This window comes from Psammomys obesus, unplaced genomic scaffold (assembly GCF_907164565.1).
Source record: "Psammomys obesus unplaced genomic scaffold, mPsaObe1.curated_primary_1811, whole genome shotgun sequence".
Lineage (NCBI taxonomy): Eukaryota > Metazoa > Chordata > Mammalia > Rodentia > Muridae > Psammomys > Psammomys obesus.
The window spans coordinates 9268925-9333517 of NW_026596131.1; the positions used below are offsets into that span (position 1 = coordinate 9268925).

The following is a 64593-nucleotide window of genomic DNA, read 5'->3' on the forward strand; positions in this document are numbered from 1 at the left end:
GAAGAGCAGCCAGTGCTCTTAACCCCTGAGCCATCTCTCCAGCTCCCCAAGAAGATTTCTTAAGCTTATGAAAAATATTTTAAAAAATAATTTATCAAAGCAAAAGATAGAAATAGCCAGTAAGACATATCCTCCCGGGCCCTCATATCTGTCTCTGTTAATCCCTAGAGCTGCAGCGATGGCGTAAGTGATGGTGAGCACGAGGATCTGGGAGCCATGAGGATGTGACAGAGACAACTGCAGAACCAAGGAAACACTTTAAATGTGCACGGGGTCAGGGAGAGTGCAAGTAATAAAATGCTGAAATCACAGCTTTCTTTCTTTTTTTTCTCCCCCCCCCCCCCATTCCAGCTTAAGCTGGAAGACAGTTTTATTAGAGTTTCAGGGAAGAAATGGGGCAGACAAGCTGTAAATCTCCACAGCTGCTGGGAGTTATGAAGCCCTAGCTGGCCCAGAGAGATCTGCCCACAGAGTGTGCGGGTTAAAGGTGTGGGCCGCCAGGCCAGGCTGGGGACAAGTCACACTTCCACAGCACTGTCCATCAGAGAAGGAAGCCAGGGCAGAGACCTGGAGGCAGGCTCTGTAGCAGAGGCCATGGAGGGGTGCTGCTTACTTCATTGCTCCCCATGGCTTGCTCAGCCTGCTTTCTTAGAGGACCGGGATCACCAGCCCAGGGATGACACCACCCATAAGGCTTGCCCACGGCCTGATCTTGTGGAGGCATTTTCTCAGTTAAGGTTCCTTCTTTGATGAGTGTAATTATATCAAGTTGACATAAAACTATCCAGCACAAAACACATTTTCTCTCAAATACTCTGTGTTGTACCTTGAGAGCCACCACACCACCCCTTAATATATAAATACAGAGTGGCCCACAGGGAAAGCTTGTTGCCTGGAGATTTTTACCAAGAGCATTTATGCTGCTCAGTAAGGAGCGCATTTTCAGGAGTGGTTTACTGTGGTAAGTGGACTTTCCCAATACTTTAACGTCCAGGTTAGAAATGCCACTAGTTTAATAACCCATCAAGTCCTGCAGGGTGTCATCTCACCAGGTTTAGGATGAAGGCGAGAGCCTGTGTTTTTTTGACATTGTTCAGTGTCAATAATTGTAGCTCGCCCAGTCATACACCTGTAATACCAGCTCTCAAGTTTACAGAAAACCATTTTTTTTCCTAATAACACAAAAAATATTTAGCTACTAAAACATAGGGGCTAGAGAGCTGGCTCAGCTGTTAAGAGAACTTGTTGCTCTTGTGGTAGACCTGGGTTCCATTTCCAGCACCCACAAGGCAGCTTACAACTATCTGTAACTCCAGCTCAGGGGCTCTGACATCCTTTTCTGAACTCCGAGGGCACCAGGCATGTGCATGCTCTACATCCACACACGTAGGCAAAACTCACACAAAATACAAAAATAAACACAGAGTTGGGTTCCCCAGGACACACCTGGAAGAGGGAGAGAACTCACTCCTACATGTTGATCTCTGACATCCGCTCGAATGTGCTGTGCATGTGCATGTTCTCGTTCTCTCTCTCCCCTCTCTCTCTGCCTGGGGATGTAGCTCAGAGATGAAGTAGCCCTAGCATGCATGAGGCCCTGGGGATGTTCCATGTGTTCAGCTCCCTAACATCACAATAACTGCCGTGGGACTGGAGATGTGGTTTCTCACTTGGGAACTAGAGACAAGGTCACCTTCAGCATGTCCTGAGATTGAGGACAGCCTGGACTACATGAGACCTAGTATCAAGAAAGCAAAATGTCATTTATTATCTTATTCAAAGACTATCTTAGACTTAATGAGAAAGTCATGTCACCAGGCTTCTTAATAAAAACATTAAAAATAATAATAATGACCCCTGAGCAGATCTGCCACCACAGGACAGGTGGTGTGGGTCCCCTGAGCTTCCTTGATAAACTCTAAATTGGGACTGATTCAACCTCCCCTGCAGAGATATGTGTTGTCCAATCTAAAATGGGAACCTGGTGGGAACTATCTTACTCATTCAGTGCTGTGCCAAGGCACTGTGGCCCAGGCAGCTTACAGAAGAGGTTATGGGGGCTCACAGTGTGAGTCCATGACCATCATGCAGGGATTATGGCAGCAGGCAGGTGGCCATGGAACTGGCCATGAAACTGGAGCAGTAGCTGAGAGCTTACATCTTGAGACAACAGCAGTAATGCCAAGGGGTGGGGGAGAGGAGGACTAACTGGGAATAGAATGGGCTTTTGAAACCTCAAAGCCCACCCCTAATGACACCCCTCCTCCACAAGGCCACACCTCCTAATCCTTCCCAAATATTTTCTCAAACTAGGGAGACCAAGAGTTCATATACACGAACCTGTGGGGGCCATGCTCATTCAAACCGCCACAAGGACTCATGAGGTTCACAGCAGTCCACACTTGGACCAGCCTAAGATTTGGGTGCATGCTGGTGCCAGGAGTCCTGCAGAGTTCTATTCCATGTACTGTGACGTTTTACCTATATGACAGCCCTGTGGCATGGCTGCTCATGTTCTGGAATCAGAAAGCAGGCTAGGGTGAGGCAGTTTTCCTCCCGAGAGCTGTCACATAGCATCTTAGGGTGTTTTGAGGTGAGGGCCGGTTAAGCTTTCCCTCAGCAAAGCCCTCATGCTGAAGGAGGCCAGACAGCCATGCTCCACCTAGTCCTTCTGCAGGCCACTTTTTCTATGTCACTGAAGTCCACGTAGCTGCCCCTCCCTTCCCAGTGGATTAAATAGCATTATGTCTGCTTTGTCATGGTGTCGACTGCTGTCCTGGTCACTGCCTTACCAGGATGAGCCTTTTCCATATGCCTACTGCCTAATCCCCATGAGGGTTAATACTCAATGCCAGCGTGAGACGGACCATGAATATGGGTGGCACCATCTCCACGTACTAGAATCCCACACTGAATTTTCAAAGAAAACTCAAGAAGGAAGCTGATCACTTCTTTTTCTCAGCATTTTTGAATGGATTCAGTACTACCAGCCCCTTTACACTTCCATCGCCATGGTTTCCCTGCTGTGATGGACTGTATCCTCTCAAACCAGGAGCCAAAATAACCACCCCACCACCCCACCCCCGCTAAGTTGGATGTTCTGTCATAGCATTGGAAAAAGGAATTACTACAATTTCACATAAGGCACAATATATTCTCTAAATAAGCCCTACAGGCAAGTGGCTGTCAAGCAACTGATTGCACTGTCCGTTTCCAGGGGCACTTGAGGCCATTGACCCAGAGTGGTCTGCAGGATCACAGAAGCCTAACATGGCTGACTTGATGAAGTTCATGGTTTCATCAGCACTTTGTTGTTCTGGTTCACGAGTGACTGCTCCCTCCCATAGTCAGCCAACCTCCAGTCCTGTTCTATTTTTGGCAGCTTGTTCAAAATGGAAATAAGCCAGATACAGTAGGCTGTTTCTGCATCCTGCATCTCATCAGGGTGATGGGGCTCATTGGACCACTGGGTGTAGAATTCCCCGGGGAGGCCATGGAGCCTTCACTAGGAGAACTTCCAGTTTCCTCCCTACCGACTAGGTCTTGATGACTCCATCCTGTACGGCTTACTTCACTGGCATGGTGGCCTGGGTTTGGAATTAAAAGCAGAAAGCTAAGGTCATGCCTTTTGTTTTTGTTTTTTGAGATAGAGTGTCTCTGCCTTGCCTGTCCTGGAATTTGCTCTGTCGGCCAGACTGGGCTCCGTAGAGATCCAGTTGCCTCCGCCTTCCAGTTACCAGGATTAAAGACATATGTCACCACTCTCTAATTCTCAAAAGTCCCTGCTTGGCTAGGGAACCATCAGCTGGGTTTGTGAAGAATGAATGCCTTCACCATTCACATTCAGCCCCACAGGGATCTCAATCAGGGCAGTCAAGATGGGAGGACCTCATAAGTGTACAGGTTTGAGACGAGCCTAGGAAAATAGAACTGGACCCAAAAGAGAGATTTGAGATTCACATTCAGCTCCCATATTTCAGAGAAGCCTGGTTTTGGATTTCCAAAGGTTTATAAAGTCAAACAATTAAGAAAATAAAGGGTTCTGTTCTCTTATGTAGCATTCTGTTGTAACTTTTTTCTTTTGAAACCAGGTCTTATGCAGCCCAGGCTTGCCTTTTTGTTGTTGTTGTTTGGGTTTTTTTTTTTTTAATTTATTATGTATATGGTATCCTGCCTTTATGCACATCAGAATAGGGCACCAGATCTCCTTACAGACTGTTGTGAGCAACCATGTATGTGGTTGCTGAGAACTGAGCTCAGGGCCTTTGGAAGGGCAGCCAGTGCTCTTACTGTCTGAGCCATCTCTCCAGCGCCAAGCTTGCCTCTCTCTCTATAGCCATGACCTTGAACTTCTGATCTTCCTGCCTCCATTTTGAATGCTAACAGACATGCACCACAACAGCAGGTGCTAGGAATGAAGCCCCTTGATGCACGCTAGCCAAGCATTCTACCAAGCGAACAATAGCCTCAGCCCCTGATTTTTTGTTTGGTTAAAGAAAAAGATTACGGTTCAGGACAGACTGTAGGCTGCATCATTAAGGCATGCACACACCTCCCCACCAGGCCCCCCATTCTCTCAGTTCACATCCCTGGACCCCAGCATTGCATCCTAATCTGCTGCAGATGTGGGGTCATTGACTCCAGCTAGGTGCTTGGCCTGCCTCTCCTGCCCTCAGAGCACAGAAGTGCCCTTCCTGGCCTGTGGGCTCCTTACCTACCTATGGTGCGGCTTGGGCCCTCAAGCTGCAAGCCGGAGGCAGGCTCCACCTCTTCTGAAGGTGGACCGTGGGCTTTGCCTGGCGAGGGTGCGCTAGGGTGTGGCCAGTAGAAGCTGGGGTTGTTGAATCCCATGGCTGGTTGACAGGCTGCAGCAGATAGAATGAAATCATGGGAAGACTGTGCTGCAGATACTCTGTTTAAGCATGGTCACCAAAATACCCCTATTTACAGGGTTCTTTGGTTTGGGGGTTTGCTTTTTGTATTTCTACATGAGAGACTGCTTTGGGGAGGGTTGCTTTGTCTTGCTGTTTTCAATGGTTTTTAATCAATTATTTTTAGGATTTCATCCGACATGTCTTGATAACACACACACACACACACACACACACGATTTTATTTTTGAGACAGCATCCTGTGTAACCCTGGCTAGCTTCCAACTCAAGATGGATCCAAGAGTGGCCTTGACCTGAACCTCCTGCCTCCACCTCCTCAGTGCTATTAACAATTCTCATTACCAAAAACCTGCCTTTGAAAGAAGTTACCTACTCAGTAGCTTATAAAGAAGAGAGGTTTGTTGAGATCGCATTCCTGGAGGCTGGGACCTAAGACCTGGAAGGAATGTCTGTTTGGCTTCTGGGCAGGGCCTTGCGCTGCTCTAAGTGAAAAGTGGGCAGGAGCGGGCAGACAGGTCACGTGGTGAGCAAGGAAGCTGGGAGAGCCCAACTCCGTTCATGACATCCGATTTCATCAGGATCTAGTCCCGTGAGGATGCTTCACCTCCATGACCTGGAGACCTCTCACTAGGCCCCACCCAACGCTACTACACTGAGGAAGTGCAGCCTGGAGTGGAGTTGGTGATCAGAACACATGCAAAGCATAACAGGCAATGTCTGCATGGTGCATGTACCGGGGCTGGTCCAAGAAAGCTGCTTCGAGCCCCGGAAGGACCACCCCAGGGCACAAAATAGTCTTCTCATTTCCCTCCAACCTTGTTTAAGATTTCTTTTGGGGGCTGGAGAGATGGCTCAGACGTTAAGAGCACTGTCTGCTCTTCCAAAGGTCCTGAGTGCAATTCCCAGCAACCACATGGTGGAGGTGGAGCATAACCATCTGTAATGAGAACTGGTGCCCTCTTGGCATGCAGGTTTACATGCAGGCAGGGTACTGTATAAATAATAAAAATAAATAAATCTTAAAAAAAAAAAGATTTGTTTTTGGTTAAGTATCTATATGTGTGTGGGTGTGTCCAGGTACCTGCAGGTTCCAACAAAGGCCGGAGGAATCAGACCCCCTGAGTGCTGGGAACTAAACTGGGGTCCCCTGGAAGAGCAGTATTCACTCTGAACCACTGAACCATCATCTCTCCAACCCTCCCCCAAACCTCTTAAAAACTGTTCTCATCTCTCTAGGTACAGAAAGCCATTATCCAGGAGTATTGTTCCGTACTTTTAATCCCACCACCAGGGAGACAGAGGCAGGTAGATCTCTGAATTCAAGGCCAGTCCAGTTCACAGAGCAAGTCCCCAGGCACAGTCAGCCTTCAACCAGAGCTAAACAGTGAAACTATTGAGAGAGAGAGAGAGAGAGAGAGCAGGGAGAGAGAGAGGAGGGAAGGAAAGTGGGAAAGTTGCGATGTTATCACGTAGCTCACTGATATGCTTGACTACCCAACCCACTGGGTTCACTGAGGTGAGGCTGGGGAAGCCCGTTGGACTGGCCCTAGCCTGAAGCTAGGAGCCTGCTGATCCTTGAAGGGGGTTCTCACTGCTAACAATGGCACCCAGAAAGTTTACAAACTGCCATGGCTTTCTTTTAGAAAACTGACTTTGCACTGTAAATCCTGAATCATCAGGGAAAACCACTCCTGTGGGATGGCAAGATGGCTCCATTGGTAAAAGTGGTCACTGCTAAGCCTGACAGCCTGAGTTCTCAGAACCAGGACGGTAGGGGAGAACCAAGCTATCCTCAGACTTCCACACATTCACTGTGGCATCTACAGATCCACATATGTACGCAAATAAAGTTGATAATGAGCAAAGAAGGGAAACCATCCCTGCTGTTACCCAGCCATAGCAAAGGAAGGCCTCAGGGTGATCATGGAGGAGTGGGGAAAACGGGAGGAGCTACTTTATGAAGGTGCCCTGCACACGTGACCACACGTGCCTTTTACAGGATTGGGACTCAGCGGATATGAGAATAGCACAGTACTAGGAAGCGCAGCTGGGTACGGGAGGCAAAGGAAGGAGATGCTATGTGGGCGCCCCAAGTGCTGCACTTACCTTCACATTACTGGCGTGGCTCCCAGGACTCATCTTGGGACTAAAGGAAGGAGAGGGAGGCATAGGAGCGGGGAGAGAGTGTGCATGTTAGTGTGTGTGTTAGAGCCTCTAGCCTTCTGTCCTTGCTCATTAACATACTCAGCTAGATAATCTCCCACCGGGGGCAGAAGAAAGTACAGAAGGGTCTAGGTCTGGAAGGTGGGGCCCAGCACTCCAGTGGATTGGGGAACAGAGAGGTCATACTTACTGTCCAAACTGGCACTTAGGTCCCTTGGGGCAGAAGCCGATGAAGTAGTTGGGACACATTACTTGATGAACATGGCGGTATTTGCACAGGGGACCTGCTAGACAAAGAGCAAATGGCCGAGTCCGCTTCATCCAGAGGAGGAAGTATACATGAAATGGTGGAAAACAGCAGGGTCTGGAAGGCTTCTCCGCTGGGAATGAGGTGAGGAAGCCTTCCCGTCATCAACATCCCTGAAGCCAGGGGATGGACAGGGATAGAAACCTCGCCTCACGTCCAGGCTGGGCGGGTGATTCAGTGGTAAAAAGCACAGGTGGGCCGTGCTCCAGGCCTTGGGCACAGCACAGAGAAGGTATTGGTGGGAGCATGCTCAAGCCTATTTCCCTCCCAACCCGGTGCTAAGATTCTCACTAGGATGTATGGGAGACACGTGGTCAAAAGGCCCAGGGACTCATGGGGACCCTGCCTTCTAAGTTTGGCTGGGAGCAGTGGAAACCGTGGAACTTAAGTGGCATTCGGCACCCGGGAGCTGTCTCTCTCATGGGCTAGACTTGGTGCTGGGCTCCTCAGCCAAGGTCCCTCCCACACCCACCTGCTGAGAAAGGTGGGGTGTGACTCCCACAGACTTTCCTGGGAAGCCTGTTGTAGCCCACGCCAGGCTGTGTACAAGCCTTGGACAGCCTCAGGAAGACTTCCCACTGGGGTCTCCCCTGTGGCACAGCTGCAGGGGGATATTAATCCTCGTCTCCACCCAGAACCCCCGCATCCCTGTCCAGCAAGTTCTCACCTTCCTTGCAGAACCCTTGGTCATACCAGGGGCAGTTCTGGAGCTTGGGAACTGGCTTCGTGTGGAGGAAGTTGCATTCCTTGTTGCTACAGTTACCTGAAAAGCCCATTGTTCTTTGTACAGAAGCAGGTTCAAGCTAAGAACCACTTCCACATTGACACCCAGATTGGCCTTGGCCCTCCCTCCCAAGGAATCTACTGGCCTGTTCTCTGCTTGTCACCATCTTTGGAAGACCTCTTAAGTTAGCCTCTGGTTATCCCCACTAGGAACCCTCCACAGTTCCCAGGGCCCCAGGAGGGGCAGGGGGTTTGGAGGAAATACCAAGGACAAAGTAGAGCTTCCAGTTGGGCCCCTGGGCACCTTTCAGAGGGGCTGTGTTAGCATGAGCCTGGGCTGGGCTGGGCTGTGTCTAGTGTTAAATCATCTTGGTCAACTGCGTTTCCACAAGGAGGCAGCCTGTGCAGCTTGCTGTGCATGGCTCTTAGGCTTCACTTAGGCAGAGCTGAGGAAGTATAGAAGATTATGACCTGACCTGCCTCCTTTCTGCGGAGAATCTGTGAACATTTCTACTTACCTCTTCCCTAAAAGCCTGACTCTACTCTTTGCAGCAAACCCTTCGAAAGGTCTGCCAGAGAGCTGTCTTACTTATACACTGGGCTTTCTACAAGATGAAGCTTCACCTGAGGAAGAGTTCTGTTATTCCTTTCCAGCCCCCCCCCCCCCCATTTTACAAGCATGGATGCCAGTCTTCAGAGAAAGGCAAGTGCCACATTCGTTCACTCAGCTTCCTCATGGCAAAGGGGCTTATTAGCACATTCTGGACCAGCTTGGTAGAGCTCTGCCCTTTGGTTTTGAGCGTCCTCAGGACTCAAAATGACCTCTGTCTGTCCCAGCAGCATGTTGTTATGCCTGATCCTGACCAGCAGGTGGCAGCAACACTCCAGCTTGCACTCTTGTCTTTTGCAGCTGCCCTTATTTCCCTGGACATCCTGGCTCTAACCAAAGGCACTTTCCCGCTCCCAAAACTCAACAACGTGTGTGTTTGTGTGTGTGCTCACGTGCCAATGAGTTTGTTGAGCTTAGAGTTAACTGACCCCCCAAAACAGTGGCATTTCTACCAAGTCTCAACCTACCAGGATGGCAGCTTCATGGAATCAATCTTTTCCGGTTGGTCTGCTCATCATGTATCTATGCATCTCCCAAGACCATTTCCAGTTCAGCAGTATTTTTAAAAATAGGGACACTGAAGCAGGACTTAGTGGCACATTCCTCTAGAGTCTAGTCTCGGCATATGGGAGGCGGAGGCCAACAAATCTCTCGAGTTTGAGGCCAGCCTTGTCTACCTAGCAAGTTTCAGGACATCCAGGGTGACATAGTGCGACCCTATCTCAAAGGGAGGGGGAATAAGAAGAATGAGGAATCGTGAACGCGTGCGTGCCTTAAACTCCCGAGATCCACCTGCCTCTCTCTGCCTCTTGAGTCCTGGAAATAAAGGCATGTACCGCTCACCTAACATACAATGTTTTTCATAATATGAGAGGTATTCGCTCACTGTTAAGGGCAAAACCTTAGGTTACATATCATAATATGAGCTTACGTGCCTGTGCATAATGAATTACTTGGAGGCCAAAGCCCCACTCCTGCATCTAGAACCACATCTGACCATCAAACCAAGCCCGGGATTGAGAGAATAGAGGGACATTTCTAAGTTAAACTACTTTAGAGAGTGACTTCAGGGGAACCAGCCTCCAGATAAACTTTGTCCTTTTGTTCTAGAAAAGCGTTCATTCAGGAGGCCCTTGTGAACTGTCATAGGCCTGGCTTCCTCGATCACGCAGTCTGGAATGTTGGACTGGGAGACTGGGATGAACTTTCCATACCTCAGGAAAGACTTTGCCCCCTAATGGAGCTCGCTACCTATAAGGAGTGTGGCCCTTCAGTCTCTTGAATGAGGAGTGAACTTGGACATCCAGTATGTTCCCTTCTCCCCTCTCCCCTCCCCTCCTCTAACCCCTCAGTTTGGAAATGACTGGACTAGATAATCCCCAGGCCCCATAAAGCTCATCAGACACCAAGCTGTAGAGTGTCACTGAGGAGGTAGAAGATTCACAGACTCCACCTTTCAGGGAGGGGAAAGGGGCTGTAACTGTCCCTAAATAGCTCTTTGGATGACCAAGGAGGACTTGAGGCCCCAAAGGAGGGTGGAGCAGCCCTGACCACGCAAGATAATTTTAGGGCCCTGACTTCTGAACCTCGTGGCTTTATATATATATATAGTGGTCTTCTCTTGTTCCAACAAGTGATGCAGGTTTTCCCCTTTGGGAGGTAACATTTTGAGAATGACATTTTTCAGCTAAAATAAAAAGTTAGAAATAGCAAGGGAGCAGGAAGGAGACAGGGTGGGGGTACCGGTGTGAGTTCTGGGTACAGCTACCAAGTAAACACACCTCATCTGGGAAGGCCTGGCCTGGGCCCCGCAGGGTCTGAGGGGTGGTTCATTCAAGGCCATTCCCAACAGACAGTCACCCTGGTGTGGATTAGCCAGGCCCAAAGAGGGGAACATATTCCTTTCCCTTTGAGGTAACTGCTGCACTGAGACTAACAGAGATTTGGCTCCGTGTCCTCTATTTTTACTTTTCTTTGTTTCCTTTTTTTTTTTTTTTTAATTTTTAAAGAAGATTTGTTTGTTGGTTTGTTTATTATTTTTACAATATTCCACCTGCATATGTGCCAGCAGGACAGAAGAGGGCACCAGATCTCATTATAAACGGTTGTGAACCACCTTGTGGTTCCTGGGAATCGAACTCAGAACTATTGGAAGAGCAGCCAGTGCCCTAAACCTCTGAGCCATCTACCCAGCCCCTACTTGTTAATGAAATATTTATTCATATTTTATGTGTATATGTGTCTTGCCTGTATGTTTGTATGTGTACCGCGGGGATGCCTGGTGTCTGAAGAGTCCAGAAGAGAACACTGGGTCCCCTGGAACTCAGTTACAGACAATGGTGAGCTGCCATGTGGATTTGGGAACCAAATCCAGGTTCTCTGGAAGAGCAGCAAGTGCTCTTAACCACTGAACCACCTCTCCAGACCCTTACTGGTTTATTTTTATGACAGGGTTTCACTGTGCATCCCTGGATGACCTGAAACATTATGGCTTCAATCTTACAGAGCTCTACCTGCCTGTGGCCCCTGAGTGCTTGAGTGCTAGGGGTAAAAAGGTGTGCCACCACCATGAACCCTATTTTGTTATTGTTTTTAGACAAGGTCTTGTGCAGTCCAGGCTACTCTTGAACTTCTCTGTAGCTGAGACTGGCCTTGAATTCCTGATTCTCCTGCTTTAGCTGCCCCCCCAGTCCCCCACTGTGCCCAGCCTTGGTTCTTATTTTCTTAGGGTTCAGAGAAGCAGGCAGCTTGGGCTCCATCAGATAAGGCTGGACTTTCTGGGGAACACCTGGCTTCCAGGTTACTCTTCTACCCCCACCCAAAAGCCCTCCATCATCCCCACAAACCGGGCCCGGCATTACCGAAGTTTGAGTGGAAGTAGCACACAGGCATCCTGCTGAGGTCATACTGGTGCAGGAAGTTGCAACAGTCTCCCTTTCGGCAGAGCCCCCGAAGCCAGTGTTTGCACACCACCATCTTCTCCCCCTTCTCGTGCCGAAGGGGGCACAGTATCCCTGTGGAACACAACACCTGCTGTAGGCTTCACCTAAGGCTGGAAGATCCCCAAGGCCACTCCTCCCCACCTCTGTCATCTCTGTGTCCCATCACCTGGACACAACCTAGAAAGGGCTGGAATAGGGGTTAGAGGACCACACTGGACAAAAGGATATCTTTACAGTCAGTGGACCCCTTCCTTTCCCAGAGCCAAACCCTAGGAACCTGCAGGCTGCCTTTCCCATGAGAGAACAGTCACCTCACCCCATCGCCATACCCAGCCCAGCTCCTGGAACACTGCAAGTGCTTGTTGAGTCTGTGACTTTTGTGGCAAGGAAAATGTTCTTCTGGACTTGTCCTTCCTTATTTAAAACAAAAGGTTATCTTTAAGTGTTGGTGTGTATATATGCATGTTGTATATGCAGGAGCCATCGGAGGGCAGGAGAGGTATCCGATACCCTAAAACTGGGGCTACAGACTGTTTTGAGCTACCAGGTGGATAGGAACTAAACCAGGCTCCTCTGCAAGAGAAGCAAGCATCCTGGAGTCATCTCTCTTGTTTTTTGAAAGAGGGTCTCATCCTTTCAAGATGGTAGTCTCAAACTCACCATGTTGCCAAGAATGACTTTTTCACCATGCTCAGTTTACGTGTGCGTGCTGGGGATCACAAGCTTAATGAGTGCCAGGCAGGTGCTCTGCCCACAGAGAATCTTCTTAGCATGAGCTCATGACTTCAGATATTAAGAACAACACAGCCATGAAATAGTTGACTCTAACAATGGGCAGACCCTAGAAAAGTTAGCTTTGAACACTTCAGTAGACACTGCCACTGGAAGGAAGGGCCGTGGCATGCATGACCAGGAAGTCCTCTTCGAGTGACTCCCACGCTGTGTGCATGCTCTCGATCTCTCTGCTTCTATCTCTGTCTCTGCCTGTCTCTCTCTCCCTGCTCCCTCTCTCCTGACCATCTCTAGTGCTATGCAATGGCCTTCCTCAGCAGCAGCATTCTCTCTTGGACCTGTGGCTCACTCAGTCTGTGATGGACCTGGAAGGTTCTGGTTGCCCAGAACCCTGGGTGGCCAGTGAGCACTTTCCCTTCTCATCCAACCATCCGGAAGTGGACAAAAGCTCCAGGTAAAATTTGCCCTGACTCCTGGCTTTTAGGAACAGACTGAGAAGGATCTGTAGGGCAGGGCCTCTGAGAATCATTTCACCTGGATCCATAGGCAGGCTTCAGGGAGGAGTGGGAAACCCTACCGTTAGGGATAAGGTACTGACAACTGTATGTTTCTATTGGAGGAGCCTCAAAATGCCAAGAGAAGGCCAGAGAGGTAAGTCAGGCTACAATTGGAGAAGGGACTGGCAAGGGGGATTTTGAGCAGCTGTGGCCATAACTTGAGAGTCTAGCTAAGGGCAGAAGAAATAGCTGAGATGGTCGGTCAGTTTCCGTGTTAATTTAGGGGAAGGAAGCCTGCTTGGGAAGAGAGGATGGTTTAAAATGAGGAGGACTGAAGCCTCCTGAGAACATAGACTGAAGGCTCTGACCCATCACTACACCCAAGGCTGCACTTGATAACTGGAACTCAGTGACATCACTCACTCAGGACAACCAGACAGTCCTAGAACCCCAGGACACCCACTAGACAGTATCTAAGCAGAGACCAAGAGCAATGCTCAGCTCTGCCCATCTGGAGATTCACCAGGTTGATCTGCCCTGCGGCTGGAGAGTCTCCTCCAGGATCCTACTCTCAAATCAGAGACTTCTCTTAGAGGCTAGAACCGGCCTTTCAGCTAAGATACCGTGCACAGGTGAGCAGGCAGCCGTGGGAGATAGGCTTGGGACTGTAGTTAGAAATTTAGAGTGTGATGATCCTCAGCATAAAATACAAGCTTGTTATACTAACTACATGTATTGACCTTCTTGCTCAAGGCACTGCTGAGTCCTGTCCTAGCCCAGGTGCCAAGGTCACTCTCTACCCTAGGCCCTGGCTGAACCCAGCATGCTCTGCACAGCCATTCCTGTCCCTGCCCAGCCCAGGCCTGACTCACTCACCCTTCTCACAGAGCCCTTTAGGGAAGAAATTGCACACAGCTGAGCCGGACTCTGGAGAAGGAAACAGAGAAGGTAACTTTCCCAGACCAGAAACTCCCCTCCCCAGTGGACCTCCAGAGCCTCCCCACAAAGTCCCACCTCAGGCTCCTACAGGCTTGGATCTGCGTACCTCCACCCCACCCCACATGCCCCCCAGTACTGTAGCTTTGGATTTGGGGTTGTTGTTTACGTGTCCCTTTGCTTACTTGTTAAAGAGACGAGGTCTCACTCTCACTGTGTACTCCAGGTTGGACCCAGAACTCAGAAATCCTCCTGCCTCAGCCTCTTGCCAGCCACAGTCTGCCATCAAAAGCTGGCTGAGTCAAAGGTTCTCTCTTCCCAGGCCCTTCCCCCTCACTGTCCAGAGCCAACCTCTAAATTACACTTAAACTCAGCCCCAACTCGGAGACAGGAGGTGGATGGCTCTGAGGCAGCCAGGGAACTCTGGCAGGCCAGTGAGTAGCTCTGAAATCTGTCTTTCTATCCTGGACAGTGAACTACCCAGAAGCCCTGTAGGAGAGACAGAGGGAAGCCAGGGGCCGGGAAGCCATGCCACTCACTGTTCATGCCCTGGAAAGGCAGGAGCCCAGTGCCCTTCTGCAGCTCCACATCCTGCTCAAAGGCAAATGTGAACCGTTCCAGCCCTGCGATGATCTCCTCCATCTTCCCTCTCCCACCACGGGGATAGCGCCGAGCTGATAGACGTCTCCCCCTTCCCGCCCCGGCAGGTGGCTCCTATATAAGCCAGAATCACTTAAGGGGCCAGGTCCTCTCTGTTGCTAGTCCCGCTCCCACTCGGTCCTCTCTTCCTTCAGAAGAGGACTGCATGTGCCTTTCTGAAGGGGGGCCCCACAGAGGCCCCACAGCTGGGTCAGCCCTCCCAGCCATGCAGGTGCAGGCACCCCAGGGCCCCACACCCCCACACTGTTCACACAGTCCCATCCTCAGGTGGGCAGGGGTTGGTGAAGACTCACACCTGCTTATCTCTGTATATCGCCAAACACAGGCATTGCCAAACCAGTGCTCCCATTGTATACGTGAGGATGTCACCATAGCCGAGCAAGGGACGCATTGGCAGTATCCTACTGCAGCAATGCCACATTCCGGGCCCAGCGTTGGGTTGCCAGAGGGTGTGGGGCAGAGGAAAGCTTCGTCCTTTAGGCTCCAGCCACTCTCCCAGTCCCGACCGAGGCCCTCGGAGCCTCTTTTCGAGACTGAATGACAAACCCCGAGTGTGCTCTTCCTGGAAGAGAGTGAAAGGAATGAAGGGCAGAAGAATCGGAAACAGTGGCCTGAAAGGGCCTTTGTTTACCCTGCGGGCAATCACAATGGTAAACTTGGATGGAGGGTGGAACCACCCCAGGCTGGGTGACCTCCCAGCTAGGAATTCACTGGGCCACCCCAGAGCCTTCCCTACCCTGAGAAAGTGCTTTGTAAATCTCCATGCAAATGTTGTTTTGTTATGATTACGCCAGGCCTGCCCTGCAGGGCTGAGAACATCTGAATCGGCTCTCTTGCAAGCCGATTCAGTTTTGTTTTTTGTTTGTTTTTTTTTTAAGCTCTAATTAAACCAAGCTGTTCCCTCCCCCTCCTGGGTCCTGAATTGGCCTAGCCTCTCCTGCAGCCACAGTTTCCAGGACACTCTGGCTTTTGAGGCCCACGGAACCAGAACTAGAGATCTCCCGGGACCTAGCAGGGAGAGGTATGCAGTGCCCTGCAGGCCCTGGCCGAGCAGACAGGATCCAGCCTGCCAGTTTTTGTTTCCTGTGGCTGTCACGCCTAGGTCTACTGTTCTTTTGAACTCTAGATCTGAAAAGAAAACAGCGGGAGAGGTAGACCCACACTGGGACTGGCTGCGGAGCTGGATGGGGCTGGAGCAAGAGTTGCCTGGGGTCACCCTGGCCTTGTCTACACTGGGGAATGGAGACAGAATGGCTATGACGCTTTCTGAGACTAGGACAAGGGGTCCCTGGGGGAAGAGGCCCTTGCATCTCTTGACCCTATCCTTAGGTATTGATCAGGTCCCTGGACTGTCACTTTGGGCTCATTTGACAGTCCCATGGATCTAGTAGAGAAGGCAGAACAGAGGCGGAAATCAAGGCCACTCTGCAAAGCTGTGTCCTAGAGATGGTGGGTATGCCACTGCCCCCGGAGGTGGCTCAGCCTGTGGGACACAAACACTCAACTCAGTAAGGGACGGATGGATGGAGTGATGAGGGCAGGGAAAAAAGTGGCAGAGTATGCTAGGAGAAAAGTCTAGAATTGGGGAGGGGGGTTCCAGAAAAGGGGCTGAACCAAGACGTGAGGCAAGGAACAATACAGTGGGTGGTAGGCTGGAAGGGTGAAGGTGGTGGTGGGTCTTATGCCACTTCAGGGGCCTGTTGTTTGCTTTGTTTTTGAGACAGGTCTCTTTAGATAGCCCTGACCAACCTGGAACTCACTAGGTAGACCAGGATAAAGAGCTCCTTTGCTGAGATGAAAGTCCTAAACTACCACGCCCAGCAGGAGGTTTGGTTTTTATCCCAAAGGTCTATTCTCTGGAGAGAACAGATACCATGAAGGATGGGCTGAGAGGAAAGGCAGAAAAGGGGGTATGAAAATAAAACTTCATCTGGGCAGTGGTGGAGCACACCTTTAATCCTAGTATTCTGGGAGGCAGAGACAGGTTGGTCTCTGAGTTTGAGGACAGCCTTGTCTACAGATCAGATTCCAGGACAGCCAGGACTACACAGAGAAACACTGTCTCAAACAATAAAAACAGAACAAAAATAATAGTGGAAGCCCTGGGGATGTGGCCTGAGGTACTTTCTGGAACTCTTCATGGCCCAAAGTCAACAAGACCTTCATCTGAAACAATTTCCCTGAGTGGAGCCACCAGTTTCTCCTCCTCTGAGTTCTAGCACCTGGCTCACAGAAGATACTTCCAAATGCCAAAGCATGGGCTTCTTCCTCTGGTCTCTTAGCTTGGCGCAGGGAAGAATCCTTCTGTAGTGGGCTGAACTGCCTCCTATCTGGTCCAATGCCTTCTACTGGTGGGGTTGGCTTTATTTGGAATTAAAGACTTTGCAGACATCAATAAATCAAGGGTCTGAAGATATGATCGTCCTGGAATTAGGGACAGTCCTAAACCCCATTGTTGGATGTCCTTATGGGAGGAAAGGAGCCAGGTATGGTGGCACACACCCGTAATCCTGGCACTGAGATTGCTGTAGTAAGAAGAGTTTGAGACCATTTTGGGCTACACAGAGTCTGTCTTAAAATACAAAACGATGAAAGAGAGATTTGAGACACACAGATCCTGGAGAGACACGGAGAAAAGAGGTGGAGGCTGATGCCTCGGACATACTTCAGGAAGCTAAGAGCTGCAGGTGGTTATCGTTGGAGGCCGCCAAGAGTCACACACTGTCTCCCAAGGCTCCCAAGGCGCCTGGCATCTGCCTAGACTTTGCACCTTTGGCCTCAAGAATGTTAGAAAGAAACACATTTTAGTAGTTTTCCATCCCTTTCTTGTACTGTGGCTGTAGGTAACAGCTGCCACAGATGTCACACCCTCCCTCAGGGGTGTTTAGCTTCACACCTCACTCCTTTTTCACTGTTAAACTGGCTAACAGGAGGCCAGAGAAGAGGGCTGAGGGTGTGGCTCAGCTCTCAGAAAGCTTGCCCAGAGTGGGTGGCACCCTGCATTTGATCCCCTGTAAAAAGCAAACAGGAGTTGGATGGAATTGAAGCAGGAAAGAACTGAAGGTGGGGCGCATGCCTGAAGCCCAGAAATTAGGAAATTTAGGAAGGAGGATTACCACGATTGTGTGGTTAATGGATTGTGGTGGTTTCAAAGAGGATGGTCCCCACATGCTCGTATATTTGGTAGAACTGTTTGGGAAGGATTAGGAGGTGTGGCCTTGCTGGAGGAGGTATGTCATTGCGGGTGTGCTTTGAGGTTTCAAAAACCCATGCCATGTTCACTGCCAATTAACTAGTGTCTCTCTCTCTCTCTCTCTCTCTCTCTCTCTCTCTCTCATCCCTCTCATCAGATATACGCTCTCAGCTACTATATCATCACGTGTCTGCCTGTCTATTGCCATGCTCTCAGCCATAATGGTCATGAACTCTAGCCCTCTGGAACTGTGAGCCCCAAATTAAATGCTTTATTTTATAAAGTGCCTTCCTCACAGTGTCTATTCATGGCAATAGAAAAGTAACTAAGATATCTAGGTTACATCGTGAGTTCCAGGTTGGCTTTGGCTACAATGTCTTCAAAAGAACAAACAGAGCTGGGTGTAGGTCAGATGGCCTAGCATGGGCCAGGCCCTGGGTTTAATCCCCAATATCACGTGTGAACTGGCTGTGGTGGCTCATGCCTGTTCTCCTAGCACTGGAGGAGTAAAAGTAGGAAAATCAGAAATTCATCATTATTCTTGGCTATATGGAGTTTGAGTCCCAAGCCAGCCTGGGCTACCCGAGACCCAAATCATGAGGCCCCAGTGGGGACTCAGGCTGGCAACCTCCAGTTGTACTTTCTGTTACTGCTGACAAATGACCCCTGTGAGCAGGGGGAAAGTCTTTTATTTTTTTTATTTTTTATTTTTTTGAGAGACAGGGTTTCCCTATGTAGCCTGGGCTGTCCTGGACTTGCTTTGTAGACCAGGCTGTCCTTGAACTCACAGAGATCCACCTGCCTCTGACTCCTGAGTGCAGGGACGTTCTCTTGTCCCTCAGTTTAGACTACTATCTGTTAAATTAATACCTACTATTAGGTCTAGGAATGATGCTGGGAATACATGGGGCCTGGTGCACAAGGATCCAGTCTATCTAATGTACTACTACTATCTACTCTTAGACTACTCTCATGGCTCTCCAGGGTGGGTCAGCACCAGGCTGTACAAAGATAGAAAGCAAGCCCCCGAAAGTAATGCTCTGAGGATGATGACGGGTGCCGCCTCCAGGGATGTCCCCTCGGAATCATCCCCGATCAAGCTCCCGAGCTCTGTGGCTTGCCCTGGCCACTTGTGTTGTCCTTTGCTAATTAATTCACTGGATGCAAAGTGGACACCAAAACTGCGGCACAGTGGCATTAATTTTTAATCACCATCATTACGAGGCTCTCATTCAACCCCAGCTACAAATTCCATGAATCATCACCATGTCGCCTCACTTCCTTTTTATAATAAATGTCCCGTTCTGAAAAGCAAGGGTCGGTGCCCAGAGCTTTAGAATTCTCTGGCTGTGGAGGCTGATGAGGTCAGCACCCCATCCTTCTTCCCCTCCCCCTCACCTCACCAGGCTTTGCGGCCTTCCCACCAGTGCCTTGCTGGGCCAGAGCTCAGACTCTCCCATGGCCCAAGCCCTTTCCATCCTGTGCACCTGCCTCATAACCCCACCCCCTCACACACACACACACATACAGACACTCATCCTGAGTTCATGGAAAGGCTCCTGTGGCACGGACAGTCACATTTCTGGTCGTCTCTGCATCCCAGAATCTCCAATTTCCCCTTGGTAAATCTGAACCTGTAAACACTACCTACTTTGGAGACTGGGGATAAGTTGAAGAAAAAAAGGGGAGGGGGGTTGTTGGCTTTGTTTTATTTGTTTGTTGAGACAGGGTCTCACTCTGTAGCCCTGGCTAGACTTGAATTTGCTTTGTAGATCAGGCTGCCATCTACCTCACAGAGATCTGCCTGCCTCTGCGTCCAGAGTGCTGGGATTAAAGGCATACCTGACATAAAACAGGTTTTTATTTTTTATTTGTATTACACTTGTTTATTTTGTGTGTTGGAGGGTTCATGCAAAGGTGTCCTGTGGACAACAAAGGACAACTTGTGGGAGTCAGTTCTCTCCTTTCACCACAATATGGGTTCCAATGACTGAACTCAGGTCATCAGGCTTGGCTGCAAGCACCGTTACCCACTGAGCCCGCTCACTGGCCTGTGAGTACCAGTTTTATGGGCGCTGTCTTTCCATGAGAGTACATGATCTATCTGATCTCTACGTATGACACTGGGAATACACGGGGCCTGCTGCATAAGGACCCAGGTTCCTTGCCTGCAGACCACAGCGCCATCCTCTTCTCACCTTTCCTAGTCTGCTCCTGGGTTAGATGTGTCCTGGGTGGGGCTTGCTGCCCGTTCAGACCCGGAAAGTGGCCTAGCTCACAGCTTTGATAAGAGCGGCAGTCTGAGAGCCCTGGTTTGGGGAGATGGCCCACAGCTGCTGCTGCTCAGTTCCAGAGACAAATGGCCCAGTGTGCCCTACTCTCTCCATCTCTGTGTGCCCCAAAGATGCCTCTTAGTGAGGGCAGCTCTTGACCGGCACCATAGCCACATAAAGTGAGGGGAAATGGGTTCTGCAGGCAAAGCCTTTGAGCCTGGCAGGTCTAGTTGCTATGCCTGGCTTCCTACAAACCATGAGCTCAGGCCTGTTCCCAAGTCCTGGCTCCCTCTTACCTCCCAGGCCTTAGTGAGGAAGAGGGTCCTGATTCTGGACTAGTAAGACGAGGACCCTGAAGGCCAAACAGAATCTTTCTTTCTTTCCTTCCTTTCTTTCTTTTCTTTTTTTCTTTGATTCTTTCTTTTAAATTTTATTATTTTTATTATTATGTTGTTGTTATTTTTCAACACAGGGTTTCTCTGTGTAGCCCTGACTGTCCTGGAACTCAATTTGTAGACCAAGCTGCCCTTACATTCACAAGGATTCAACTGCCTCTGCTTTCTGAGTGAGTGCTGGAATTAAAGGCGTGTACCACCACACCTAGTCTGGGTTTTTGCTTATACCTAAGAGCCTTTGGCCTGAGAGTCAAGAAGTTAGGATCTTTGGGAATCTCAAAAAGTAAGCCTAGATCTGCAAAGGTATTTCCTCCTGCTGCACTGTTACCACCACCAGGAGTCTTGGCCTAGTTTTCAGATTACTTCCCACTGTCCTTTGGTTCTGAGCCCAAAGCCCCTTCAGGCTGAGTGGTAGCTTCACAGAGCCTGGCTTGGGTACAGAGAAAAACCTCCATGTCATCCCCTACAGCTTGTAGAAAAGGAACCTAGTGAGTTCGGGGGAGTCTGCAGGCCCCACTGCCAACCCAAAGAGATTGGTGGAGTAGCGAATGGGGTCAGCTGGGAGTGCACCTGCTTTCTTCCCAGGCCTCCTTTGGCTGCCCTCTCTGGCCTACCCAGTCCCTGGGAGGTATTCACTCACTCATCCATTGACTGACAGATTCAGCAGTATTTGTCACAAGAGTGATGGCACACACCTTTAATCCCAGGAGGCAGATCCCTGTGAGTTTGAGGTCAGCCTGGTTTACACAGTAAGTTCTGGGCTAGAGATACCTAGTAAGACCCTGTCTCCAAAATGAAAGGAACCTGTCAACTTCTCCCTCTGAAAGACTAAGAATGAACAAAACATAGCTACTTGCCTAATAGTGTGATCCGAAGAATGATGCTCATGGTGTGGTCCCCAAAAATCGAGACTCCATCACTATACATGACAAAAGACACCTTACAGAGTCAATAAAGAATCATTTATTTTCGTTTGAGACAGTCTCATTATATATCCCTGACTTGCCATCCTCCTGCCTCAACCTTCAAGTGCTTGGATTAAATAGGGGTACTACCATACCCATAAACAACGAAGAACTTTGGAAGGCAGAGGAAAATAGATTCAAAGATGCTGACCTCCTAGCTTTGAAGGTGGGCAAAAAGAACATAGGTTTGGCGATCTTTTATTTTACTTTATAATTGTTTTTGTTTTGAGACAGGGTCTCCCCATATAGCCCTGGCTGTCCTGGAACTCACGATGTACTTGAGGCTGTCTTTGAACTTACCTGCCTCTGCCTCCCAAATGCTATGATTAAAGGTGAGCACACCTGGCTAGGTTCTGTGTCCTTAAAAATGCCAGAGACAGAGTCACCATTTGAGCCTGGAGAAGAAAGACAGCTTTCCCCATGCTTTGGTTTGAGAACGATCTTGGATCAGGGGAGGAAGTGAGAAGAGGAAGTCCAGTTGTAGAGTGCATCCTTAACATATGCACTGCCCTAGGTCCCTTTCCCAGCGTCACACATCATTTCAGAACTGGGGATGGTGCTTGACTTCAGAAGCCATTTTTCATCTCCAGATTTGGGAAGTGTCTCCAAATCCCAAATTTGGGAAGTAATGCCTTTGCCATGTACTAATGATACCACCTGTGATATCCTACTTCTGTGCATTTAGAAAAAGCCCTTTGCCTGCAAAACTCCAAAATCTCTGGAAAGGAGACCAAAAGCCAAGATAACCACAGTCCCTATGCCAACAGTTCACAGCAATTGCAAAGCAGTCCTAGAAAGAAGGGATTCTTTGCCTAGGCCTCTAGCATGCTGTCTCTTCTTAAACAAACAAAAACCTATTCAGTGACAAAGTAGATCTAATTGTTAGTAAGCTTCTAACCCAGTGGATGGTCTAGGACCACTCTCAGGAGGGGGCAGCATGACCACCCAGGAGTTGGGATCCATGGGGATCCACACCCACTGCCCTAGAAGAAACTGTTCTCTCTGGCCTGGCAGCAGCAACCCCCTTCACCAATTGTGAGTCCGAGGTCACAGATTCGATCTGCTTTTGAGGTCTACTGCGTCCACAAGAAGAACTCCATTTTCATCCCCACTGACTGCCCTCCGGCATGTTTATCTCTAAATAATTCTTGGGTCACAAGGCAGACAGACAGAGCACAGATGGAAACACCCTCCAGGCCCCACTATTGACAGGGAAGCCATTGTGTTCATTTTATGCACACATCCCAATAGGCATGGGTGGCAACAGCAGGGGACTCCTGAATAAACCACCCTGACCTGGAGCCAGGATATGGGAGGGAGACTTAGAACAACACAGGGCCACAGGCACCCCACCTCTTCCCCCTACGATTTTGTCTCCCATTGGAGTTCATCAAACCCACAGTTGCCCTGGCCCTGGCCCCTTAGCTGGGCAGCAGATTCCATCTCCTGGCTGAAGACTTCCCCGGTCCAGATGCATTCTCTCCAGACAAGTAGACAGCTGTTCAATGTTTCTGTCAGTTTGGGCTGCTTTAACAAAATAGACTGTAACACTATGCATCCTGGAGCTAGAGATACAGCCCAGCTGGAAGAGTGCTCGCCAAGCACGCAGGGAACCCTGGGTTCTATCCCCAGCACACCATAAACTGAATGCCGTGGTGGTGACCTGGTGCATGCCTGTAATCTTAGAACTCTGGAGGTGAAAGAGCAGGCTACATAGCAAGGTCAAAGTCTCACCTATGAGAGCCTGTTTCAGAAAAGGCGAAGGGCTGGGGCAGGCTCAGTGTCAGGCAAGCTTGAGAACCTGAGTTTGGATCTCCAGCACCCGTGTGAAAAACCACCGGGGAGGGAGAGACAAGCAGGTCCCTGGAGCACACTGGCTGGCCAGCCCAGCCAAATCAGAGTGCCGAGCTCAGTGAGAAATTCTGTCAAAAATTAGCAGGGTAGGGGTGCTGAAAGTGGCTCAGCAGTTTACAGCATGTGTTGTCCTTGCAGAGGACCCAGATTTGGGGCCTAGCGTACACATGGCAGCTATCCTCATCCGTGACTCCAGTTCCTGGGGAATCTGACACCTTCTTTTGCCCTCTGTGGGCCCTGCATGCATGTAGTGTTAGTATTTAGGCAGCCTGCTTCTGGGTTACCTATGACGTCATCATGTGTCTCCACCAGGTAGCCACACCTGGCAGGAGTGGTTAAGTTGCTCCTTAAAAGGAGCAACCTGCCACTTTGTCTTTGTCACACTCTTGCTCTCTTCCTCTCTCGCTCTCCTGCTCTCCCCTTTCCCTGTCGGGCGCCCCCTCCCTTGCCCCTATCATGTCTTACTCTCTCTCTCTTCATCTCCATCCAATAAACCTCTTTCATATAAAATCTGTGCGCATCATCATTTCATCGGTCCTAACATGTAGTGCACAGATAGACACACATACAGGGTGGCAAAACACCCATACCTACAAAATAAATCTTTAAAAAAAAAAAAAAATAGGGGGCTGGAGAGATGATGGCTCAGAGGTTAAGAGCACTGGTTGCTCTCCCAGAGGTCCTGAGTTCAATTCCCAGCAACCCACATGGTGGCTCATGACCATCTATAACGGGATTGCATGCAGACACAACACTGTATACATAATAAATAAATCTTTAAAAAAAAAAATAGGAAGGTGAGGCCAACAGGATGGCTCAGGGGACGAAAGCCTGCAAGCCTGGTGAGTTCAGTCCCTGGAGCCTACGTGAAGGTGGATGGAGAGAGCTGACTCTGCAAAGCTGTCCACCACACATACGCCACAGCGTGAGTGCCGTACCTACATGTCATGTCCTCCGTGCATACACATAATGAATCAATGAGTTGCTAAGGCTTTAATCCAGGGCCTTGTAATTTTTGTTTTGCATGGACATTGGTGTTTTGCCTCCATGTATGTCTGTGTGAGGATGTCAGGTCTCCTAGGACCTGGAATTACAGAGAGTTGTGTACTGCCATGTGTGTGCTAGGAATGGAGCCCCGGTCCTTTGGAAGAGCAGCCAGTGCTCTTCACTGCTGAGCCACCTCTCCAGCACTAATCCTGGCTCTTATTCATGCTAAACAGGCACTGTAACACTGAATGACACCCCAGCCGGTGGTGACTGAGTGTTATTGAGAGAAGGGGTTCACTATATAGTCCAGGCTGGCTCCTGGCTAAACTAAACCTTCTTCTTCATCCTCAAGAGTGGTGGAGTTAAAATGTGCCATCATACCTAGCGAGCCTCCGGATTTTGTTGTTTTTTTTTTTTTTTTTTGTTTCATTCCACACCTGGAATCAAAGGTATGCTCCACCACCAGGCTGTACATTCATTTCTCCAGACATGTTTCCTACCCTACCCCCTTGGCTTTTTCCAGACAGCATTTCTCCGTGTAATAACCCTGGCTGTCCTGGACTGGATTTGTAGACTAGGCTGACCTCAGACTCTCAAAGATCTGCCTGCCTCTGCCTCCTGAGTGCTGGGCTTAAAGGCATGTGCCACCACATCCACTGTTCTTAAAGAGTCGTAAAGGCTTTGTCCCCTGGACAGTACTATAGGAATGTGCTGGAACCTTTAAAAGGGGTGGAACTTGGTAAGAACAGCACCACCTTCACCCCTCCAACCCCAGGCCCCTCCTTTTCTTCTTCCTCACCCCCAGAACAGGAAGGAAGTGGTCTCTCTGTACCACCATGATGTACTGTCTCCACCCAGTTTGAGAACTGGACCAACAGACTGAACTGGAGCCTCTTAAAGCAAACCTTTTTTCTCTCTGAGGCGATTCTCCTAGGCATTTGTTACGGTGCCGGAAAACTGACAACAGATTCTGATTCCCCCAGCTACTGCCCTGTTCTGTCTTCCCCTCCCATTGCTGTCATCAGCACCCATGCTCAGGCCACCAGCTAGGTGTGCCCTTGGCTGAATAAGAGCTTGTCTTGCTGTTCACTCTGGACTGGTGTTCATTGTACAGACCAGGCCTCAAACTCAGTGAGATCCACCTACCTCTGCTTCCCAAGTGCTAGGATTAAAGCTGTGGGCCACCACACCCACTTTAAAAAATTAGATTTATTTTATTTTACATATATGAGTGTTTTGCCTGAATGTATGTACATGCACCATGTGCATGATTGGTGCCAAAGAGGTCAGAAGAGGCCGTCAGATCCTTGGGATCAGATGGCTGTGAGCCATCATGTGGCTGCTGGGAATCGAACTCAGGTCCTCTGCAAGAACAAGTGCTCTTTAAAAAGGAAATCAAACCAAAACCAAAATCCCTTTTAGACTTTAGTATCAAGGAAAAGACAAGGCATGGTGGTGCACGCCTTTAATCCTAGTACCTGGGTGGCAAAGGCAGGTTGATCTCTGAGTTCAAGGTTAGTCTGGTGTAGTGGAGAGCCAGGGCTACACAGAGAAACCATGTCTCAAAACAAACAAAAACAAAAAAGAAAAAGAAACAAAACCACTCAACTGCTCTGCATGCATCCATCTTAACCCTGTGAATCAACAAAATGGATCTCCCTCTGTCTTGATAGAAGGCTTGAAGCCCAGTGCAGGTCCACCTAGACACTTGGTTCATAGTACTGTTTGTTCCAGCATTGTTTTCTCTCTGTTCTATTTTTGCCCTATTGTATTGTACGTAATTTCGTAAGCTGCCTCCAAATCTTTTGGAACAGAGTGGGCATAAAAAGAGAACATGATTCAGTAGAGCCCTGTGGTCTTGGCAGGTTTTTTGTTTGTTTTACTTATTGGATTTTATCGTCACCTTAGGATTGAGTTCCTGGGATGGGAGGGCAGAGCTACCTTTGACTCTTTCTGTCTTCCCTTCCCCCTCCAGGAGCCTCCCTCCAGCAGAACAGCGACTAAGCCGGACTGGGCAACAGGTTGCAGAAGCCAAACCGCCAACGTCCATCTGCCTGCAGGCAGGCAGGCTTGACTTCCTCCCCCAGACCACTCTTCATGGTTTCCCATCTGGCTGATGGCATGAAGCCTGGGGACCTAGAAGAGCTTGTGAAGGGAGAAGGATGGGTAAGCAGATGACTGCTCTTTTTATTCCTTTTTTCTGCACCCTAAATCAGAGGATCCTAAGAAAAGCACAGAGCACTTACCTGCTCAGGTATGGAAAGGACAGGGAGGTCTCTGAAGAGCTGTTACAGAGTAAGTCTCAGGGCTGGCAGGACAGGGCCACATGCAGGCCGGTGTGGCTTAACCGCTCCATCTCTCCCCAAGTTCCTAGAAGACCCCCTCTCCCCCCAATGCTGATGCACGGGGTTCAACCCTCAATCTGTTCCTCTTATCCCAAACTGGATGGTTTCTCTAGCTCTGCTGTGTGCTTCTCCTTGGTCTCCTGTTTTCCAGTCTCAGTCTTCCAATCTCAGTTTTCCAATCTCAGTCTTCCAGTCTAACATGGGGTCATCTGAGAGCCGGATTTGAAGCTTGGATGATGTTAAGAATCCCCAGTCTGTCAAGATCTTGACATCTTCCATTCCTTTCATCTGCTTCCCCCTGAGGATGTGGTGTGAGTCTTGGTAGAGAGAAGAGGGGATGACTTGCGTATGGGGGATACTGGCCTTGAAGGTGAACACCACACAGGACCAGCTTAGATTATATCTGAGGCTGTGGGCTCCAGAGGCAAAGGGCCTGATCATTGCCCTGGTCCAGCCTGGCTAGGTTGGGACAGACAAGGTAAATGTAGAAAAGTGCAGAGCCTTTGCACTGCCTGGTGCCCTTCAGTGAATGAATAGCTGTCACGGAAAAGCCAGGAGTTGCCACTTTTCCTTAGGCTGTGATCCAGACCTCTGCCACAAGCTGCCCGTTGGGCACTTTTTTTTATAAAAATTTTTTATTAATTACACTTTATTTGTTTTGTATCCCCCCATAAGCCCCTCCCTCCTCCCCTGCCGATCCCACCCTCCCTCCCCTTTCTGCATGCATGCCACTCCCCAAGTCCACTGATAGGGGAGGTTCTCCTCTTCTTTCTGATCTTAGTCTATCAGTTCTCATCAAAAGTGGCTGCATTGTCCTCTACTGTGGCCTGGTAAGGCTGCTCCCCCCTCAGGGGGAAGTGATCAACGAGCAGGCCAATCAGATTATGTCAGAGGCAGTCCCTCTTCCCATTACTATGTAAACCACTTGGACACTGAACTGCCATGGGCTACACCTGTGCAGGGGTTCCAGGTCATCTCCACAAATAGTCCTTGGTTGGAGTATGATTTTCTGGGAAGTTCCCTGTGTTCAAATTATCTTGTTCTGTTGCTCTCCTTGTGGAGTTCCCATCCCCTCCAGCTCTTACTATTTCCCACTTCTTACATAAAATTCCATTCACTCTGCCCATCAGTTGGCCATCAGGCTCAGCATCTGCTTTGACAGTCTATACTGCAGAAGCTTTCAGAGGCCCTCTGTGGCACCGTTGGGCACTCTTACCACCTGGTCATTCTGGGTCCCAGCCTGTAGATCGTTTTGCCAAAAGGCCAAGTGGTTGTGAGCAATGACTCTAGAGGCCTTTCCTGGCTGCTGGGGTAACCATTAGTTCCTTCGCCTTGAGCTGCCTCATCAGGGACGCTCTGGCTCAGTGGGTGAGGGTGCTTGCTTCTACGCTGACCTGACTTCTATCCCTACAGCCCACATGGTGGAAGGCGAACCAACTCCTGTAACTTGCCTGCAGACCTCCACAGGTACACTGTGGCAAACACCTCTCCCGCTTCACCCCGATCCCCAAGATAAATGTAGTTCAAAATAAAATGTAAAGTGGATGTACATGAATACTTTCACTTCATAAAGGCTGCATGACACCTGAGACCAAATACTAAGAATGGTCCTGATGCATGCATGGCAGTATGCCAACACACACACCCGTTATCACATTAATAGGATAGGACAGGATAGTATGGGCCCAAGACATAGACACAGAGCACCTTGGTAGAGAGGGAGCATCCTTGGAGGAGGGCTGGATCTGGGCAGGGCATCGAGTAGGCCCCACATTGGCTTATTGGTCCAGAGACTTCTGGGGGTCCCCTCAGGTTTTGGAAAATCTTAGCTGCGAGCTGAATTAAAATGACAGTTTCCAGTTGTCTAAGGTGGGAAGAGAACCTACAGACTATATCTGAGACCTGAACCAGGCCTGGTGGCTCACACCGGAAATCGTAGCATTCTGGACGCTGAGACAGAAGGACAGTATTAGAATTCAAGGTCAGCTTACGAAAAAAAAAATTGTGACTTGCTGTGCAGGACCCTTAGGTTTGCCAAGTACAATTCAAGGTGGGTTGGTCAAAGGAGGGCCTTCCCCCAACCATAATCCACACTCAAGGGATGCTGTGCCTTGGGTAACATACCTGTTCAGTGAGTCATCACTGCAAAGAGCCTGAACACCATGAGTTAGAAGGCAGAGAGAGCAGACAGAGACCCTCTATCTCCTGGGTCTGGGGGGTCCCAGTCATAACCTAAGTCCCTGAAAGCCCTGGTGTGAAGGCTCCCATCATGTTCAAAACAGAGACTGCCAAGGCTACTGGCTTCTCCTAGATTCCCCAAAACCCTAGGCCAAGCTGGGGTGGGCAGAGGACCTTCACTCTCAGACTGTATCTGGGTGGGCAGGGTATCTCTTGTTCCATCACTCCAACTGGTCCTTCTTACCTCAGTCCCTGAAGACAGGCTACAGGCCAGAGACACCCTAATATTCTCAGGGGGCTCCCAGCCTGGCTCTTTTCCCCTCAGGTTCACTGCCCCCCCTTCTCTTAACTTCTCATTAAACAGGTCTCTCACTAGCTTTAATGAGCCTGTCTGGGGACAGAGAGACATGGGTGACACTCTAATTATGCCTTTAATTGCTTCCCAGGGAGAAGAGGAAGAGGAAGCCCAAATTTCTCTGTAGATGATGTAAGGATTCGGCATCTACAGAGCTGAATTCAGCATCTGCAGCTCAAGAATTCCTTAAATGTCCAGAGAACAAGCAGGGGGCCCTGCCCTGGCCATGCTTTCCCTTCTTGGAGCCATCCCAGGCTGTGGAGATGTGGGTGTGAGGAAGGCGGGGTCTGAGATTCCAGCCAGGACTGTGGGTGGAAGGGTCACCTGCTTCCCACACCCAGGGCAGTCGCACCCTGACCTCGTTTCCAGAGATGAACCCAGGGGAGGTGGTGAAAGGAGCAGAGTTGTCAATCAAGGATCTCCCATCCCATTGCTACATCAGCATGCATCTTTGGGGTGGCCTTGGTGGCCCTGAGTGTTGCTTTATCTACTGGAATATAGAGATCGTATTTATCTGAGGCTGAGCCCACAGCAAACAATCTGGAAGTCCATTCTCCCAACCCTACCCTGAAAGAGCAGCAACACTTCCACTTTACAGAAAGGCTCAGCGACCAGGGGGTCCTGAATTGATAAACAGCAGTGGGGACAGCAGAGTCCCAGAGCCTTGCAGGGTCTGCTCAGGCAGAGGCACAAGAAGCTTTGGCCCTTCCCAAGGCCTAAAGGTGAGGTGGCCTCAAGTGGGTTAAGAGAAGCTGCCCTGAGTCTCACGGGGCCAGGAGGCCCTGGTTGACTATAATGAATCGTCTCAACAGTCTACTTGATGACACCTAAAATCACCTGGGAAAGGGGCCTCTGGGTTTGTGTGTTACTTGAGGTAGGAGAACCCATCCACTATGGGTGGGACCACTCCTTTGGCTGGGCTAAAGAGGAGAGAAAGTGAGGGGAGCATGAGCATTCACTGCCCTCTTTTTGACTGTGGATTGGATGTGACCTGGCTGCTTCAAGCTCCTGCTTTTGCCAGAACTGAGACACTAGCTAGTCACAGCCCCTCCTCCTGCACCCCGACCCTGAAATAAGAGCCCAGGAAGAAGAGACGAACACTGAGAGTGCTAGGAGGAAATTTTAATGTTTTCTTACTGCTTTATCAATGTCATGGAAAAAATACAAAGTTTAAGAGTCTAGAAGTGACCAGGTAAATTTAGGAGGGGGTGGGGTGGGGTGCGCTGCTGGCCAGAGGCACAGTTCTGCGGCTCTGTCAATGCCTACCAAGGTAGGAGCACCAGTCAGGAGCCAGTGAGTGTTTCAGGGTCAGGATCTGGGAGGACTCTGGAAGCAGAGCAGTCCATGGCAGGCTACCATCACCTCATCTGGCCAGACTCCAGGTTGTAATTTAGCTTGCTCTCTCCCCAGATTCCCACTGGCTATGCTAGACCACGAGGTGGGTCAGCCTGTTCCCAGCACAGAAAAGTAATGAGCTACCAACCCCCGGGGCTCAGGCCCCTTCTTCTACTCATGTTCTGGGTAGAGTTACAGGAGCTGAGCAAAACAGATTTCAGAAAAACAAACAGCCAGGAGTGGTGAACAATTGTAACCCCAGCTCTGGGGGAAGGGAGGTTTGCTGTGTATGACTTTGAGGCCAGCTTGGGCTACAGAGTGAGACTGTCTCTCAAAAAGCCAAAAACAAACAAACAAAAACCCACTTTCATTTACCTGGAATTCAAATTGAAAATCGTCTCATTGTTTCATGTTTTTTTGCTAAGTCTGGCCCATAGCCGACCCTAGTCCTGGCCTCTACAGTTGGGAAAGGCTGAGAATGGAAGGAGACCCTGCCCACTCCCAACCCCCAGGGTGGGGGTGGGGAGACACAGCCCAGTCAAAACACAGTTCATACTCTGGGGAATAAGGTATTCTTTAAGGATCATTTTTCAGAGCTTTCCTACAGAGTCCTCATTCAGCTGCTAACAGCTATGGAGGTGGGGTTCAGGGACAAACACTGGTGGCAGCTGCCCCCCACAGTTCAACCTGGGCAGGGACTGTGTACCCAGACTCTGACAGTTACTGTGCCACCAAGACAGCCTGCTAACAGGATTCTACTCTCCTGGTAGGGGGTTTTGACATTGCTCTATTCGGGTTTAAACATGACAACAAACGAACACACCCTGGGGCAGCGCTGGCTCCTTTCCTGTTCCTAGTGTCACTGAAGAAGGGCCCCTTTCTTGAGAACCCAAGAAGCTGGGAGCAGGGAGGGGAGGGGAAGGTGTTCCCCATCCTGCCCTGGCCCCTGGGAAAGACTGCATTTAGTGTATTGGTTGAGGCTGTCTCCTGCTCCAGATGAACTCCAAAGAGCACCAGGCTTCCAGTGAGGAGCCAGGGGTGGAGGAGAAGCCCAGACATGTGGTCACCCCTGCCTCCAGCTCCATACACCTCCCTGGTAGGCACCAGACACCAGGCGAAAAAGGGGAGCCAAGTGTCTGTGACCTTGGAGAGACGGCTACACCTGGCTTCCCTGCCATTGCTGCAGGAACTCAAGCTAACATATGGCATCCATCTGAGGCCAGGCTGGAAGCAAGGGGCCAGAGAGAGGAGGATGGATTCCTGTTGGAATACAGTTCTGGTCCAGGCTGCTGCAGTGGGGAAGACAGGTCAGGCTGCCAGTACCCATGCTACCTCCCTGGCACCCCAGTCCCGAGGTCCAGGGTCTACTCAAATATGAGGTTCTTAGCTGCACCTACACATTAAGATCAAAAGGTCAGAGTGAAGGCAGCAGCAGGGAAAAGATGCAGCCCAGAGCTGTGGAAGCTACTTTCAATTTTCTGTCCTGTCTCAAACTCGGATCTCATCTTCTTCCTCCTCATCCATGAAGGAGAATTCCTTGTCTGGCTGCCTTGGGGCAGCAGGCCCAGCCCTGTCTGGGCCTCGGAAAGCTGGGCTGCGCTCCTCCAGGACACCTGAGGTGCAGCTGGACAGGGAACTGCTGTCCCTTGTGGTGTGGCTGCTCATGCTGCGTGCTGAGCTGGGGCTGGGGGCTGCCGCCGCCCACCCGTCATCCTCCAGAGTGTGGTGGGGCAGCATGGAGGTCTGGTCTGAGCTGGCCTTGCTCTCCTGTCTTCCCAGAGAAGGAGCTACCTCCAGCAAGGCGGGAGCCTGGACCATGCTGCTGGGCCCTTCTCTGTCGCGGTAACCGCCACCCTCTTCCTCTTCTGGGTCCCACTCGTCCTTGTCCATGATGCTGAGGACGTCACCCAGCATGGAGGGCCCCAGGTCGATGTGGAAGGACATGATGGACTCAGCATGTTTCAGCCCGTAGCTGGCTTTGGGCACAATGGGTAGATCCGTCAGGTCGCCAAAGGCCTGCTCGTCAAGGAGTGGGTCAGGGGAGTGGGGGCCTGTGGCCCCATTCCGATGGGGACCCACCTCCCCTGAGCCTGTCTCTGGGCCACCATTTCCAGCATCTACCTTCTTCACAGGGCTGGATGACAGGCTCTTGGGTAGCTTGTTGGAGCCCTTCTCAGTGGCTTCCTTCTCATTGAGCTGAGGCAGGGACATGGCATTCTTGACAAACAGCGCTGAGTCCCGCAGGGAGCCCAGCATGTCTCTCTGCTCGCGGTCCCCTCTGGTCACAGACTGTGACCGCTTACTGCCTCGGAATTTCCTGGACAGGAGGCTGCGTTTGGAAGAGGAGGAGGAGGCCTGCTCATCCAGGGACTCACCGTCAGCCTCACCGGCCTTGCTAGTGAGGAAGGAGGTGTCCCCGAAGGCATCCCCAGCCCGGCCCACATGCATGGTGTGGCGGAAGTCACCCAGCGGGGCACTGATCATCTCCGCTGTGAGGTCCACACGGGAGCGGCGCTTCGAGTGCACAGAACTGGACACCAGCTGCTTGAGGATGGGCATCGTGCTGGCTGGAAGGGGAGCTGGAAACTCCCAAGGTGGGAAGCAGGCGTGGGGTTGGATCTCAAGTCCAGCAAGTGTAACCGGTAGACAGGGCAATCAGAGGGCTGCAAGGAGAGGAGAGGCAAAGGGTTAATCAAAAGGTTAATATATGACATCCACCCACCAAAGGACCATCATTTACCTGCTTTCCCATCAAAATTACTGGCAGTGAATTCCTAACTTTGCCATTTCTTTACACCCATTTCTTAACATGGAACAATATTTAATTAAGCTAGAGTTTGGTACCAGAGACATACTTTCTCTGAAACCGAAGAGGGAAATTATCCCCCCAGATCCCACCCCTATCCCTTCCTAAGCAGGACCGCTATTTGAACAAACTGCCTTAAAGGGCAGTTACGGTCAAAAAGGCACTGAAACAAGCAGGTTCCAGACAGCTGGTCTGCAGGCCAGCTCCAAGAACTTCCTGTTGTCTAACCTGAATTCCTGCAGTGTTGGTGGACACCTCAGCCTGAGTCAGAAAGAACAGAATGGCCCGGCCAGGCCCAAATGCTGACCGCCACTTCTACATTTGGGCAGCTGGCTGGTCTGGCTCTCTTTCTGAATCAGAATTGGGGTAGGGATGCAAAACCCCACAGAACCAGCTCCCTGACTTTCCAGCCCTCATGGGGGTGTCACATCCATGAACACTCCTGCCGTGACATCACTGGGAGGCCCTAAGCTCTGTGTAACGGGCTCCATCTCCCTCCTGGCTTATCATTAGGCTGGAGGGAGACAGGACTCTAGAAGACTTTCTCTTGGGATGTGCAGGGTGCCAGGTGACTAGAAACCCAGAACACAGTGCAGGGTGATCTCAGGGCCAAGCTAAAGTTCAGGGTTAAGACCCCAATTGAGGCCCTCGCTCTCCCTAGCAGAGCTGGGCAGGAAGGAGTTGGGTCCCCGGGTATCTGTCTCCTCCTGACAGCTACATAGCTAGGTCTTACCCAGGGCTACCTGTCCCACTGCAGAGCTCAGACACTGAAGTCTGGTAGGCTTGGATTGCTTCCATTGCCACATTCTAAGCCGCCCCGAACCACCTGTCCCTGACAGTCGCTTAGCTGGTCTTCCTGCCTGGCCCCATTTCTCTCATTCTTGGTTTCTTGGCTAAACAAACACCCCCCACACACACACACACATTAAAAAACAAAACAAAAAACCTGACAAGTGACAATTCCTTCCCTGCAAACTTCCCAGGACCATCCCTGCTTCCTTCTTTGATGTCCCTGCCAGCCACCCACCCTTCCCTTGCTCTCTCACCCCACTCTTGGGCTTGAGACAAGGTGTTGTCTTCCAACACCCCACCATCCGGTGCCACCAACATCCTCAGGGGGACAATGCTGCTCTCGGGAAAGCCTCCAGGCCAGCCACTTCTCACATCTCTGGGCAGGCACCTGTTACACCATCCTGTCCCTGCCAGCTGGATGCTAACCTTCCTGCCAGGCGTGGGCTCCAAAGGGTTCTGACAGGTCTCAGTTCTAAATCCTGACCAGCACCAGGTGTTACACAGCTCAACTCCAAACACTCTTTTAAAGTGTGGCCAGCCTCCCTCAATCCCAGTCCCTCAGTCTCTTTCCCCATCTGCCTTCAGGTCAGCCCTGGGCTCCTGGTTTGACCTCTCTATGTCCTCTGACTCTTCCCCTACATTCTATAATTCCATGTCAAACGGCTACCATCCAGTCTGATAACACCCCCACCAGTAAGAGTGAGGCACCCCTCACCACCCCAAGCATGGACACTGCTGGTCTCAGAGCAAACACCCAGGAGAGCACAAGGGGCAGACCCACTACACAGATGGCCTGGACCAGCTTGGAGTCAGGGAGAACCCTGAGCCAAGTTTTGAGGAAAACGCTCTTTAGCCTAAAAAAAAAAAAAAAAAAAAGGTTGGGGAGCTGGCTTGGTGGGTGAAATGCTCGCCACTCAAGTCAGATCCTCAGAGCCCTTGGAAAGCTAGACTTACCTGCATTTTAGCATACCTACAGAGAGGTAGGAAGAGAGACAAAATCCAGAGACGACAGCCTGGCCTACACAGGGTTAACCAGAGACCCTGTCCCAAACAAGGCGGGAAGTTAGGTGGGAATCAGTCCTTTAACCTCCACACACCGACTGTGCTGTGCTGTGTGTCAAGCAATTATTTTAATTGTGTGGCGTTTCCCCTGCATGTATGTATGTATATGTCTTTGTTCTATATGCATGCAGTGTCTGTGGAGGCCAGAAGAGGGCGTTGTATCCCCTGCAACTGGAGTTACAGCTGTGAGCCATGTAGGGACTGGACACCAAACGGGGGACTTCTAGAAGAACAGCCAGTGCTCTTAACCACTAAGCCATCTCTCCAGCTCCCCACCCCTAGTTAGAAAGAAAGAAAAAGAAAAAAGAGGAGGAAAAAAATGGGAGGCATGGTCTCTGCCCTTACAATGTGGTCCTGGCAACCCCTCTGGTTTCCCTGCTGCCAGGTGATCAGCAGGGTAAGACAGGTTCAGAGCTTCTCACCCAGAGTGCTAGATTCACACAGCGCTGGGAGGGACACCCAGGCTCTTCCTTCTTAAGGATGAGAAAGCAGGGTCACTGAGGAGGTGACTCAGCCTCAGCGGGGTTCACACCCCAGTGAGCAATGCCAGCCCAGGGCGGGCACCTGCTGAGGCTGTCTCCTGATTCTGGGTACTCTGTTCACTGTCCAAAACCAATGGAGTGCCCTCCCTACCACTTGCCCAGGAGGTCCAGAGAAGGAAGGGAGGTGTCTGCCATCTAAAAACAATTGCATTATTCTAGCGTGGCCTGAGGCTGCTAGGGGCCAGTCTGTCTAATTAGGGGTGGTGCTGGCTGAGTGGGTAGGACATTCACAACAGCCCTGGTCTCTGCTGTTAGATACCAGCAGCACCCATCTCCCCACCCCCACTTTATGGTATCCCAAATGGTCAGGGTACTCATTCCCTACATTCCGTGGGAGACAAACTGAGAAATGTTGAAATCATATGAAAATAGGAATCAGGCATGCAGGAGCAAGGTAGAGGTCAAAGGGCACCCAAGATCATACAGATGTGTGAAAAGACTTTACTGTAGGTCCAGGAATCCCCCTTACAATCCCGGAAGCTTGACCATACTGTGGCTTCCCATCTGAAGTGCTCATCAGAAAGAAAAGGAAGGGGAACCAGAGGCTCAAAGCCCAGGAGTCTCCAGAGTCGCCCCCAAAGCCACCCAGAGGGACCAAGTATCCAGACCGTAACAGAGGGACGGGAAATCCACCATTCCTTCCGTTAGTGGTCCCCTTCCTTAGCACTACTTTCTCAGTAGAGCTATTAAAAGGGGGATAGGAGGGACACAGTAAAAATCAGTGTGGCACTCCACATTCATACATGCCATCCTAGGCCACACCCAGTACCCCCTCTCTGCCTCCCGAAAAACAATAACAGATCTACTTCCTGTGAGATCTACTCCTGAGAGTGCGTACAGGCTGTACGGCTTGTGAGAAACTATTTTCAATATCTAGTAAGAGAGGCCTTAGGTCTCCTGCCACCCTGGAGTCTGGATAAGATGAGGCCTCATCCTCTAGGATCTCACAGTTCGAGCACCTAAGACACAGAGCATGCAACAGGCTTTAGGGTCAATGAAAACTCAGCCAGTAAGGTGTTTGAAGTTGCTGGCTTCAAGGCGACAAGCAATGGTGAGTCACTCAAGCTTCTAAAGGACAAGGTTTGGGACTGCGGAGATGGTCAGGAAGGGAAGCTGGGCCTGCCAGGGGCTGACATTGGGGGCCTCCAGCGCACTGCTGAAAAGGACAAGGACGGGAGCACAGGGGTGTGGCTTTGGGAGGAGTGTTGCTAAACACCATGACTCAGCTCTGGGGAAGTGGCTAAAACAGGCTGCCTCATGAGGCCAGGCGGACATCCCGCCCTGGAGGCCACATCCCACTTTCCTGGGTGGACAAGGGAAACAGGCCAGCAGCTCGCAACTCCCCCTAACCCTCTAGAACCTTGGAGGGCAGCAGCACGTTCCCCTGTTACTGTCAACAAGCCCCGCCACTCACTTCACACACAGCCCAGACTCTGAGAACACAGGCAGCTCTTGCTGTGTCACCACCCTCCCTGGATGGATGAACTCTGAGCAATACCCTCCCAGACCGGCCAGCAGACTGACAAACGGCAGGATGCGAGGCATCCCACTCTAAATGCCCTGGCAGTGACCTGTCCCTGACATCCCAGCCCTAGGCAGGAGCCAGAGCTACGCTTTCCTGAGACAAGACAGCCAGGCAGGCCTCTCACCCTGCAGCTGACCGGAGGCTCACCCCAGTCAGTACACAAAGTAACACATGCTTCCTCTACCCCTGCCCCTGCCAAGGGCAGCCACGCCTTCTGTCAGTCCTTCCCCAGTTCTCCATCTGAGACTGGCTCTAGGCGATGTAGCCGGATGGAAGAGGGCACTAGGCACATGGTAACTTTATAGCTCACTGGCTATAAGAGGCTTCATTTACCATCCATTCATTCAGTCAGTCACTTACTGTGTTACTGAAGACCCCCCACAATATTTACATATAGCCAGCAAGGGTTCCTTCTGTACCCAAAGATTCAGCCAACCACAGTTTGAAAATCTACATCTGCACCAAACACGCAGATATCTCCCTTATGACTTTTGTAAGCAAACAGCACCGCTGTCTACCAACCGTTCACCTGTTGTGTGTACAAGGAGCCCAGAGCCCACTTGAAGGACACAGAAAGTTATGCACAGGTTACTTGCAAACCACAAATTTTAGACAATGGAGCCGGGCGGTGGTGGTGCACATCTTTAATCCCAGCACTTGGGAGGCACTTTGAGGTCAGCCTGGTCTGCAGAGGGAGTTCCAGGACAGCCAGAGCTATACAGAGAAACTCTGCCTCAAAAAACAACAAAACCCAAAATAACAACAAAAAACCATAAAACAAACAAACAAACAAAAAAGCAAACAATTTTAGACAATGGGCTCTGGGACAAACATCTGGGATTTGGTTATCTGAGGGGGACATCCCGCCCTGGAGGCCACATCCCACTTTCCTGGGTGGACAAGGGAAACAGGCCAGCAGCTCGCAACTCCCCCTAACCCTCTAGAACCTTGGAGGGCAGCAGCACGTTCCCCTGTTACTGTCAACAAGCCCCGCCACTCACTTCACACACAGCCCAGACTCTGAGAACACAGGCAGCTCTTGCTGTGTCAAGAACCAATCACCTAGGAATACCGAGGAATGTCTAGGCCCAGAAAACAAATCAGTGAAAACAGCACATTATCATTTTCAAGGCACACTCTGATGGCGAGTTGGGGGTGGGGGACTGCGGTGTGAAAAGGGTACCGGGTGATGAGAGCAAGTGTGGAAGTGGGGATACTGGATGAGGGCCCTCTGGGGAAGGGGTACTGTGAACCCCTGATCATCCAGGAGGCCATGTCAAACCTGAGTTGGCAGAAACTGTACGGCATGTGCAGGGACCCGGGGCTGGGAATGAGCTTGTGGTATTTGAGGGATAGAACAAAAAAAAAAAAACGACGTGGTCAGAGGACGAGCCAGGTGACTTTTGTAGTTGGTGTGGAATATAAACCAAAGACCTTAGGAAGTTCCTGGTGGTTTACCTGGAAGCCATGGGGGAGGGGAAACAAACTCTGTCAGGACACTTTTTCTGGAGTTTAGGGCATGGAGGAGGCAATGAGTGTGGCTGGGGACACAAGGGGACACACACAATGGGAGTGTCTTAGAGCCAACAGGAGTTGCCGATGTCCCCAATGGCTGATCGAAGGGCAGCCTTCCCGGGGGTTCCAGCACCCTTTCCCAGAACTGAGTCACAGCTCGTCCCACAGGGCCAAGGCTGTACCTGCCCTGAGGCAGAACTTACCTTTGTCCAAAGATGAACTGTCTAAATGTCCTTTACACCAGAAGGCAGGAAAACAAGCCTGTCTCAGGCCACATCCCTCCCAGAGACACTACCGGCTCTGACTTATGTCAGCGGAGAAAGGTTTGGAATTTTCTGGACCACTCACTAGCCTAGTTTAGGAAGAAGAAGTGGGGGGCTGGGAGCAGCTACGGCACTTTTTAACATTCATTGTTATGAGAAAATCTGCAGTTTCTACAAGGAGCTCGGGCGTACTGGTTTAGGATAGATACAATATGGCCTGAACAGCAAGACTCTAAAACAAAAAAGCCAGAGACAGAACCATGAACGAATAATACCATGACCCCTCACTTCCCACCCATGACAAAAACCTGGGGGGGGGGGAGGGGTAAGGAATCAAGTTCTAAGAGACAGCCATATTAAGGGACGGGGCCATGACCACAGGTTGGAGCCATGGTTTAATTCCCTTTCCAGGTCCATCTGCTAAAACAGTGAGGCAATAACAAAAGTGCGAGGTACACCCACCTAGGGCGTCCTTTATGTGTACACATGCTCACACAATTCTTGTTTTCTGTTTTAAGATAGGGTCTCACTCGGACGTTCTGGCTGTTCTTGAAAACTGGCTCTGCAGAGCAGGCTGGCCGCTAACTCAGATCTGCCTGCCTGCCTCTGCCTCCTGCCCACTATGATGAAAGGCGTGTACTACCCTGTGCTTTGCTCTGCACAGGGTTCTTACAGGTCATGTGCAAACTGCCAATCATGCAATCATCAATAGGTTTTAGTCTTTTAAGGAAATAATATCAGGGGGAGAAGAGAGTGTGGTTCTGGGAGGGGAGGAGGGATGGGGCTACAACAAGGATGTAAAATGAATAAAAAGAAGGAAAAAAAAGTTAGGCTTTTTTTTTTTTTTTTTTTTTTTTTTGGAGGGGGAGGAGGGGAAGAACATAAGTAATCCTAGCATTCAGGGAGGCAGCAGCAGGCAGATCTCTGTGAGTTTGAGGCCAGCCTGATCTACAACTAGAGTCCAGGGCAGCCAAGGCTACCCAGTTAGGAACCCTGTCTCAAACAAACAGAAAAAGAAAAGAAAAATCAATAGGTGGCCATCAATAGAGTTCCAGTCTGTAGATTCAGGCAAAAGAAAAGGTTCTGAGGAACTGGCTGGGGCAAGAACTGTGGAAGGTGAGGCATCACTGGGCACTGAGGGTCTGAGTCTGGTCCCTAGTGGACACATGAGGCAGAGATGGGCAAATCCTGGGGGATCCCTATCAGCCAGCCTGAAAAGTGGAGGACTGAAAAGCTGGCTGAGTGGTAAAGGTGTGTGCAGCACATCCTGGCAACCCAAACCCAATCCCCACAAAGTTGTCTTCTGACTGATAAACACTATGACATGTGCTCGCCCTCCTCCACCTAAGCAACCATCATACACAGACACACGTACAGACCAATAGACTAATAATAAATGAAATTACGTTGTTTTTTTAAAGGTGGAGAAACCACGTAGGAGGGCATCTCGCTGTCAACTTCTAGCCTCCACACACATGCCCGGGTGAGCACATTCCCTACCATTACACACACAAATGCTGCACCTGTACAATGGCAACCCCATCTTTATTCGCTAAACAATGACATACATAGCATCCGTTGTCATGTTTGGTAGTGGGAAAGATTCAAGACATAATGTGCAGGCTCCGGGAGACAGGTTCAAATTACACACAGATATTCCTGTCTTATGTAAGGGACTTGACATCTGTGGATTTCGGTATCCTAGGGAAACTTGGAACCAATCCATTGTAGACACCAAAAGGACAGCTGTGAAGGTTCTGGTATGTATGTCCTTCCCACACACCAGCGGACTGTGCCCTGGGGTAGGAGTGGGTGCTGAAATGTAGCTCCCTGGGGTCACAGAGATGATTCAACCCAGTGGCCTGGATGAGGCTGTGTGAAGGAGAGGATATGAGAGATAAGGAGAGGTGACTTGCCAAAGGCCGTTGAGTTTGTGGGGGACCCAGGTGGTACTAGAGCCCAGATATCCTCTGCCAATCTGAAGATTTTCCCAAGTAACAGCTGAAACTGGGTCACTGCCAGGAGCAAGGTCAGACCTTCCTGTCTCTTCCATCATCTTGCCCAATGCAAGAGGCATAAAAGGAGGTTGGGAGAGTGAGGGGTGAGGGTGGGGCTGGGGTAGGGACATAGTTCCACTAGGCAAGGAGAGTCACAGCACCCTGATCCCTAGAACTACTCACATCCTAATGACCTTGGGACAGGGTAGCCAAGGGACACCCCACAACTGTGGGAAAGCTGAGGAGCTGAGGCAGGAGGATGGCCAGTTCAAGACCTGCCTGGGCTACAGAGTCATTCTGCCACCTCCACATCTTGAAACAGCCCGTGGACCTGTCAGAGGAGGAAAAAGTCCCGAATGCATGGATATTCATCATCAAAGTTTTATTCACAACAGCACAAGCTGGGAAAGAACCAGACGCTTTATAGTAAGGGGCGGGCTGAGAAAATGAGGAAGCATGCTGGGTGGGGTGGGGAGGAGTGTTTGTCCAGAGGCCATGCAGCCACATGGAACAGTTCCCCAAACAGCAGACAGTGGCACATGGAAAAAGGGGACACACATCCATCCCCCCACAGCTGTTTCAACTAAACAGGATACACACTCACTGGAAAGGACTGACAGGACAGAGGGAACCTGGGATGTGAGGTTGGGCTCAAGGCTGGGAGGGCTGGCTAAGGCCACACCCAGTGGTGCCACCTTTCATTCCAGCACTTGGGAGGCAGAGGTAGGTGGCTCTGAGTTTGAGGCCAGCCTGGTCTACACAGTGAGATCCTAGCTCAAAAAAAAAAAAAAAAAAAAAGTCCCTGGTGTATGCTGATGGGTGTGCGAATGTGTGTGTGGGTATGTACGCATACATATGGAGCCCATTCTTCAGGCTCTGCCACCCCACCTCCCTCACCCCACACTTGCCTTTAGACTTTAGAAGATCCTAGGCAGGCGAGGCCGACTACTGAGCTTCAGCGATTCCCGTCTCTCTACTGGGATCAGAAGGAAGCACTGCCATGCCAAGATACATATACGTGCATGTATGTTTGTGTATGTGTGTGTGCTACACTAGTAGGGGGACAGCTTAAAAGGGTCAGTTTTCTCCTTCCACCATGCATGACCGAGGGGTACAACAGCCCGTTAGGCTTGGTGGCAGGTGCCCTTCCCTCCCTCCTTTAACATGGCTTCTAGGGACCAATCTCAAGTCCTTGTCCTTCTACTTTACCAACTGAACTATTTCCCCAGCTTCTCCTTCCCGAACGTTCCCTTTAATGTGGTAAAGCTGCTTTTAATAATAATAACAATAAATCCCAAAGCATCAAAGGCTTAAGGAAAAGACTTTAATTTCAAACCAGCTGAAAACCCTCCAGTTGTCAGGGCTCGGCATCTGCAAGAATAAGATCTCAACCAGGCTAGTGCTGCTCTGCGTACCCCCAGGTTCTCTCCCACCGACATCTGTCCTTCCCTCCCTCTCCCAGGTCACCCCCAAGATCCACATCTTATGCTGTCTGGGAGGCAAGAGTGGGCAATCTAAAGATCTGAGTGCTGGAGACGGGGGCTCAGCAGGTTCTAAGCACTGAGGACCTGGGTTCGATTCCCAGCACCCGTATGGCTGTTCACATCTATAATTCCAGTCCCAAGAGATCTGATGCTCTCTTCTGGGCTCCACAGGCATCGAGTGCACTTACACACACGCAAGCAAAACACCTATACACATAAAAATGATATAAATCTGTAACTACAGCTCCATATGCTCTATTCCCGAATAAATAGACTTATTCCCAGATCTGTACCAACTGATCACCTGTTTCCCCAATACCTCCCACTCCCAGAAAGAGAACTCACTCCCCAGCAGCTGCTTCCTGATGCTCAAGCCTTCTTCCAGGCCAAGCAGGTGACTGGAAACAACCACGTGCACCCAACAGAGACTGGCCTCCAGCCAGCATCACTGGAGCTCTGGGCTGGAGGTCAGCCACCCACAGGACAGTGGGATCCTGTCAAAGGCACTCCAGGCAGGTAAAAGCCTGGTTTTGCTCCTCCTACAGCTCCAGCTCAGCCACCCCAATACTGTGAGCCAAGAGAGAAAACAGGAAAGAGCAGGGGTCATTCAAGATGCTCCCTTCAACCGATCACACGAAGAAAAATTATGGCTGTCAACTATTCCCCTTTGCTGGCTACCTTCTGTGTGTCTAGCATGGAGCTAGGAGAATAGACATGTACATTTCTGCACCTCAAAGCAACCATGCAGGAAGGTGTCATCACCACCCCTATTTTACAGGAAGGATTTGAGGTTTGGGCAGGTTAAATTTCCGCACGCCCTCTCATAGCTTCGGGACCGACCAGAGCCCGTCTCTGACTGACCTTGGTGCACATATGCTTGGAGGAGATGATCTATTTACCCTTAACATGATTGGGACCAGAATCCATGTTACCAACTCCCTGACTAGAGTTTTGTCCCTAGGGATGGCTGAACTTGATGCCTCCCAAAGTCCTACTAGAGAAGGCATCGGAAAGGAGCTGACAGAACTCCAAGACAGGTTGTCCCCTGGGTACTTAGGAATGGGGGCAGCACAGAGCCTAGCTTCAAAGCTTTCTCAAGGAAGTGCCCCCCCCCAACCAGTGTTGAGCCTGGACGGGTCCAGATCCCACGGAGGAAGATCAGAATTCTGACCCAAGAGAGCTCAAATTAAGGCATTTTCTCCACTTTTCCCAGAGGCCAGCCAAGCCAGGCCAACACTGTCCAAGACAAGCCAGGGCACATCCTACTTCCAAAAGATAAACATCCCTTCTCTGATGGCTCCTTCCTGGAAGGGAAAGTGACTGAGAACCCAGACATCACTCTGTGCTTTCCGCAGCTGCATCCGACAACCTGTTTTCAGGTGGGGTAGGGTGGGGCGGAAGGACACTGGAGATGGGCAGCAGTAAGTCAGCCAGGGCAGAGACCACAGAGCAAACCCAGCAAGGAAAAGAGCAGTCCTCCATACCAGAGCGTCCTCACTATTTCCATTTTCTGTCATTTTCTATGGGAGGTGTGTGTGTGTGTGTGTGTGTGTGTGTGTGTGTGTGTTTTAATTATCCAGGTGGTGGTAGCACATGCCTTTTTTAATCCTGGCACTCAGGGAGGCAGACACAGGCAGATCTCTGAGTTTAAAGCTAGCCTGGTCTACAAAGTGGGTTCTAGGATAGCCAGGCCTACACAGAAAAACCCTGTCTCAAAAAAAAACAAACAAAAAACATTTACATTTATTCATTTATATGCATGTGTCTGTTTGTACACAGACACTGAAGTTACAGGCAGTTGCAAGCCACCTGATGAGGGTAATCGGAACTGAACTTGATTCCTCCGCAAAAGCAAGTGCTCTTAACAGCCCTGGCTATCTCTTCAGCCTCAGGTTATTAAATATTCCACACCTGATATCCAGTACGGTGGCCACTGGCTTCATATGGCTGCTGAGATACTAAATACTCCAATACCGGAGGCTGGGAAGGTGGCTCAATCAGCAAAGTGCTCGCCATGCAAGCATGAGGTCCCGAGTTTGGATTTGCTAGCACCTAGAGAAATAAAGAGCCTGGCAGAGTGGCACATGCCTGTAATCCCAGGGCCAGGGAGGCAAGAAAGTTCCCGGTGTCAAATGGGTGAGGTCCAGGTTCAGTGAGAGACGCTGTGTCAAAAGGTAAAGTAGAAGGGCTAGAAGGATGGTTAAGAGCACGTAATTGCTCTTTAGAGGACCTGAGTTCAATTTACAGCAACCGCAGCAGCAGGTCACCCCTTCCTGTAACTCCAGCTCCAGGGGAGCCAGTGTCTCTCAACTCCATGGGACCCTGCACTACGCACATGCACGTATTCATTCACACACACTTAAAACAAATATAACAAAACCTTGATTTTAAAGCTCACATACTTTTCTACAATGGATGTCTCCTGATGGAAAGGCCAAAAAAAAAAAAAAAAAAATCTGCTAGTTGTTCAACCCATGTAACTTGATGTCTCGACAGTCCATTCTGGTCCTGGAGTACTAGAGACATACTGGTCTTTAGTCTCTGTTGGAATCCTGAAGAATGATGTTCTAGTACCAGCAAAGGAATGCCTTAGCCACAGGACAGACAATTCGCCAGCACATGTGAGGATGTGCAGACAAAAAGTAAAAGCTTCCTTCTTCCATGTCTTTTTATTTGGACTGCCACCAGAAGGTGTATTCCAAATTGGGATGTGACGTTCCACCTCAAATAACGCAAATCTCAGGTGGGTCTTCCCATTCCAAATGATCCAATTATTAAAAAAAAAGTCTTGCTAGGTCACAGAGGAGGACATGGCAGCCAGTCCTGAAGATACCTGATAAGCTAGGGTCAGATGGAAGGGGAGGAGACCTCCCTACTAGTGGACTTGGAAAGGGGCAGGGAGGAGATGAGGAAGGGAGGGAGGGAATGAGGGAGGAGGCAGTACAGATATTTCCCCCTCGTTACACAGGCAGTCCTTTGCACTACAGATGGGGAATAAAGCCAGCCATTGTTCCTTCTGAGACTGAACGCGCTCATGTGCTAGTCAATTCCACGCCACTTCAAATGCAATCCTAACACCCTAAGTTTCCGCCCAGCCAGTCTTTCACAAATGTTTTATTCTTTGGTTGAGAGTCTATAACTTCTATTTTTCCCTAAAACTGCCAGCTTGTAATTATTTCTGTAAGACTGGTGAGGAAAAAAAAAAATCACTTCTGTTTCTTACTGTCATTCCAGTTTTAGGATGTTCTCCCATGTTCCATCCAGTCCCAGCAACACAGGGTGACAGTGTCCAACATTAGGTACCCGCCTGCTTTCCCTGTGTCTGTGTGTCTGTTTCACTCTCCACTCCCTTTTCTTAAAGGCAGTTTCTCTATGTAGCTGTGGCTGTCCTGGAATTGGATTAAAGACATGTGCCAGCTTCTCTGTTCTCTCTGAGACAGGGTCTTGCTATGTATCCCTGACTGGCCTGGAACTTGCTATTCAGATGCAGCTGGCCTCAATTTTTCAGCTATCCTCCTGCCTCTGCCTCCAACGGAAGGTATACAAACCAGGCTTTCACTGAACTGAAACTTTAAAATATAAACATAGCCTCTCCTTCCAAACTTGTAGCCTGCATTTCTTTGATTACTAAATATGAGAGTTTTTAAAAATGTATTACTGCCACTGGGCACGGTGACGCATGCCTGTAATCCCAGCACTCGGGAAGCAGAGGCAAGTGGATCTCTGAGTTTGAGGCCAGCCTGGTCTACAAAGTGAGTCCAGGACAGCCAAGGCTGTCCAGGACAGAGAACCTCGGTCTTGAAAAACAAACAAACAAGAAGAGTATTACTGCCACCCATGCCCGCTCTTGGAAACCACCCACTGAGGCTTTTTGCCCATTCCTCTATTGGCAAGAGGGGCTTCCTGTTTTCCAATGGACTTGCCTGATATCTTCAAATCCTAGTCATATTCTGCAAATATTTTGGCAAACTTAGCATATGCCTGTTTACATTATGGTGATTCACGTTTTGCCAAGTGCCTCATTTGTATGTGATCCAAGCTGCTTTGTGTCTTCTGGCTTTCATCTCACCAATCAAAGGCTTCTACTCCCCAAATTTGGCGCAGGGTGCAGGGAGGGGGAGCTAAAAGTATGGGAAAACGCGGTGCCAACTGCTCACAGGAAAACAAAACAAAACCCCCAAACAAACTGCAGATGTCTGTGACCTCGACCACTGAGTCACTGAAAGGGAGTGCAAAGACCAGTAGCCATCAAGCACCTGGAGCCACTGACCTATGATCCCAGCTACTCAGTCTGAGGCAGGACCTCCAGTTCAAGGATAGCCTCATTTGTGTAGTAAATTCAAGGTAAACTGAGGCAATGCAGTCAACAGCCTCATTCAACACGGAGTTGGGGTTACAGCCCCGTGGTAGAACACTCACCTAGCATGTGCAAGGCCGTAGGTTTTGATCCCCGGTAACAAATATACAAATAATAAACAGTATTACATAAAATATAAACATAGCATGATAACATAAACAACAGTAAAATAAAAACAGAAGCAAGAAGTTAGCTAGGTTCTGGGGTTCGAACCAGCAGTCTTAGCACCAGGGAGGTTTATGCAGGAGGGTTGAGGCAGGACAACCACACAGTGAGTTCTAGGCCAGCCTGAGCTACAGAGCAGGATATTATCTGTTGTTTTCTGTTTAGTCTGTTGTTTTTGTTTATTAATCCCAGTGTGGTGGTGGATCACAGCTTGGCTCTGCGTGGTGAGTTCCAGGCCAGCCAGGGCCAAAAAGTTACTTTATTTTGAGACACTCCCCTAAAAAAAACCCAACAAAAAACAAAACAAAACAAACAAACAAACAAAACAGAAAGCCCAAATAAGCAAAAAAACTAAAACCAGCAGAAAAAGGGCTGGAGAGATGGCTCAGCAGTTAAGAGCACCGGCTGCTCTTGCAGAGAACCGGGTTCAGTTCCCAGCACCCACACCACAGCTCACAGCCGTCTGAAATCCCCGTTCCAGGAGGCTCTGATGCCTTCTTTGGGCTACCTCGGGCACTGCGCACATGACACCCGGTGCACACAGCCTGTATGTGTAGGCAAAACACTCACAGACATGAAAGCAACAAAACTAGGAGAAAACAATAGCAACAAAGAGCAGTAATTTTCCTGAACTCTTAGAAAACCAGTTTTGTTGTAAAATGGGTGGAAAGTAACCAAAGATGCCTCCCGGATCCTGTGCCGCTACAGCCGCCATCCACAGGATCTTTTCTCTTCCTTGTTCTCCTTTCTGCAGATCCGGAGTCTCGCCACGCAGAACAGGTTTTGAGTACCCAACAATAAGAGCCTGACTTCAACTATTTCTCCCCCTAAAATCATCTTGGCTCCTCTGATCTATTTACCCTTCCATCTGTGGCTCAGAATAAGGAAGGGCTGGGCCTTGTACACTGGTCACCCCAGCACTTGGAAGGCTGGAGTCCAGCCAGCTTGGGCTACAAAACAAGAGTCTACCTCAAAAGCGAGAGGGGAGGAGAGAGAAAAATCTTGTCCCCACGGCAACAATTGCAACTACCACACAGGACACTACAGCAGACATAAAGCATGATGGTTTGTGCGCCCTCGCTGACATTCTAAACCTAGTTTCCCAATATGGCAGCCACCAGCCAGGAGGGGCCACCAAGTACTTCCGTTGTGTCTAGTGTGACTCAGGAAACATTATTTAAATATCTAATTCAAATTATTTTAAATTTTAAATTAGATGCTTGGTTTCTTTACAGGAAAACTTCAGAGTGATGGGAAAACCTGAGTGTGTCAATCTGTGTGACTAAGTTTTATGAAATCAGAACACTGATCAAATACTTATAAACTCTGGCATCCAGACTGCAGTACGCTGTTAGTATGAAAGACACAAGGGATTCTGAAGCTTTTGTATCTCAAAGAACAACATAAAATACACCCTAGGTAATTTTTGTAAATGTATTTACATGCTTATTTGAGATGAGGCCTTTCTCTATACGAATAGTTGGTCTGGAGCACACTATGTAGACCAGGCTGGCCTTGAACTCACCACAATCAGCCTGCCTTTGCATCCTAAGTTCTGGATTAAATGTGTGTTTGTGTGTATCTAGAGTTACAGGTATTTGTAAGGTTCCTGATGTGGGCACTAGCAATGAACCTGAGGCCATCTGAAAAAGCTACAAGCATTCTTCACTGCTGAGCCATTTCCCCAGTCCCTCCACTGAAAACTTTTAACAGCAATATTTTAGGTGTACCAGGTTAATTTAAAAATCACGTTAAAGAAATTTTTTAAAACGTGGCTACTAAAAACAGTTGAAATTATGAGCTGGGGGGTGGTGGTGCACGCCTTTAACCCCAGCAGAGGCAGGCAATCTCTGTGAGTTCAAGGCCAGCCTGGTCTACAGAGAGACCTCCAGGACAGCCAGAGCTACACAGAGAAATCTTGTTTGGAGGGGGAAAAAGGCCAATAGAAAAGTTAAAGTTATGTGTACGACTGGCCTTATCATCCTTTACTGGGGAAGTGGGAGTGGTACCCAGAAGTGGGCACAAGAGCCGGGGATTCACACATGCTAAATTTGTGTTCTATTGCTGAGCGGCCTGCAGCTCCCAGCATTGTGCTCCTCTTAGCAGCCCTGCTCTACAGCTGCTGCCATTAACTGTCACCTTCTCCAGTGGATTCACAGACATTCTGCATCACAGAGATATTTCTGTCTCCACCAATGCTGGGGTACTGGCATTATGGGTGTGTGCCACCCCACCCCGCTCAAATTTTTATTCCTTAACTTGTATAAGAATATACAACTCTGGGGGCTAGAGAGATAGGGAGCTGGAGAGATGGCGCAGAGGTTAAGAGCTTCTCAGAGGTTGGCTTCTCTTCCAAAAGTTCAAAGTTCAATTCCCAGCAACCACATGGTGGCTCAGAGTCATCTAAAACGAGATCTGGTGCCCTCTTCTTGCCTACAGGCACAAATGCAGGCAGACTACTGTATAAATACATCTTTAAAAAAAAAAAAAAAAAAAACAATTCCAATACCCAAGCCAGGCTGAGAAGTGGGGAAACAAAGCCTGGCTGGATGATCAGCCCAGACGCAGAAAAGAGGGACTGCAGCTTTTGGAGTCAGGAGTGGGCTGGAATGATGCTCTCAAAATTGGTCCTGAATCAGCTGACATCTGGATATGAGATGCTCCCTAACATCAGGGAGAGCCAGACCCTGCACCAGGCAGTCCTCTCCCCAGGCCACAGGTCACAAGAATTATGAGGTAGAGGAGACACTCCAGCCTGGATGCCGTGTTCTCATTAAATTGCTTAAGGTCCTCGTGCTGAGCATCTGGGGGTTTTTATCTTGGGTCCTCTCGCCAACAACATCAAATATCACGGCACAGCATCACAGTTCCCTCCCAGCCTGGAGATGAGAAAGCTGAGAGAAGACTCTAGAGAAGCCTGACCTGGAACTCTCGGTAAACCATATCCACTCTGGTGTAGTGGTGGGGGACTCGTACCCATGCTTGGGATCCAAGCCTTGAAGAAGCAACGAGGGCTATAGGTGCCAGAGAACACCCATAGGAAGCCCACAGCCTCACGGACAACTTTCTTCTTAAACATTTCCCCAAGCCCAACAAGATGGCTCAAAACACTAAAGGCCACCTGTCACCAAGCTTGGTGGCCTGAGTTCAGGCTCCAGAATCCACACGGCAGAAGCAGAGAACAAAGTGAGTGCACAAAGGCATCTTCTGGCCTCCACACTTTGTCATGCCCACCCATTTCACGCTGTGTGTGTGTGTAAAATAATTATTTTAAAATATCTCAGGAGCTACAGAGATGGCTCAGCAGTTAAAAGTATTTGTAGCTCTTGCAGAGGACCAGAATTTGGTTTTATGCGCACGTGTGCACATGCACAACCCACATACACACCCCCCCCCCCACAGATACCCACACGCGCACACACATACACATACATACACACAGAGAGAGGCCTACAACTGTCTTGAACTCCGGTTCCAAGGGAGATCATGTAGCCCCCATGGCAGGCAGTTCACACACACGGAGAACAGTCATACATTCAGGTTAACACTCATACACATACATAAAAATAAATAAAGTTTAAAATCTCCCCAGTCTGGATACCCCATTTTCTACCATTCCAGAGGAAGCTGATTAATCCTAGGAAGCAGACAGGGCGATGCTTCTTTCTGAGGACTCCTGTGAGCTGAGAATTACCTCAATCTCAGACCAGGATCCATCTCTATCCTCATTCCAGAACCCTCTGCCTCGAAGCAGGGGAAGGAAACTAGCAGGGGGCCGTGAAGGAAAAGGCTTCCCTCACCCACAGCCTGGGAATAAGAACTGCCCACAAGGGAAGGGAAAGGAGCCAGGGTCTTGGAGAGACCGGAAATGACAATTGACCAAGGAGCCAAGACGAAGAACTAGTGACCTAAGAAATCCGGCAGCTTCACTTGTTTACAGGGCCCTTCCTGGAAACGTGGGCTTCCAGGAGTCTGCTGCCCAGCACAAGCCCCCACCATCGAGGGGAGAGTGTGACTGATGGGAAGCTGATCTACCCGGAGTGGGACAAGCTACCTGGGTCTGGAAGTGGCCCTGCTGGTAGTCAGCAGGGCTCGTGCTCCGGGTCTCCTCTCAGAAGGAAGAAGGAAGCAGCTGCTCTTGAAACCAGATCCACCTGCCAGGCCTGGCGTAGTTTCACTTTGCTTCTCCACTTCTCCTAAGAAGCTGAGTGGAAAATACAAGGGCACTCTGGGGTCTCTGGAGAAACCCCCCAAAGCAGGACTACAGATCATCCATCCTGCCTCTGCTGGAACACGGGACAAAGGGGATCAAAGAGCCAGAGTGCCCACATCCTAATCCGGCTCACCACACTGAGTTTGCTACTTGTGCCTCAGCTTCCCCACGGCTTTCAAAGCCACCTTCATTAAGGTGAAGGTGGAACAATCTAAACACCTTAAGTACTCAACACAACACTTCGAGAGGCGCTCTCTCAGCCAGTAAGTACCCCACATCTACGGAGGTATGGGGAACATGCCCAGCACGCTCAGTGACAATGTGAGTTCAATCAGGATCCACCGTCAGCCCTGGGCTTACCTGGGCACACCTAGCCCAATAAGCTCCAGGGTGCCACATCAATGCACAGAACCTCAAAAGAGACCCCGGTAGAGAGCAGCCTGCTCCTTGGCACCTCCCAGATTCTCCTAGGAGACCTCCACACAGGGCACTACTGGCCTCTCTGTTCCTTCCACGCCCCCCCCCCCCCCACACACACCATTTGATCACACCTCAGTCTCCACAGACAGAAAGGGAAGAGAGCAGAGGGTCCCGAGTCTGATGCTTCAGGGCCTGGGCAACATTCTGAAGGAGAGAATTATGACAGAATGGTGGTAGGGGTTGGGGGGCAGTGCTTGCAGAGCCAAGAGGAAGTGGTGGGATGGGAAAAGCTGACATCAGACCTGGCTTCCTTGTCACACCTAGGAAGATCTAAAACTGGGGTCTCCAGACTCAGTTCAGCTACTGAATGGAGACAGGCGAAAGGAGAAGCTACAGATGGCACGGAGCTGAGACAGCTTCAGCTGGCATTTTCTGCCACCGTGACAATCAAGGCAGAGGGTGACGACCCAAGCAGGTGTCACGAAGACATATAGGAGTCTCTTGCCCTGGCCCTGGGATTAAGGGCAGGGGTGTTATCAACATGACACCCCCAAACTGGTTTCACCTCAGACCAGAAAGGGGGACCCTGCCTCAGCTTGAAAAGGGGGAGTAGAGAGCATCAGTCTCAGGTAAGGTAGGCTCTATGTGCCAGCACTGTCCCCTGGCACTGAGCCAGAGCAGCAAGCGAGCAGTGCTTGGGGCCGCAGGGAAAAGCTCTAGTGCTCCTCAGCTGGAAGGAAGCCCGAGGCTCCAGGAGGCCCACTTGAGGCTGGGGTTTCACCAGTATCAGGAGTGGCAATGTGGGAAGCTAATGGCTGAACTTTCTCCACCAGGCAAGTTAGGCAGGGCTCCTTTAGCCACACTATCCCGTCCCTCCCTCAATGACTGTCCCAGGCCAAGCCCAGAGAGGTGCTTGAGAAGTATTAGCTGGAGTCAGCAGTCAGTCCTTAGCAGGCCCTTCTGCTAAACTACCACTGCTAGTGAGCCCTGGCTCGGGGCCTTGGGCCCTTGAGCCCTTTTCCCAAGGCTGAGGAAAAGCCTCTAGACCTTAGTTAGGTCCGAAGATCTAAGCATAGCTCAGGTCATCGCTCAACTGCCAGGGTGAGATTGCTCAACCCCTCTCCATCCCCAGCCTTATCGCTGGCATCAACCCAGCTCCTCCCTCCCTCAACAGGGGCAAGCGCCTAAGTGTCTGTGGGGGCTGAGGCCAGTGGGATGTCCCAACCAGAACAGCTGGAGTGGCCACTCCTTAGCTATCCAGGATGCTGGATGCAGAGACCCCTCCTCTGCTGATTCCATCCAAACCTCCAGGGAAGAGGGAGGCAGGGATAAAGGGAAAGGAGGGAGTGAAGGAGAGACCACCTTCAAACACCTTGCCTGCTACAGCTGGGCATAGCCCGTCCCAGCCAGAGAAATGACAGGCAACCCAGGCCCTTCAGGAAAAGCTCTGCAAGGAGGGCCTAGGATTCCTTTACAGGTCAACATCAGAACAGCCCTGGGACCACTGCTTTATGGAAGAAACCCTCCCTTTGCTTGTGACTTCCTGCCCAGAAGCCTGGACTGTTGGTTCCAAAAGGCGGTTGGGCGCACACATAGGATCCATACAAGAACAGAGAGCCAGAGAGCCAGCATGTGTGAGAAACAAGCTGAAAGGGGAAAAGAGGTCTTAAAAAGGAGAGACAGAAACCCCAGAAAATGGAAGAAATGCTCAAAGGAACAGTGTGAGCATACAGAGCATGAGCAGTTGTACCCCAAATGAGCAAGGGCTCCTGTGAACCCTAAGAAGTTACCAGAGGGCCCGGGACATCCCCAAATCACCACTACTTGGGAGAAGGCTCACTTTAGCAACCAGCTCCCAAAGTCCCTCTGAAGATGGATCACCAGGACCCCAGAGAAGCTCCCCTCCTTATCTACCAAGGTTCCCCACAGTCGGAAATAGCTGAGGGGCAAAGTCCCTGTTCAGAGGAGATAAACCACATTAATCAGTAGTCACATACAGGCAGCTGACGAGAGCTGCTGGCACATGGCACCTCCACTCTCAACCCGGTCCCAGCTACCCAACACAGAGGGCAACTACCAGAACTCTAGCTGATGCTCCATTACTGCCAACTGCCCTTGGGCTGCCCTGAGGCCTGGCTCTGCTCCACATCCCCCAAAGTTCTGGGGGAGACCTGTGGCTGAGCTCCCCATGTGGGCCCTGCTCTTTGTTCTTTAAAATCCACTCCATCCCACTGGTGGCCCCCTCCTCCAGCCTGGCCTGAGAAAGGGGCGGGAGGAGCTGCTGCAGGCGTCATTGGAAACCCAGACGGGGCAAAGTTGCACGTCAGAGGCCCCCTGCCAGGGGCCTCTCTCATTGTTTACGCTCCCCAGATCTCTGGTCCAGATGGCTGCTGGGGGTAAGGATGAAAAGTAGCTAACCACTCCTGCCAGCGTGGGTTTCAAAGTAAAGACACCCACTAGGACTCATTCAATTGCTGAACTACCTGGGCAAAGAATGGGAGCTGTGGGCCCAGGGAGGGACGTGGGAGCCGGTCAGATTGCAAAAGGTAAGAGTGTTGTAGGGGGTAGACGTTCCCAGCCAAGAAGAAAAGAGAAAGAATTGTATTACTCCTCTTCATTCTCCCTGGGAGGAAAAGAAAACTTCCCGAGGCCCAGGCCGCAGTATTTCATTGGGCAAACACAAGGAACCTGGTTTGAGTTAACAGAGAGGGAGCGCCCCTCCCCCTCCCAGGCACACACTCACGCAAGTCCTACCTTCTTCTCCCAGGAAGCTCAACCGCCACTCACCCCTCCACACTGACGGGAACACTGACCCACAGCAGCCAGGAGATCCCCAAAAGGCAGAGGCAGTTCCAGCTGGCGACAGCACAGACACAGGAGGGCAGATTTGTTCCTCCGGGTGGGGGCGCTCCAGCAATGGGGAGGAGCTAGAGACCAGGATCGCAGTTTCAACGTCCCAAAGCCAGCGGTTAAATCATTAACCAGCTGCTACCTACTCGCCCCTGAACAAGCCTCGAGCACGGTGTTCACAGCGCACCGGGCACGCACGCAGGGCCCCAGCGTAGTAAAGCCTGGTCCCAGGTTTCAAACGGGCCCCAGCTCGGCCCAGCCCCAACCCCACCGCCACGAGCCTGCGCCTCTTGCGGCCTTGGCCTCCTAGTCTTCCCAGGGAGGCGGGCGGGACGGGGGGGGGGGGGGGGAGGGAGGGGGAGGGAAGGGTTCCTGCGGGCAGGAAGGGGAGGGGGTATTTGTTCCTTAGGCCATTGCCTTCCAAACGGCTCCTAACCTCCTTTCTCCCGGGCCGGGCGACACCGGGTGGCGCCTACTGCAGCGTGTGTACGAGCGGGAGAGCGCGCGCACACCCCTCGGCCTGTACAGAAGAACTCTGTTGTTATTCATGGAGAAGGTCCGCGTTGCACACGCCCCCCTCGGGGCGCCTGCCGCGGTTGTTGTGTGCCTGCCCACCGCAACACACACACCCCATTCCTGCGCGAGGGGGTGGACTTTTAAAACCTGCCCATTCACTCCACCCCGAGTGGCTCCCGTAGCCAGATCGGGGAGTCCTGTCGACGCTGAGCCCTGTTGTCACCCCCTCCTCCGCGAAAGATTTTGTGGGACACGGTGTGTGGCTCTGGGTCCCGGAAACCCAAGACGCCCCTGGCCCCAGTCATGCCTACCCACTCTGGTCGCAGAGGGTGGGGGGGGGGTAGCCGGTTTGAGCCCTGCTCCCGAGTCCTTGTCCTCCCTTTTCTTGGGTCCTTCTATCCTCTCCACGTCACCGGGGGTCTCGAGCCTACCCAGGCCTCACGCGGCTGCACGGCCACAAACGAATGCCCATCGCCTACCTCGGTCCTCAGTTCCCCGAGCGCGGGCCCGGTGCGGCTGTGCGCTCCCCTCTGTGAGCTTGGCGCCTTGGCAGGACTGGCGACCCATGGCAGCGCCGGCGTTTGTTTCCTCTGGCTCCCGGGGCTCCGGGTGTGCTAGGAGCTGGGACACTCCCCTCCCAGGCTCCTCCCAGCCCTCCCTCCCGTACCCCTTCGCGCTGATGTCACGCCGCCGCAGCAACCAATGGCTGTCCCGGAACTCGGCCCGGCTGCTCGGCCTCCCAAGTTCAAATCTAAAAGCCTGAGACACTCTCAGCTCCTTGTGGGGTAGCCTGGGCAGGTCTTGCTTCAAGGAGCCGCCTCCCCACGGCCCCCGTGCGCTGGCGCAGAACCTCAACGTGGGGTCCGCAGAACCAGGAACGCATCCCCTCCCCTGGGCCCAAGGGGAAGCCCTCTCTAGGCTTTTCCAGTTTTGCTCAATGGTAAGGAACCTACTCACCCAGCCTGCCCAGGAGGCGTCCCTCGTGCCCCCCACCAACTTCCTCCTGGACCAACTACCCACTTCTGGACCCACTTCTGGGACTCTGGGAAAACGAGCAGGAGCAAGGGCTCCGTGGCTTCTGTCTCCATCTGGAGCGCGGATCAGGTCCACTGGAGTCCACACCTGGGTTGGGCGGTGGAAAAGCTTTTCAGCAAGCTTTGATCGGTCTGCCTGGTGACCATGGACAGCTTCCTCTTCCAGAAAACCTCCTGGAATGAACTCCTGAGTTCTTGGACCCGATGCTTGGAGCCGCAGCCATCGTGAAGCTCTCTTTTTATGTAGAGGAAGTCCCAGCTATGGATGATCGGTACAAGAAATAAATGGCCGGCAGTGAAGTAGTCAACAAAACGGAAAATGGAGCCAGCCCAAAGTGAAAGTGCCCCAGGCTACTTGAAAGGAAGTGGGTGTGGAGTTAGTGTAGGCCCCTGCCTCTTCTCCCCCAGCATTGCCTCTGGAAACCCTGCCTTCTCAGGATCACGTCAACCCCCCACCCCCATCTGTCCGTGAAATTTTCAAACGGTCCACGTTGTGTGAAAATCAAATTCAAGCTTGGTACCGGGTCCGGGGCCTAGCTCTTGCCGCAGAGCAACGAGGCTAGCTCACACTACTTTCAGATAATCAAAATCAGACAGTGAAACTAAAAGTCGGGGTGCAAAGCAACTTGGGAACGAGATATCCACAGGGTCCGACCCTGACTGGATTACCGTGGGGAATTCGTATCTCCGCCCTCTTCACCTCCTCCTAACTTCACCTGGAAATTGCCACGATGGGGAAACCTGATTTAGAATATAGTGTCAAATGGAGTCATAGGGCTGTCAAGATCTGGGTCAGAGGTGGCTGTAACAAGGCTTTAGGGCAGGCCAATTGGAGACAGTTGGATTGCCTCTGGCTTAAACTTCCAGCTCTGGCCATCACTGGTCTACAAGCCTTCCCATATGAAAAATGGGCACAGCACCCTCTGCCTCCCCTATTGGTGCAAATGTCAACATTCCCCTGAGAAGGTGCTGGCAGAGGCAGGCTCGATGGCCCTTTACCTGTACTCCAGCGCTGTGCCCCTGTGGTTCCCTGTTGGGTGCCTCCCTGAGCTCCCAGAGTCATCTGTCAGTATTAAGTCTTATTGTCTCAAAAAATGCTTTATGCTTTTCTGATTTTGTCTGAGACTTCTGCCTCCCCCTCATCTCTTACATTTCATATTCAGTAAATCATTTGGGAATGGCAGCCCACCTCAAGAGCCAGCTAGCCTCCCCAGTTAGGGAAGGGGGAACAATGGGCCCTCCTCACTATTCCTGCTGGTGATGCTGGGCTGTGAATGCTGTCCCTAGGTCATCCTAGAACTGCTCAGTCTAAGGCTCTGTCCCCAGCAGAGGGCCAGGCCCACCGGCTCCAGCTCAAGTTTCCCTTTGATCCTGGGTTTACTTTCCTTGTCTCTGAAATTTCTCCTCCTGTTATTCAAATTCAAGCTTCTTACACAACTTTTGAAGTTAGTGGAGGTCCCTTTCAGAGGACAAAAGTCACCTGGGTCCCAATCCTCAAACTGCCGGAGGGAAACCTGTTCCTCTCAGTGGGGGATCTAGACCACCCCCTTTTTAGCACTCCTCAGAGAGAGGAGGACCAAAACAAAACACTAATTTTTCCCAGCAGTTTACAATTCCAATCCTGTCAGTCTTTCTCCCAAAGTTCCACTGAAGGTCAGTTTCACCCCAATATTTTTAGGCGGGTGCTATCTGTGGATGGGGTGGGGGTCGGGGTTGGGGTGGGAAGGATCAACTAGACTAACTTGGAGGCTTGGATGCCTAGCTGGGAATTTTTGGCAAGTGCTAAGCCCCAGAGTTTGGGGAGGGATTTAAGGTCTTAACTGAACCTTTAAGGTGTGACCTGACCTGTAATCCTTTAGGCCTGGGCATATGTCTCAGCCTGTTGCAGGCTGCTGGAGCCTGCCATCCGTGATTCCTGCTGTAGCGTAGGCCTATCCTTCGGAGCCACCCCACCCCCCACCCCCGAGGCATACCTCTTGGTGTTAACAGTGAGATGTTGGTTCACCTTATGTTGCCACAGCCTTAAATGGATCGGCTAATCCCACTTCCTTATGGAGAAGCTGGAAACCACACTCAGTCTATCCCGGTGTTTACCATACAGTGTAGTTCTGGGCGGGTACTTCTCCCTTGTCTGCAGTGTTGAGGTTTGAAACCAGGCCTGGTGCCTGCTAGACAAGCCCTCCACTATCAGCCACACCCGCTGGCCCTCACTTCCATTTTGGAATGGGCTAGTCTCCAGAGCGGTCTGTTACTTTCACATCTCTTTCTAACCTGGGCCCATCTACCACTGAGGCAAACCAAACCCGAGGTCCCGCCACAGAATCCTCTGGAAAGCCTGGTGTCTGGGAATTTGAGGTGACCTGGGTGGCCCAGAACTATCACTGTGGTCTGGGGCTTGGGCTCTAGGCTAAATTCACTTTCTTGCCTCAGGACAAAGGCCTTTTCAGCTCTTGAGCTCCCAGGTCTTGGGAACCACCTGGGGCACCTCCAAGGTCTGAGCTGACCTCTGTGGAGCACCTGGGAAAATCCCCAGGATAACTAGTGCAGAGGGCTCAAGACAGGGCCTACTCTCCCCCCCCCCCCCCCCCACACACACACTGTGGGATTAAAGTGCCTCATGCTGGGGCCTGGTCTCTTTGACCCAGGCTCCAGGCCCATGACACATCTGGGGTCTAGGTGACCAGGGCTTCTTAGGAAGCCAGACAAAGACTCTCCCAAGTTTTCTGGAGACAGTGGGGAGTCCGAATTAACAGTTTGAATCTTCAAGAGAGTAGTGGCACCTCTGTTTCCAGAGGAATGAATGATCATCAGAGGCAGAGCTGGCTTCAGTTTCTGTAGATCACACCTCCTTCAGCTATGGAGGAGTGTAACCATGGGAGCGAAGAAAAAAAATCTGATACTAGTAAAAGTGGTGTCTGAGTGTATAATACCAAAACACACATAAGGAACCCTAGGTGTTTCCCATAAACCAGCTCACCCTCTTGGCATCCAAGACATCACTGCAGCCCTGGTTCTGAACATGGCACACCGATGCCGTCCTGCCACAAACTACCAACAAATGCTGCCTCCGCTCAGATTCTAGGCAATTGTATATTATGAATTGCACTGTGTTTACTGTACACACACAAAGCTTTCTTCTCTCACAAATGAATCATGGATTAACTACAAATGACTTTTTTTTTTTTTCTCAAGACAGGGTTTCTCTGTGTAGCCCTGGCTGTCCTGTAGACGAGGCTGGCTTTAAACTCCAGAGATCTGCCTGCCTCTGCCTCCCAAGTGCAGGGACTAAGGGCCACCACGTGGGTACAAATGACTTTTAATATTTTCCTACAAATGGAGCTGGAGAGGTGGATTAGCAGTTAAGAGCCCTTCCTGGGGTCCTAGGTTCAATTCCCGGCACCCACACCTGCAACCTCTAGTACCAGGGGATCTTCTGGCCTCTGTGGGCATTGGACACACATGGTGCACAGACATGTATGTAGGGAAAAACACCCATATTATAAAAATTAATTTTTAGAACTACTTTTCCAGCTTTTTTTTTTTTTTTTTGGCCCCATTTACTGCAAGAATGAAGACCATTTTTGGCCCCATTTACTGCAAGAATGAAGACCATTTTCAGCAATCAGATTGTCACCATTTCAGAAAATGTCGGCATCACTCTGAAGGGACGCACAGTCATCATGAAGGGCCCCAGGGGAACCCTGCCGAGGGACTTCAATCACATCAGTGTAGAGCTGAGTCTCCTTGGGAAGAAAAAGAGGAGGCTCAGGGCTGACAGATGGTGGGCTAACAGAAGGAACTGGCCGCCACCAGAACCATCTGCAGTCATGTTCAGAACATGATCAAGGGTGGCGCCCTGGGCTTCTGTTCCAAGACGAGGTCCATCAACCTTGTTATCCAGGAGAACAGGCCTTTGGTTGAAATCCGAAATTTCTCCCCTGAAAAATACATCTGCGGGGTTTGCGGGGCACAGGTGTTGCTCAAGCCCAGAAGGGTGGATTAATCCTTGAAGGAAATGACATTGAACTTGTTGCAAATTCAGCAGCTCTGCTTCAGCAGGCCACAATAGTTAAAAATAAGGATATCAGAAAGTTTTTGGATGGTATCTATGAGTCTGAAAAGGGAAGAGTGTAGCAGGCTGATGAATAAGACCTAAGTTACTGAGGTCCAGAAACAAGAACCTGAATTACAAGTATGTTTGGGGTGACACTGGGGACAATAAAAGACATAGTGAGGGGTTGGAGATTTAGCTCAGTGGTAGAGCGCTCACCTAGCAAGTGCAAGGCCCTGGGTTCTGTCCTCAGCTCTGGAAAAAAAAAAGACAAAAATAACAAAAAGACATAGTGAAAAAAAAAAAGTTCTATGATCAGTCCTCAGCATGTAAGCATCAAATTAGTATATATTTTAAAATATTATTATCTAGATTTTTAATTATGTGCATGTGTGTCTCTATGTGAATGGGTGCTGAGACCTGAGCTCAGGGCCTCTGCAGAGCACTGCACACTCTTAACATCTGAGCCATTCTCCATAGCCCAGATCAGCCCACTGGGTTGTGTTACGCTAGAATATTTGGTTGTAAGCATCGCTGTCTCGGTGGTTAACTTGAGTATTGTAAAATAAATAAACAAAAATGAATAAAAAAAAATTATGTGAATTTTGGCTTGGGATTAGGGCAGAATTTCCAACAATTTCTGAAATGGCCCTGTACATAGTTCTGCCATTTTGTGCTGCGTATTCATACAAAATGATGTTGTCATTACTGGCTGTTATAAAATAAAAATATCCATCGACTCTGAAAAATGTTAACTGATACACCCTGTAAAATATTCAGACAATACTTAATATTTATGTAAAAGTAAACAAACATGACCATCTTGTTAGTATGAAATTTTGCTTTCATCTTTCTTTAATAAATGGCAAAAATTACATGCATAGCAAAGAATTGTTTTAAAATAAATTTATATGTGACTTATTACTACTAAATGCTTGATTTGTATACTTATTTTACATACCCGTCTATATTGTGAGGTGGTCACACAAAAATTTCTTGGGCAGCAAGGAATTGGAGTAGGGAAAATTTAAGAAACCCCGTTTAAGACTGAACTTTGGGGCAGGGCGTGGTGGAGCAAATGCTGGGACAGCCTGACAGCTCTGAGGAGCTCATAGCACACATGGGTTCTGTTGCCACAGAGGCCACTGCACCAGAGGACCCCTGGCCAGGGGATGTTATATACCTGGGTACCCTGGGGACAGGAATGACACTGAGGATGAGGTAGACCCAAAGAAGAGCTGAAGAGGAGACAACAGAGCAACAGGCCATGGAGCTTCCCAGAAATGAGGCCTGACCTCAGGGGGTCAGGACAGGTTGTTTGTGCTTTCTCGGCTGTGAGACCTTGGGGGTATTGCTTAGTCTCACTGAGTCACATCTGTGATGAAGACACAGTCAAGGATTAGCCCACAGGAGTTCTTGTTCAGAGGCAAGGAGAGCAAGTGTTGGCATACAGCTTGGTGATCTGTCAAGTCCAAGGTTAGACCCACGTTAGTTCTACTGTTGCTAAATCAGGTGTTCCCTTTCCACCTGCCTGTGAGAGGAAGGATGGAGGTTTCTGGAAAGAGAGAACATTAGCAGAAGACAGACGCTTCTCCTTCCAAACTACAGCAGCAATGGTCAATAGAATTAAAACTGTCCCAGGAACCCCATGCTGTGGGAAGAGAAAGGCTGAAAGCCTGGTAACTTTACTTTGAATAAATCTTTCTTTGCTTTTCACTGTTTTTATTTTTGCGTCTTTCTCTTTATTTGGTGTGTTGAGGATAGGTGGCTGAGCCTGTTTGTCAATGCTTGCCAACACAATTCCAATGCCACTGTGTGCCATTGTTACTAACAGGCTGCTTCCTGCCCCTGAGCTGGGACATTTCCAAGATAGTGGGAGAGGTTGTTACAAGAGAGGCTGAAGAGAGTAGGCAAGAAAGATCCAGCGAGAGGTCTGAGCTCCTGACAAACCTGGCGTAAACTTCAATCGTTGACAGTATGTTCTGGAAGAATGGTCCCTGGAAGGAATGCACTTGGGAGACCAACCTCTGAGATCTCTTCAGGAGAGACAGAGAGAGCATAGGCTTGCCCCTTAGCGGCCTCCTCTTAGTGTCCCAACAATGCAGGCCCTGGGGACAAGGGCCCTAGATTTGACTCTCAGCTGTCATTGCATGACTAGAGGAAAGTCATGACCTCCCCAGGGCCTGTACAATGGGAACCACATGCACTCATACCCTAGGGTTTTGGTGTGCAGTCGAAGGAGGCTGCAGCTAAGCAAAGCTAAAGGACACACAGAAGGCACCAGGTAGTCTCAAAGTCAAGTGCCGGCTGGACCAGGCTTGGTCCATGGCGTCTGTCTGCACAGAACTAGTCCATTGTCATCAGTGTTTCCCAGAATTGAGCTAGCAGAAAAACTGTTAGCAGCGCTATCTACAGGAGGCAGGCCTCAGCTGCACCTCACCCCCTATGCTGGAGATGGGACTCAGGGCCTCGGGCACACTGAGCAAGGACTCAACTATGAACTCCACTCTAAGCGCCAAGGCCCGAGCATCTGCTAAGGATGTTGGTGGACTTCTCCACAGTGCTGTGGCCCTTTCATAGTTGTCTCTCAGCAGCTGGCAGAGCTAGGCAGATACCCAATTCTGCTGGAGGACATCAGTCCCCAGGAGCTAGAACTCTCCCAGGCGCTAGAGTGACAGGCACTTTAGGAGGAAGGAGGCCTTTCTTCTCTCATGGCAAACATGCCTTCAGCAGGAACACTTAGAAAAGGCAAGAGCCAGAGCGGGAGAGGTAGCTTGGGTGTTAAAGAGCTGGCACCAAGTCCCGGGTTTGCTCTCCATTGTTGCAGAAACCAGGACTAGCCACACAACCTGTAATCTCAGCACTCAGGAGGTGGAGGTAAGGTCAAGGTCATCTTCACTGACAGAGTTCAAGGTCAGTCAGGGCTACATGAAACCCCATCTCGAAAGAAAGGAAGAAAGAAAGAAAGAAGGAGCCACCCTTGGGTTTACTTCATTTGTTGGTCAAGCAATTACAGATTCTGCATCTTAAACTCATGGAGTAGAGTTCATCATTGTCATTTCTGAGGTTAAAAACAGAGACTGAGCCATTTAGATGGCTTGCCAAGTAAGCCTGATGACAGGAGTTCGAACCCCAGAATCCACATAATGGTGGGTGGAAGTGTGACTCAGCCCTGTAAAGTTGTCTTCCGGCCTCCACGGGAACACTGTGGCATGCACACCCACAAGTGTACATCACGCATACATACAGTGATAATTTTTAAAAACTGGAAGACTGAACAAAGTTGCCTAACATGATACCCCAGGAAAGCCCCCATCCCAAATTAGGAAGGCCAGGGATCTTCTATGAGAAGCAAGACAGCAGAAGGAAGATTCTAGTTGTATAAGGTTGAGAGCAGTGGGCCAACTGGACACCATGTTTCCCAAGAAAGCAGACTCTTTCGCACAGAAATCACCAATATCATTTTAAGGAGACTCATCCTGCTTCCAGGCACTTCTAGAAGGCCGTGGTAATGGCAAAAATCACTACCTTTGCAACTGCCAATTAAATTGCTCCCTAGAGCTCACTGCAAAGCCCAGGGGTCAGGGGGAAGCTGTTTAGAGCTGAAGTCATCACTCAGTGCCCTCTGGGACTCAACATGATATGACACTTCTGCTCAGCTGTCCACAGTGCTCAGACCAAACGGTTCTCAAGATATGGGTTGTAAGTTCTTTGGAGGTCGAACAACCCTTTCATAGGGGTGGCCTGAGACCATCAGAAAACACAGATGTTTACATAACGATTCGTAACAGTAGCAAAATCACAGTTGTGACAGAGCAACGCAAATAACTTTATGGTTGGGGGGGGGTCACTGAGACCTGAGGGGCTGTATGAAAGGGTCACAGCATTAGGAAGGTTGCACTGGCTCAGAGGAGTAGTCTCTTGAAGGCGGGTGGTTCCAGTGCCTGTGTCTTCCGGTTAGGAAACGCCTCCAGCTCCTCCTCCCTCCCTTCATGCTGAGCCTCAACATCTCAGGCCAGGCTTGGCTTCCAATCCTTCATATTTCTGTCTTACCCTAGCTGGCACAGTCCCGTCCCCACCTCTGAGCGTAGAAGCAAGGCTGTGTGCAAGAAAAAGGCCATGAGAAAAATCTGTCTGGTTCTCCTGTCTAGACACATCCACGCAGAACTGATTGTCAATGAGATCAGTTCTCATTGCGTGGAGGCATTATCCTCAAGAGAAGGCTGAGGAGAAGGATGTGGGGACACTGTCACCACTGGAGACTGTTTTTCCTTTTCTGGAGTTTTCAGTTTCCTAAATGTGGTCTTGAGAAGGTGTGTGTGTGTGTGTGTGTGTGTGTGTGTGTGTGTGTGTGTGTGTCCTTTAATCCCAGGAAGCTTTTCAGTCATAACAATAACTCAACTGAGTCTGATGTCAAGGTTGATTTTATACTTCATGGCTTGACAGCTTCATGCCGCAGGACGCCAGCATTCCCCATTCCCCAAGCTCTCTGTCATGTCTACGAGACAGTTGCTCTTCAGAAAGCACTCGTAGTTGAAGGCAAGAGGCATGTTAAGTAAGCTCACAGTGAGGGTGCAGGAGTGGAGTGCCCCAGACCCAGCCCTTAGCCCAGAGCAAAGGACACAACCCAGAGCACCAGCAAAGGACATATAGCAAAGG

General features: G+C 50.3%; 3 protein-coding genes and 1 pseudogene across 8 annotated transcripts in view; 2 read left to right on the top strand and 2 right to left on the bottom strand.

The window, feature by feature from the left end:
• Positions 1-311, top strand: part of CUNH17orf80 (chromosome unknown C17orf80 homolog) — a 10054-nt gene extending 9743 nt beyond the window's left edge. For all 3 annotated transcript variants that reach the window (XM_055592206.1, XM_055592204.1, XM_055592205.1), the window contains one exon: positions 169-311. In XM_055592206.1, the coding sequence (XP_055448181.1) occupies positions 169-191 (23 nt within the window). In that variant the 3' untranslated portion in view covers positions 192-311. The remainder of the gene's footprint in view (positions 1-168) is intronic.
• Cpsf4l (cleavage and polyadenylation specific factor 4 like) overlaps positions 1-14444 on the bottom strand; it is a 17094-nt gene extending 2650 nt beyond the window's left edge. The window contains exons 1-7 of the mRNA XM_055592218.1: positions 14342-14444; positions 13743-13793; positions 11557-11709; positions 8030-8125; positions 7246-7339; positions 6993-7038; positions 4719-4865 (exon numbers count right to left, since the gene is read on the bottom strand). Coding sequence (XP_055448193.1) covers positions 4719-4865; positions 6993-7038; positions 7246-7339; positions 8030-8125; positions 11557-11709; positions 13743-13793; positions 14342-14444 — 690 coding nt within the window. The remainder of the gene's footprint in view (positions 1-4718; positions 4866-6992; positions 7039-7245; positions 7340-8029; positions 8126-11556; positions 11710-13742; positions 13794-14341) is intronic.
• A 15670-nt stretch (positions 14445-30114) lies between these two features.
• Cdc42ep4 (CDC42 effector protein 4) lies at positions 30115-55444 on the bottom strand. Of its 4 annotated transcripts, none has more exons than XM_055592575.1 (2): positions 55329-55444; positions 30115-33005 (listed from the first exon to the last, which is right to left on the bottom strand). In XM_055592575.1, exon 2 carries the CDS (start codon positions 32899-32901, stop codon positions 31831-31833), a length of 1071 nt encoding a protein of 356 aa, XP_055448550.1. In that variant the 5' UTR covers positions 32902-33005; positions 55329-55444; the 3' UTR covers positions 30115-31830. The 4 variants fall into 4 exon arrangements, with proteins under 4 accessions (XP_055448550.1, XP_055448552.1, XP_055448549.1 ...); XM_055592577.1 differs by lacking the exon at positions 55329-55444 and adding an exon at positions 54297-54468; XM_055592574.1 differs by lacking the exon at positions 55329-55444 and adding an exon at positions 54238-54468.
• Positions 55445-59485: 4041 nt separating this feature from the next.
• Positions 59486-60032, top strand: LOC129665766 (60S ribosomal protein L9-like; annotated as a pseudogene).
• The last annotated feature ends 4561 nt before the right edge of the window (positions 60033-64593 follow it).

Coding starts and splice junctions, on each gene's coding strand:
- Cdc42ep4 (XM_055592575.1), bottom strand. CDS start 32,901: ATGCCCATCCTCAAGCAGCTGGTGTCCAGTTCTGTGCACTCGAAGCGC.